Source organism: Stegodyphus dumicola, chromosome X2 (assembly GCF_044657685.1).
Source record: "Stegodyphus dumicola isolate Sdum_Otavi_A_Nest chromosome X2, ASM4465768v1".
NCBI lineage: Eukaryota > Metazoa > Arthropoda > Arachnida > Araneae > Eresidae > Stegodyphus > Stegodyphus dumicola.
Window position 1 is genome coordinate 112,898,593 of NC_140781.1, and position 72,089 is coordinate 112,970,681.

A 72,089-nucleotide genomic window follows, 5' to 3' on the forward strand; every position below is an offset into this window, starting at 1 on the left:
AAGATCAGCTCTTAAAATTAAATCAGCTCTTAAAGAAGGAAATGTCAAAAAAGAAATACCCTAGCTGAATTTTTGCAGGTTAATTTTAACAACAGGAAGAAAATTCTTTTATTCGAGAAAAGAATTCGATCACAGGTATCGGCGCTTAGCAGGAAAACAAATGTGGCCAACTCGTGCTATCTTCTGAAAAATTCAAATTTAACGGGAAAATAATCCTTACCGTGAGTTAACAATGTACCTGAAAAATAATTATGCTCTCTTTTTTGCTTGCAGAATCCACAACATTCCATGAAATAAAAGGTTCAAAGCTTAGAAAATTTCAGTACATCGTCAGCCAGAGGAAGTGAAAATAGTCACGCCAAGGCGTCACCCTCGCCTATTCATCTCTCAGTTCAACTGAAGAAATTAATCTGAATTTGAATTTTGTGATATTGCTGCGAATATCGCCAAGAGGGTGACATCTCCGAGTTATTAACATGATAATCCCGTTGTGGCAAATCACATGAATAAGTCAGCAGCTGAGGGTACCACTTTGGATGGCGGAGATGAAAGGAAAAAAGAGGACTCCACTTGTTCCTGAGACTTTGAGATGCCATGGCAAATATAAAGCTTGTATACATGAGCTGAAACATTCGGGATGATACTTAGTACAAATAAAATTTTTAAAAAAGTTCGCATTGTATTCAGATTCTAACAACCACAGACAAGTCATATATACAAATACAATATGCACATAGTATATAGAATAATAATAAAAAATTAAGCAATAAACTAGAAATGCAATTATATACACTGTATGTAAATACACCTGCAGAATTGCAAGTTTACATAGGAAAATTGCGGTAGGAGCCATAAAGGGCCGGAGGTGTCTATCCCCATTCAAAATCGCATACTTAAAGAGATTGAAATATTCAGATAAACATAGCTCTGTGCTTTTTATAGAAGTTTTTGTTGAATCTATCGAGAAAGAAAATTGGTCAGACAAAAACCTTTTGTACTTGCGGCATGTTACTGATAAGAATTAAATAATCGAAGTTCAAATGTGAAGTTTGTTCTCATGGTTAGTTAAAGCATTGTTTTTTCGGGCAAAAATCTGGAAAAATCAATTATGTGGTATTCAAACCACCAGTCCTCCATTAATAGTTGGACATGCTACCAGTTATACTGTAGAGACATTAGGCATTTTTAGAAGCAGGAAAGATGCAAAAATAGCAGCGCCTTCGCCAGGAATTGAACAGCGGACGTCTGAAATACGCTCCCAGCGTGCACACCACCACACCATGAAGGCATGTCCAGAAGGCGGGAGAAATGCCTTATAACACCCCAAGACCAAGCACAGAGTAATGCAATAATTCCATATCTTAGTGAGCTTTCTATTAGCGACATAAAAAGAAATCTGCATACGCTATATAAAACAGAGGATTAAGAAGGAATGAATGAAATTATCGAGGGAAGAAAACTGAACAGAAAAGAAAGTTTAAGGACAAAGTCTAATTTTTAAATTTTTATGTAAACTTTAAGAGCGTACGTTTTAATCCTTTGGGAAAAACGGAAGAGATTCCTCTTGGATACTAAGTAGGCCACTGGTTACTTATGAAAAAAGAAAACTTTGGGTGCTTAGTATGCTCCACAATTTACAACACTGTAAGAAAAAAGTAAAAACGTTTTGTCAAATAACAATCCTTTTTTTCAGGGTGGAATTTATTACTAAGAAACATAAACTCGAGCTTATCTGGGTCTTAGTTGATCTTGATGATCCTTCCTCTCTTTTATTTTTGACTCCTCCTAAATCGATGAAGTTTAAAAGGATTTAAAAGGAGTGAAAATTTTGGCCTTAGTCCTGACCTGAAATAAAGCATCAGCTGGTCTAATCAAAGTTTCCTTTTTTGGGGGGGATTGATTGATTGAAATTGGGGATGAATATCTATAAATTTTAATTTTTTGTTTAGTTGCTTTCTGGTAGTCAGGTGAACATACAAAAAAGAAATTACGCTAATAATATGGCATGTTTACTGAAATAAAAAATAAGAATTATTCAAAAATTTCCAAAATTTTATTACGACAACTTTTCCTTATAATATACATTTATAATCTTAAAACATGTGTTTATTTGTAAAACTCAAGCTGTAACCTTAAAAACATATATTTTTATATATATATAAAAAAAATTCAGACAAAACATTTTAAATATACAATTTTTATAGAAGATTATTTCATACTTAAGTTTTTTCTCTTTGATTTACACTTCATTTTTCCTGCATCGTTTAATGGTTTGATAAATAAGGTAATAATATTCCTGAGTAATATGACTGTTAAAGATGATGGCTTACAATTCACCATGAATAAAAAAATCCTCGCTTATTAAAACTGGCAGTTTGTTTTCATTTTTTACTTTCATTTCTGCAGATTTATTTTTAATTCCCGGCACCAAAACAAGAACTAATGCATTGACATTTGTTCTCTATGTATGTAGCCAGTTTTGTTTTTAAACTTTTCTTGAGATCTTCTTTTTGGAAGCTTATAGTCTTGAAAGCAGACTAAATATCAGTTTTCAGTTCAATGGAGATCTTCATCACCAAACTTGAAAAAGAGAGCAATTTATTTTATTTTTCTACTGAAGTGTTCTCGAAAAATGACTCTACTGACCTAATTTCTTACGTATTAACTCTACACGCAATATGCATCCAATAAAAACGTTTCTCAAAAAAGGCATATAATTTCATGAAATCATCTTCCGCATAGTGATCGGGGTGGATTGAGTAAGAAATAAAATGTACTTTTCATACATCCATCAATAAACTAAATTTCAAACTAAGTAAATATTCATTATGCATTAATTAATTAAATATATATCATAGCTAATCCTTATTTTTTAATCTATCTAAGCTGTTCCTTATCTTTTAAGTACAAATTTTGGAAGCTATAATATTATGACTTTCTCACTTAGTCGATCATGGTACCGACTTAGAACACAGAGTCTTCATGTTTCCAAGAGAATGTTTTGAACTACTTCTCTCAAATAAATAAATAAATAAATAAATAAAATAAAATGTAGGAAATTAATTCCCAAGACTGGAACACAAAACTAATCGACACCCAGATATTTCTTAGAACAATGAAAACATTTTCCCTCTTTTCATAACAGATTCTTCTTCAGGAATGAGATAGAACTGTGGGCCTCCTAAGGCTTCAGATCTCCAATGCATGGGCATAAATTTTACACACCTGTCTATGCAACTGGCAGTAACACAAACGCTGTCTTACTCTGATAAAAAAAAAAAAAAAATAATTAAGCATTACCGTATTCCAGACCAAAAGAAAGGAGTAATTGTTACTAGACGTCTATCCAACAAAAATGAGCTGATAGCCGAGTAGTCATGGCCTTGGTGATTAATAGTTTTGATTTCGAGCATTTAAAGTAGAGAAGAACTGTTTTAGCGAAAAATTGCGTACATTTTTATTAAATTTTAATTATGCTTATTATGTACTTGCTGTAGTCCATTGTCATTCACCTTTCATTTATTTCTCCCATAAAGTCGCAATATAATTTGTAATAGATACTGTGTAGATTTTCAGTTAAATGTGCGAAAAATTATCTAATGTCAGAACATCTTACAGGGGCATACCTTTAGATTTTCTCACTTTCTTGGCAATTCCAGCGCACTAGTTCTTGCGAGCAAACATCGCATTTGGTGATGTCTTCCCTATAGATTCACAACTCATATTCGGCTTCTTGCGCAATACAGATACAAAGCGAGAATGCACGTTTGAGAAGCCCGCAACCAAAGAGACACTAAACTAATCAAAGAGAAAGGAGTGAATTATTGCGAGATGCTGTTGGCCAGTGCTACCCAGACATATGAGGATCATGCATACGAAAGCACAAAACAGCTAGATGTTGATTATATTGTGAATGCCAGCAAAGAGATATCCACGAAAGTGGCCAGAAAGCTAAAGACTCAAAATCAGGGAATGGTGAATCAAAATAAGAACTTAAAGGATCACGTTCAGGGTGTAATTTCGCAATAGTGCACTACGTATGCAGAAGTGGTCAGATAACGCCCACATACCAGGAGCAGATAAGTTCTAGGACATACTTGTCTAAAAGTATAGTTGAGAGCATGTCCTACTATTATGGGGACAAGGGACGTTCAGATTCGTAAATTTCCTTCAAAAATTCGAAATTTCATCTTTTGTTTCTAAAAATGAAGAATAACGTAAGTAATGTTTACAAAAAAAAATTTAAGTTGCAATGAAAATTAAGCATTTTATAAGGAAATTTCGTTTTCGACATGGGCATTTTAAAGGGCATTTAAAGGACTGCCATATTTGTTTTTCAGACTTTGCACTCGCAGACAAGCCACTAACTCATTTTATTTCGAACTGTAGGAACTGCAACCTGCATATTATTCTTTCCGTGAATGGCAACAGGAGCTACTTCGAGTTTTGTTTACATTTAGCGGCACGGCGAAGTTCGTTTGCTTATATTTGTGATTTGTTTTTATAAATCGAAAGTATGCGTGCTGTGAGTGGCGAAAATCTGTCTTCCGTTCTTCAAAAAAAGGAAACTTGCAAGTGATAAAGCAAATAAAAGATGGAATAAACGCAAAAGTGAAACTGTTGAATGTTTTGATACTTTTTTGCACAAAGTATGCAATCCAAATGCTGATGTTTCACACCATTCTGATGTAGATGTGTTACTACATTCTGATTGTGCTGACACACAGAGTATAATTTTAAACAATAGTAAAATGTCCAGGACTGAACAGAAGTTGTGTTTCTTCAGTAACGCTGGAAATAATGATGATTTAGTGGAAAATAATGCTTCTACTTACACTGTCATGTGTGATAATATGTGTATTCATTTACTGAAAGAACGTAGGTGTCAGTATTGCAATAAAAATGAACTAAAAGTAAACAAATAATGATAATTTTGGTTATTCTTCAAAGCTACAGATAGTGTGTAATTCATGTAATGCACTTTATGGCTCAACATTTTCAAGTCCACGACTGGCTGAACAGCGGCGTTTTGAGATAAACAAAAACATGGTTGAAGCTTTTCTAAATATTGGCAGAGGACATTCTGCTATGGAACAGTTTTCAATGTCTGTTGGTATGAAAACAATGGACAGGAAAACTTTCGATAAATGTGTTGTGCAGCTTGTAAAAGAAAGCAAGAGTATAAAAGAGAAAGTTTTTGAGCTGTCGAGGAAAGCAGTATGGGAACAACATGAAATTCTATATGAATGATGAAATTACATATGAAAATGAAATTATATTATCAGGGTCAATGTTCCTTCTTACCTTCTTCGGGAACATTCAAGGACCTGACTCGGAACAGAGAGCTTACTAAAGCTATGTTCACTGATTGTGGGAAGTAGACAGGATACACAAGAAGGGTATACAAAACCCTTTATTTTTCTCTATTTACAATGACTTCCGTACTTCGGAATACACAGACCCGCTACTTGGGGTCTAACGTAAAATATAAAAATAGAACTAAACTCTAATTTAACTTTAAAATAATAAACGTGGAAGATTGGCCTTATATTAACAGGAAGCGTATGTAGTACAGAGAACTGTGAACACTACAATACGTTTACAATTTATCAAGAGGATTAAAACCTCTGGCCTGGAAGGCAACCAGCAACTGCGTAACTTCTAAGGTAAGCGGCCTGCTTCGACTCACTGCTTCCTCTCTTTCGCTTGGCAAAAAGCCACAACTTAAATACTTGGCGTTCGCCAGACAAACTTTGCATAAATACCTTCACGCTTATAATTCTGGCCGGAAGTAGAAAATAAAAAGTGATAGTAAAGATTTAAAATAAAATAAACGTTAGTAAAACTTAAGATCCTTACAATATATGTTTTGAATTATATATGTTTGAATGAAATTATATATGTTTTTAATTAGTCATGTTTAGCCTGAAATATTAAAGTATTTTCAAAGCAATGTCATTCTGAATATCAAAATGTGCATAAAATTGAATATCAATTATTTAACTCTCAGTTATTTAACTCTGTTATTTAACTCTTTTTTGACCTATGTTTATATTTTTATGCTACTTATCTATAATCTCTTCGACTGTAAAATTTTTCTACCATCGAACAATCACATTTTGATATACTTTCCAAAATAATTAAAATATTATGTTTTATACATTTAGTTTTTTTCCATAAATATTAAAATATATTCAAATTGATGTCATTATCAAGTATAAAAAGTGTCATAAAATCGCGTAAATATATAGTTTATTACCACAAAATCAATTTCTAGGTTCAAAATATGATTAGCACAGCCAAAATAATTCAAGGAATTGTGTCTACATTTATGCCATATACCATGAAACGACACTCCAGTGTTGATAATATACTCATCTTTTCATAGATGGATACCAGGTTTCATGTTATTCCTTACTATTTTCTAGTCAACTCAAATACCTTCTCTTTTATACCTTTGATCACATTTACAAGCTGAACAACACATTTATTGCAAGCTTTCCTATCCATTGCTTTGATACCAAGAGACACTGAAAGCTGTTCTGTAACCGAATGTCCTCTACCTATATTTAGAAAGAATTTGACGCGATTTTGTTTCAAATTGCCATTGTGCAATCAATCAAAGACTTGAATAGATTAAATCCATTTCATTTATATAATATTGTATTTTCAATGCTATGCAGAATAACTAAAGAAAATTTTTAGACAATAGTATGTGAAATATAGGTAAAATTAGGTTAGCAAGTAAATACAAGTCTACGTGATGTACCGTGTGTTATGCTTGTCTACAGATTGTCTACATAGCATAGCACATACAATTGATTCTGTTTAAACCAAATGAATAAAATTGAGCTGAGAAAGAACTAATAAATGAAGTAGTAATATAATAGAATGCAGAAGCATTTATAAGTCATTTTCAGGTATGTAAGTAAAAGTAAATCTTTATATTGTGTTTTCATGGATTTCAGATTTTTGAAAATTTTGAGTACTGAATTTATCTCTTGCGTTTTAATTGTTCTCGAATTATTTTCATACTTGATTTATATCATTCCAATACTATTAATAAGAGAACTGTGCATCCATTTTACTATTGATGAACTTTTCTAGGAATTGTTAGTCTTTTCGTAAAATAACTCATAAAAATTCAAAAAATTGTGAAACGTTTAATAAATAATTTATTTTTCAATGATGTTTCATCCTATTTTAAAATGCATGCCCAATTTTATTTATCATTTGATATAGATTTATTAGAAAAATTATTGTAGGTTTCTGATTAATTTTTATGCGCAAGGGGCTATATGAATATAAGTATAAAAACGTAAAAATACATAAAATTATTTTACTTTTTTTTTTGAAAAATTTTACCTCTATCGATATAAAATTGTATATTTAGGTAAATAAATGCACAATACACATAACTTAAAAATATTTTAAAGTTTGAACAAAAAGTAAGAATTTTTCATTTAAATGTCCCGTGTCCCCTTATACCCCGAAAAAGAAATGGGTACCTCATAAAAGGTTAAAGAGAAACTAGCAAAATGTATAACTGATAAAACTCAATAACAGCACCGAATCAGAAGAACCTTTACTTAAAGGTACGTAATCAATTGAGGGTACCAAAAAGGAAGAATAATGCATACTTGAGAAAAAAATAGTAAAAATGGTAAGGGAGAACAGAGAACTAAAGAAAATAGCAGATACTAAGCATCTCTAAAAACGAAATCCTAAAGTAGTAATTTACAATTCGAATAAAGAAATAACCAAAGACGAGTTAGAAACTAAAAATCATGTTTAAGATAATTTAGAAGTCCTTTTTACACTTAAAGCAAGATTCGGACAACACTGGGTCATTTTTTCTGACCCTAGTACCTTTAAATTACTAGTGAGGAATAAAAAATATTAACACGTAATGGACACTGAGCGATGCTAGGGATTTCATTAAAATTATTGTTGTGTGAAGTGCCTTGACTTCAATCACCCAGCGAGACACGCTAGAAAGGAATAAGTGCAGGATGCGTCTCGAATGAGCAAGAACTAACAGACTGTGATAAAGAACAATAAAATGTGTTACTTTTCTAAAGAGAATCAGCTATTTAACACATGGTATAAAAGTTCGACATGAAGCCATGAACTCAATGGCTCAACATGAACGGCATGAACTCAAGATGAAGTTCAAGCCGAAGGAAAACTTGCTCATGCTACCTAACTGAGATGGACCTTGTAAAACAAGATGTAATCTATTCATAAGATGCACGCTACTCAGATAAATATTCAGCACTCACGTAGTGCAATAGAAAATCTAAAGATTAATCTAGGAGAAAGCTAGCAGGAGTGCGAAGCCATATTTGGTGCAACATAGTCTCTTTGGATTCTCAGTTAAGTTAAAAAAATATTACCACCCATCGGACGCAAAAACAGCAGTTATAGTTATTGATACGTCACTTCTTGTTTTAACAGTTTAAAGCACACCCGATGTGATATCGCTGAAAATAGGATAAGACATCCAGTTCCTACCCATTTCAATTTACTACTCGTCCTTGCAGGATATCATCTCAATGTTGACAAGCATGGAAAGACTCACAAAAGAAGATCATGAGATTCACATAGTTATAAAAGGTGAGTTTAAGTTCACTATGGAGCCCACAAACATTCCCGAGAAGACTGAAGGTCGAGTTCACCGCAGGAACAAATCTTTCAGTTTTAAATCAACTGGGAGACATCTCTACATTTGCAGAGCACGAAGGTATAGTTGGGATAACCTAACCCTCATCAAAAGAGAAGGCACACTGAAAATTCAAAATTAGCATGTTACGAATGAGGAAAACCTCAGTGACCATAATAGTAATATTTATTAAGAAATTAAAAGCATCACCTTTACGAGACAGAAAAGAAAGAACATCAATGTACTTGCACGCAAATTGACTAAGATTCAGAATAAGAGTGTGTAAAACCCTCTCAGATCTCAGTAATATGATGACAAAGAACATATCACTGGGATGAGATAGATGGCGACATTGAAAGGGAGATAAGAACATTACATAGCATTTATGATATAACCAATATAAGAAATGATTATTCACCGAGGCCAATATATTGGCCATGGTAGATACTAAGGAAAATAGACGAAGTCGCAAGGAAAAGATTTGAGCATACAACAGGAGACGAACAAGATAGAATAATCTATTAAAGAAGTATGAGCGGAATATAGACAACTGATTTAGAAAGGGAAGAGAAAACCATGAGATGATTTCTAGGCAAAAATCGCAGTAAGTTTCCCATTCGGGATATATTTTGATCTAACAGAAGGAATATGCCTAGGTACCCTTCAACTCAGCGCCATTTTTAAAAGCGACATTACTCGGATAAATGCAGCGAAAGAAACATTAAAAGGAATTATAAATTCTCACTTCCCTAAAGATTCCCTGACACTTGACTCGGAGCATCAAAAAGGAATAAGAGATAATTCAAGAACCCCTCCGAATACAAAAAATGACATTCCATTCACAAAGACTGACTTAAGACATATAATTAGGACAGCCAAAAGAGAAAAAGCACCAGGATTAGACAGCCAATAGAGTCGATAGACGAATGAAGACTAGCCAATGGAAACTTAAAATTAAAACCGATGAACAAATGCCTGGGACCTGAATTTTTTTAAGGTCGTGGAAGAATGCAGAACTTGTATAATTCAAAGAAGAAGGAAAGGACAGGACCAAGCCAGGGTCTGTCTGCCAGCTCTCAGCATGGCAGAAGGTAGTTGATAAAATGATGACTTAAGGATTGACATAGCACCTTGTTAAAAGCTATCACGTGAATGCAGCTCACAAAGGGTAGGGCTTTACAAAGGGTAGGAGTACAGTGAACGCCCTGAATAATGCTTTAAATCTCATTAAACAAAATAGGATAAAACACCTACATGCTTACATAATCTCTCTGGATGTAGCGTCTTCAACTAACTCTGGTGGCCGACAAGAGAATCACGTACAAAAGGGACGCACTCGATAATGTTATAGAATACCACAAAGAAAGCTTCTAGAATTAAATATTAGGCCAATCCCGTGCAACATCATAGTCGATACAGCCTTAAAACTCGACGTTAGAGGCCATGCCTGCAGTTAGGTGTATTCGGACGATGTAATACTGATTATAGAAGAAGATAGGACTACAATTAAAGGAAAAGCGAAAAAGTGCTTTAAATACTCTGAGGAGATAGAGCGAAAAATATAAGCTCATATTTAGTGCTGGAAAACAGAGATGATCATGTTTCTGAAAGATAGAAGAAAATCCTCTTGTATAAAATATCAAGGCTTGCTCCTGCGACTACTATGAAGGATGCTATGAAATATCTGGGGTTCATCTATAAAGGTTCATCTATAAAGGACAAAACACATAAATGGTGAATGGAACATAGGGCCAAAAAGTACTTTTATTAGAAGAATTACATCTAGGATCTATAGAGCGAATGATTCAATATGGATGCTCAGGCTGTAAGCTAGTATTCATCAAAGGCTGCAGCAGATTCAGCATAAAACTCTTCTCAAAATTATCAGCGCATATGCGACAGCATCTACTGCAATGCTGCAACTACTTGCAGGCATATTGTCACTGATATTGAAGGCCGAAATGGAGAAATCTCTTTACAAACTCCTCCACTATCAAGGAAACATCATCTATAAAAGAAAGCTAAATATTTTCTTGTATTTATTATTAATTATGTTAAGACCGTATTATTTTTTAAAATTATTTGCATTAGGATACTATTTCGAACTATAATTAGGATTGCATTTAAGATCAAATTGTGTTAGAAATAAATTTGTGTTACTGTACAAGTAAGAACGAGTTAACTTGATAGGTATACCAAGCAATATAAGCAAAGTAGCAAGGCAAATAAATTAAGTCAAGGCGAGTGGTCGAGTGTTTACTGCGGATGCTCAAGATGGTTAATGGATAAAGGCTTTACCTTGTGTTTAATTGGAGACAGACTGGTGTCTCTACCACTTACACTTTTCATCTTTCTCTCCCTCTATATCTTTCCCACCGCATGTGAAAATCAGATTCTCAGAAGTTCGAATTTGCACCCTACGGAAGTTTCAGAAGTGCACTGGATCAAGTCCTTCTAGGAGAAGACACAGAGAGTTCCAAGATCGACAATAAAGTAAGAGCCGCCTTCGTGATCCTAAAAGGTAACCAGGAAATTTTCTACAACTCCTACCAAGTTAGCAATCATTTTCTTTATTTTAAGCAGAATCACTGGCCCTGGTAAAGGCAGCCCTTAGGGTAGTAGATAACGGTACAGAAAAACGACCTTTTTTACAGACAGCATAAGTGTACCTCAAAGCCTGATCAAGCGTATGTTTACACAACCGCACGTCAAGGCGCACAGATATTATAGCAACTCTAGGTTCCATTTACCCAATCAAGATCAACTCGATCAGAAGCCGTACGGGGCAAAAAGGTAATTAATGACAGTGCCAATAATTTAGCGAAACTAAATACAAATAAATAGAACATAAACACGGAAGTTGCGATTTACGATTTGTTTGCAGAAAGATACATAAGATCAGTCTTTTTTAAAGAGTGACATGAAAGTTCTCAGGTCGAAGACATAGGACGGTACACATTTCAGATCTTCCAGCCTGCGCCTCTCAAGGCGGAACACTTCCTTCACGTTTATACTAATCAGGGAAATTTTCCGCGTACAACACACGATTTCTGCGGAGGAGACTTAGGTGTTGTACACGTTTAATCAGGCACCTGGGCGTAAGTTCCCATTCTGCATGTAACTTATAGGCAATTAACATGACATTCTGGTATAGCGTGATAAAGTTCATGATTGAGTAGGAATCTGGTGTCAAAGTAATTAAGCAAGGTCTTTCCGAAGCTTTACTGAGTCACGGAGTGTGGTACCAAAGGTGTAAATGGCATATAAAGCTGCTGCAGTTGATGGAAAATATGGCATAACTTCGTGAGTGCCCCAACTATCTTGGAAGTCGAGGCTAGTGGAAGTAAGCTAAACAATGAGGCTGGCGGAGCATCGGAAGCAAGAACTACTGATGAGGCTTGAAAGAAAGTGCAACTTCAAGCAACTCAGGCATTTGGTGGGGGTGGGGCTTAGTCTAAACGTATAATTTTTACTACAGAGAGGTATAAGAAATTTTTAAGTACATAAAATAAATGTGAGACAAATTTACAATAATGTGAGCTAAGAATTGTAAATAAATATTATTTTGAAGGATAGTAGATATTAGTTTTAAAATTCAGCAAAGAAATTCAGAGAAAAATGATATTATCTCAGCTCCAGATCGTTTTCGATTAGTGCTATCGTTAATATTATAGGTCATATTAGGGATAGAATCATTGTTCATTTTTTCTGCGAAGGAATGTTTCATGCTCCTGAGACGATTAATTAGAAGATGCTGAAGCACCCCATTATATTAGAGACTTCCTATTACAGCTGCGCATTAAGCTCTTTACTTCGGACTTATGGAGATTCTCTGAATAAATACCTCACAGATTTCTACCGTGTAAGAGGTATAAAATCAATCATTGAATAGGGGGATCAAGAATAATACTTTAAAGAAAATGACAAATATAATAGATGAAAACCTGGTAAAGACGGTGTAGAAACAATTCCACCGGAGACTTTGTGCATAATGTGAACAGAATGACTAACTTTAATACTAATAATATAGATGCACTAACTGTTTCTGCAATGGTAATTGTAATTGCTTGTTTTAATAACGGACTAAAGTCCGAATAAAAGAGCAAAAATATCGAAAGCAAAAAATTGCCTAACCATCTGATTACTAGTCCAACGATCGAAATGATATCTCAGCCCCGTAATGTCATTAACTCTGGAATGGCGGAACGAGTAAATTGTAAGACCACTTAATTTCGCAGTGTTCAGCACTCTGTGTCGTATAGAGTCTACCTACTCTCTTGCGTTGTCTGCTTCATTCCATGTTGTTTTCTGACTGCATAGCCAATCAGTGGCCGTCACATCGTTCTTAGCAATTCTCTTCCACCAGAAAGGTATCATGTCTGTTAGCTTACTTGGTTTGTAGGAAAGTGGCCATTACAATCGTGTTCAAAGGTTTCCGGTAATACCGTCCCATCTTAGGCTACGTTATAAAGAGTAGACTGCAAACAGCCTTCGTCTGTTAATAACTGAGGCTTATTTTATTATAGAATTATATTCAGCTTAGTTCTCAATATTTTTTTCTGCTTTATGGGAGATTTTCTAATTTACGATATGTGTCTTTGCAGAAACAATTTTCTGTGTTATACAGGGGTTGGAAAAAATATGGAAACACCTTTAAAAAGCATGTTTCTTTGCTTAATATGGTGTAGGAAACCCGTTGGCATCCAAAACAGCTTGCAGTCTTCTCGGAATGAATAAATACAGTTCCTGTGTGTTTGCCAAGGGAATATTATACCATTCTTCCTGCAAAACGGTGGCAAGTTCAGATAACGATGTTGGCGGTGGATAACGAGAACGCATTTTCCGTTCCAATTTAGACCACAAAGGTTCGATAATATTCAGGTCTGGTGACTGTGGTTGCCAGGGGAGATGGGACAACTCATCTTCGTGCTCAGAAAACCAGTCCTGGACAATGTGAGCTATGTGAACAGGGGCTTTGTCGTCTTGGAAGACACCATCACCATCGGGGAACAAAGTTTGTACCATGGGATGAACTTGATCGGCCAAAATGTTCACATAAGTCTTGGCAGTCATGTGCCCTGACACAGTTATCATGGGGCTAGCAGAGAACCACGATATGGGTGCCCAAACCATAACAGAACCCCCGCCATGTTTCACTCTTGGCAACAAGCAGTCTGTATTATAGGCTTGAGATGGCGTTCTCCAGACGTAAACTCGGCCAGAAGTGGGAAACAATGTGAAAGAAGACTCTTCAGACCATATTACTCGCTTCCACTGCTCTATAGTCCAGGCTTTATGACTTAAACACCACCTTTTCCTGTTACGGGCATTAGCATCACTGATGAGTGGCTTCTCAATTGCAGCACGGCCAGCAATACCCTGTTTATGAAGCTCTCTTCTAATTGTTTTGGTACTCACAGGGTTCGGTGACACAACATTCATTTCAGCAGTAACTTTTGCAGCTGTGGTCTTCTTATTTTTCGCCACAATTGCCCTTAATGATCGTCTGTCACGATCACTCAGGACACACTTTCGTCCGCGCTGTGATTTAGCAGATGATGTTTTTCCGCTTTTCAAATATGCGGAATAAATCTTCGATACAGTACCTCTTGAAACACTAAACACCTCGGCTAACTTGCTTACGGAAGCACCTACCATACGTGCTCCAACAATTTGCCCACGTTCGAAGTCTGTTAACTCTGACATAATGCAATGACAACCTCACATAACAGTACTCCGACAACAACTGAACTGTTTAGCACATTTAAGAAGTTGTATAGGTGGCGTCAGTAGTCAAAAACGCCAGCGCCACCTACATATTTCATTAAAGTTAATCTTTCTTTTCAAACATGCATTTCACAAGGTGTTTCCATATTTTTGTCCATCCACTGTACCTCTCTTCTACTTAAGATACTTTTAATTATTTTTTCTTCATTTGTAAAATTTATTGCCGCTTCAAGGTTAGTTAACGTATTTCTAATCATCTGACCGGATTTTTAAAAGAAATCTTGACAAAAGTTTCTTATGAAATGCATTTCAGCATAACGGATAGTTGATTAACAATGCCATAAATATTATATGTTGTGCCGAAAAACTATAACCTATGGAATAGAAGTTGTAAGATCGTTCATTTCCCACTCTCTCCATCTACCAAAGCAGTTATTTATAGTCTACTTCAATAGAGCAATATATGTGCCAGTAGACGTTAAAATAAAGAATCGAGGTAGTTGCTTTGAATGCAGAATCAAATTTATCTGCAATTTATTACTGCGTCTCATTTTGAGTTTAAGGAGTTAGATTTGAAAAGTAATATCATACAATAATAAAGCAAATGACAAAGTATTGCTCACATAATTTTAAATCACTCTACCACACCCAACCCTAGTACCCTATCACCCAAACACTTTTTAAACATAAAATAATAAGATCTTACTTAACATTTTAAAATATAAAATTACTGAATTTCTCCTGAAATACTTAAATATGAGTTCTGTAAGTTTCGTACCTAAAAAATATATATTAAAAATATTCGTTTGTTATTTGAAAGATCGTACCTCTACTTTCACAAAACAAACACTGATATAATTAAAATTTAATACCTCATTTCCACAGCATAGGGCTCACTAGTGGCTAAGCGGTAAAATCGCTAAATACTAGTAGTTTTGTCCTGGGTTCGAATCCAGGTGAACGGGCTGGCAGCATGGGAATTTTCGAGGCTCTTCCCATGCGTAATATGTATACAAATTAGTTTCCCTTAGAAAGTTCTCCACGAAGGCATCACTCTCCTTGGGTAGAAAGCCCTAGTGTGCTTTGCCTTAATCAACTAAATCAAACCAATTTAAGAGCATAATGTAATAAAAAAACGAAAGATTTTGATGAGTCAATTTTATTCCTAAATTTTTTATGAGAGATATCAATTACCAGTGACTACATAAGAACGAAATGCGGAAGAATAACATTTACAGATTGCACATGACATTTCGCAAAATTTTACGACAACCTTCGGTTATATCAAGCTGTTGTTTATCAACAAAAACTCTTCGATAGAAAGATAAATATATGCCAAGAAAAATGGAAGTCCCTAGAACATTCCGCTATAATACTGGTAAAACTAGCGATGAATATGAGGATCTTCCCCAAAGTGTAACAGCTAATGAAAGCAGAAATTCTCAGAGCCTGTTATGCTCAGAGCAATGCAGTGCATATTTTGCTGAATATATTGTAAAATCATTCCCGATTTTTATGCTTTCTTGCTACCGTTTTTCGTTGCAGATTTGTTAAAACGTTTTAGATATTTATATTCGGGGTTTACCCATTGTGCTCTTTTCCGTTGACATTTCCACTTTTTCGGGCCTTAAACACTGGCTAGCATGTTAATTCATTTATTAATAATAATTGTCATCTGATGTTTCGAAGTACATTTTAAAAAATTAAATGCGATCTAGAATAAAGAAATGTGAGCTTATACCAAAGATTAACATAATCAAGTGAATAATAGAATTAATAATATAATAATAATAGGTATATTTTTATAAGGAGTCTTATAGCTGTAGTTATGTTGTTATGAGTCACGTTTTACTTCTGTTCCAAAATAAAAATCCGTATTATAAAACCCATATCAAAAGTAATGTGCAAGTTCAGCGAAGAGTTAAATACAAAATTTCCTGTTTCAAGCAAGGACGAGACAGCTGCAAAGTTAAAAATTCTGCATACAAATCTGGAATCTTTCCTTTCATGTATATGGAGAAGGGTGGCAGGGCATAGTTGAATTAAAAGTACATTTGCCTTAGACAATGGTACGGTTAGAGGAGGCTGACAGCAGTAATGCGGTACAAGACCAAAATACTGCATTCCAGCTGGCTCTTTACCGCAAAAGAATCAAGGCAGCTAAAAAAGAATGGTTTTGATTCTATGGTGATGTTGATCCTCTAATGATTTAACCAAATTATTTCGATCTTGATTAAGAGCTGTTATTAATTATAATTCTTGGCTGCATTGTAAACTTCAGCGTTCCTGCAACGTGTCAGTTGTTTCTACGCCATGCCATTCTTACTCAGTGCCGACGGTATGCAGAGTCGGTTCTATACACTGTCAGTCCTAATACCGTATCGGTCCTAGACCGGTGCAGATTCTATGCGGTATAGGTCTTACTTCATGTCAATCCTAAGCTGGTTTCTGTTCTATGTGGTGCTGGTCTTATACAATGTCGGCTTTTTTAACTCAAGAACATTTATCGGTGCATTCAAAAACAAATTTACTGCAGATTTATTCGACAGGAATAATTTTTTTGCTAGTTCGAAAATTTGTCAAATGTTTCAATTTATTTGGTTTACTAATATATAAGACCATTTTAATAATATCTCGTTTGTTCCCTTCAATTTATTAAACTGGAGTAGAACCATTTCTCTGGCTGTACAAAAAGTACGTTAAGTTGCGAAATTATATTCCTACGAAGCATTTGAAGAAACGTGTATCATCATTATTGTCTTTTATGCAGTATAGTTTAAAATGTTTTGAAGATTCTTCATCATTTTATTGAGTACGGAACAAAATAATTTCGTAACGTGTGAATCGTGCATGGAATTATCCGGATTTAACTCGTAAAACTCCTAGTTAAATGACAAATAGTTTTGACTAATGGCGCCATCTATTTCTCGAAAGTAGCGTAATTATTGTATTTATACTTCAGTTTCGAATGTAAAGGGTGACGGACTAGATTTCAGTTTATAATGCCATTTCGCCTGAGAATGTAATGTAAAGGGAAGATTTTAACGCCTGTTTTTTGTGAAAGTTACCGCTACAAGTATGACAGCAGGCCTCATTTTGCATACATGAAATCTTATGAAACTTGTTTTGGGTTTTTTTTTTTCTCACATAAATTTGTTTAATATGACCAGAATAATTCAGAGGCGGTTCAATTTTCTATTAATTTATAAAAAAAACCATTTATTCGTATTCATAACGTAAAAGTTCATTTCCTCTCTGATTTTTACCAAATTTCTTTTCTTTTATTGCAGATTTTAATGCAGAAAATGTCGAAACTCCATGCCACTCATTCTGAAACGTCTGAAATAGTTGCTCGAAAGTGAATAATGGTGATGTATAAAATGTTTATACATGAGTTTTGAGAGCATTTGAATTTTGATTCTTGTATGCAGTGTGTAATCTTACATTATAATAAACCTAAAATTAGAAAACAAATGAATAAACTTAGTTTCGAAATACTGGTTAAAGGAAAGTTTAAAAGGTTTTGAAAACAAACCGTGGTTTCTTTCTAAAATTTATTCTTCAGACTGGCAGTGAAAGATTGTTTACGTCCTTCTAAACAACTCAAATTAGCGGTTTTGACCAAAAAAAAAGTTTATTTATTTATTTATTTTTTTTTTAAGGATTTATATTTTTAATCTATAGTAGCTTTCAATAAGGCGAAACATCAATGTAAATTTATTATCACTTACATAGAATCGGACAAACTGCGCTTTTTAAAAATAGAATAATAACTTATTTAATATTTTAAAACCAAAACTCTGTTTTAAAGGAGTTAAGTAATCAGTGAATTATCATAATTTTTCAAAAGCAGCAAAGTAAAAATTGAATTCGCAAACACTAGTAATAAGAATGATTATGAAAAAAATCACTGAGAAAAGAAATACATTTGAGTTTCAGTCAGCAAAATTCTTTTCAAGCAAGTTTAGACTCAGGTACTGTAGACTTTCTTCATACTCGTTTTGCATAACTGCTGAACTATTTTGAATGCCTTTCCTTTTTCAGTGATTAAATGTTCGTTCATAATACAACAATGCCTCTCATAGCGCGGGTAATCGGTTCTATCAGTATCGTGGTTTGTTTAAAACCAAACTAATCCAGGAATTAAATGCATAAGTGATAAGTGTTTCCAAGAATTTTTTTCATGCTTGCTAGTTTTCAATAAATAAAATGTGATTATTAAGTTCAAATATTTTTATTAGAAATAATTCTAAAAGTCCCTGTTTTACTTCACCTTTTTTTTCTTCATGCATTTCTTTGTAGAAATGAATTGCTGCCCTTATTGTTCGGCGAATTGTAACCATTATAACATTTTTTTTTACATTTGTTCACCTGTTAATTCTTATGCAGGCACTTGAAAACAGTCTCCGTTTGCTAAGATATTCTCCTATTTTTCATAAGATCCTTGTAGTACATCTATTTTAAGTACGTGCTTCATTATTTAATTTCGTAAGTTTTTTTCGTTTCGCAAGACAGTTGAAATGCTTTTGAAGCCAGGAAACACTAGAAATGAGTAATACTGTCTCTGCGATTCAAACTGCTGACCCCTTGATTGCCATCCTCAAGTGCCCCAATTACACTTCGAAATTATGCGGTAAGTAGGAAGAAAAATCCTTACATTCTCGATCGCTTAAAAAGCAACTAGGGAGTAGGGGATCTAATCACCAAAACCTACTCATGACGGATTGTTTGGAAATAAAAATTTACTCTTTAACGATACATATCAATGGCATTTCTGTACTGCAGTGAAAGCAAAATTTCTTTGAAATTTATATATTAAACCTTTTAAATGCATCTTGTTAAACTTATACAACGAAGAATGTGATAAATGTTAAATGCTATCATACTGGTTTCTATTCCACATCTATTAAATAGTTATTAATGCATATTTGTGACTAAAGAAACATAGTGTAATATTAATCAAAAGCTGTTGTTGAAGATTTATAAACATGTATGTTATGAAAGCTGCAATTGAAAAACTGTCGATGAGCATTTTTAAGAACAAAACATAAAAAAATAAATATTACACAAAGTTGTTGTTGCATACTAGTTGTTGAACAGAACTGTTGATAAAAATCATTGCACTTGTTGAAATGTCGCATAGTAAGAAGTAATATATTTTGGTTTCCGAAATCCAACTGAGAGGAAATTAGGGTATTTTGCTATGACCCATAAAAAAGAGAATAATAACTAATTCAACTTGATAGATTAAATTTGTGTAAATCTCAAGGTTCCTTTATACTATTCCCTTACGTATAAAATTCTTAGTAACTTAGAACGTAATGTCAGAAAACCTAAGGTAATTATTTATTTTATAATCTTGTTGTAATACAACGTAACTGCGTTTTTGCTTTTAGAATAGAAACAAAGGGGGGAGGCTGCCTTCTTTTAATAGATATAAGATTACACAGTTGATACGATAGGAGCTTTAGTGAGTAATTGTTTACTCTTTTGCATAACTTTCCACGTGGAACGTCAAACTTTAGATAAACCTTTTACAGGAATATACTTCACTGCACTTTTTTATTACCTGTCTTCTTAAAGAGATTTCGTACTGCTCTTCTTATTTTATTGTAGATTTTTCAATCTTATTTGGTGAGATATATTTTTCTTATAACCTGCATTTCTCTGTAAGAACTGTTACATATCTTATAATTCAACAAATGTGAGCTAACGTTCTTAAATAAGTACGCTTACTTAATAATTTGACTTTTACAACGACGTTTGCTAAAATTATGTCTTCTCTAGTTAGATAGTCAAAATGAAAAAATTCGTATTGTTCTGTGTGATAACGGAATATCTCAGGTAATTATCTCGTTTAAAAGACCCATTTTGGCTACAAATCTCAATGGATTTTATTTAACATTATTAAAGGTTACATTCTCAGCTATAAAAAACAACTTTTCATTTCTTGATATATTGATTATAAGTTGAGATATACCAGGTTTTCTGAGAGACAACAAACCGGAAGTTACTGTCTGCAGCACCAGAAATCAAGTTTTAAAGGGCAAATTAAAGATGCAATTTAAACTCATTTTAAACTAAAAAATTTCAAACATTTCGATATGTCAGGAGAATCTGGCAAGGTATTTTTTATTACGTATTTTCATATTTTCTTTTTTGGACAACGTGAATAGTTGTGTATATATGTCAGGCAACGTTAATCTGAAAATTTAAAGTGCGGATTTTTCATTAAATTTTTTATGATTTATGCTTATAGCAACCATGATAACTCCAAAAATTCCTTATAGAATCACTTGCAATTTTTCACACATAGTTTTTATTTTATTATTATGGAGTTATAAAGGATGATGAAGGAGTTAAAAAATTAACCTTATAGAATTTAAGTTATATTATTTTCCTTCAATAGTGTACGCATTTTTTTACATGTTTGAGTATCGACTAATATATTTGGCCATATATTACTAGTGAATCAATATCTTCCATTTACTCTATTTCTTTGTATGCTTATGGTTAGTATAACAACATGAAGTCAAAAATATGTTTTTATCATCATTAGTCTGGTTGATGTTTTTGTTAATTTCAATATAAAATTTTCAGTACTTTTTTCATAAATTTCACAATATAACGAATTTTTGTCACTTTTGTAGTGATTATATTTAAGAGGGAGTGTAATTCAATATAAAATCTCATAAATTCAAAAATATAAGAAACGTTTTGAAGAAAGCCCTTCGAACGAGGTCGGCTACCTTAACAGTTTTAGAGCTAGATGAAATACTTTTGAAGTCAGGAAACCCAAAAAATGAGTAATGGTAACCAGGATTCAAACTGGGGATTTTCTGATTGCCAGCCGCACGTGTTTCCCAATTACACCACTAAGGTACGTGGTAAGAAGGGAGAAAATACCTTACATACTCCCTTACTTAAAAATCCGTTTAAAACGCAAGTGCAGTCGAGGGGATCCAGTCGCTAGTTCCTGGTGACGACGAATTATTTCCCACAATATTTTAGTTCGAGCGCCAATTGTAAAGAGTACTAGGCATTTAAGCATTTTATTTTGCAGAAGAAGAGGTGGAAAATGTCTAGTAACCTTGCCAGGATTCGAACTCCGGACCTCTGATTGCTAGCCGGAAGCACTTTCTAATTACACTATGAAGGTAGGTGGTATTAAGGGAAAAGTGCCTTACATAGTTATTAAAAGACTAGATTAAAAGAAGATAGTTTTGGTCTGGGTATTAATAGCAAAAACAGAATGAGTTAATTTTTTTTCCAAATTTTGTTCCCAGTAGGTACATTGATTCAATAAAATGTTATTCTTCTCACAAAATAGTCTCACACTAATGAAATCATCAGCTGCTTATAACAGAAAATAATTGTGAATGTTTCCGTTTGCTCTGTTCTTTTGTTACTCGTATTCTCACCAACACAGTTAATTCAATTTTCCTGTTGCATATTATTTCCTAAACATATCGTGCATAAATATAGCTCTGTATAATTTAATTAAAATGTAATTAAATTTTTCTAAACTACATTAATTTCGAAAAATTTTACTTTTAAATTTTTCCTTTTATTTTAGATGCAAAAGTAAACGTTTATTTATTAAAATCATATTTTAAACTGAATATTAAGTTTTGCTCATTAAAATATATTGAGTAAAATGCTTTATTAAATTATAGAAAACATCTTTAGTATTTTTAAATTCAGTGTATTCCCAAATTAATTCTCCTTTCAGAACATCTGATTTGAAGTCTTTCGAGCTCTGCTACTTGCAGTTTTTCACCTTCAGGCACCATGTTTTAATCTTTACCTTTAATGTTTGAACGCATCTTCATCATAATTGGAATTGAATAATATTTATTAAATTATGTGTTACAGCATAGCATCGAAATAAAGTTACTACCTTCTATCTGTGCACAACATGACATTTATGCAGCAAAGATTCGCTTAAGCACGCCTCAAGAACAATGTTTCGTGATTGAAATTTAAATTTAATTTTAAACAATATAATAAAACTACATTGTTTTAAGAATTTAAATCGAAAAATTAAATAATTTTATACAAAATAAATAATTTTTCCATCTAACCGATTAACAGATAATTTATTGTAGGAAAGGTTTAAATAATACGTGTGATTATTATGTAAATCATTTTAATACGCAATAAAAATTAATTAAATAAATAAAAGGAATACAAAAGCTACAAGTGAAAGTTTCTGATGCAAAATTAGTAACGGGCGAAAGACATCTGCAGTTTCTTTTTGAAAGGCCAAATCCTTCAAGGAAATAAGTCCAAATTTCAATAAAGACTTGATATATTCAGCTCTAAACTCTGAAGTATTTAGAGATCTTTCAAAGAAGTACAAAAGAATGAAAATAAGAGCTATTTTGCAGAAATGGAACACAGAAATTCCCATTCCTCAGAACAAATCCTAGAAGGAGAGGTTATATTATCAAGAAGTAAAGACTCTTTTAAACAAGCAATTTAAAAAAAAATGAAAATTAACATGAATTAACTAACGTAGCGCATTAATTTTTCTAATAAATATATTTATGTAAATTACAAAAATAAAGTAGGGTAGATTTTGTTAGTTTTTTTTTAGTCTAACCCTTACATTTTATTAGTTATTTACTTTGCATAATGCTGCATTTTTTTAAAAATCCTAAAGACATTGTTATACGAGGGTTAGCTTTCTAAATTTGACATTCGTTGTTGCACTTCTATATTGCAGATTTTTATCGCAAACATAATTTTAATCAAAGACTAAAATGGAAGCGTCTCTATTTAAACTACATTTAGAGTTGAATTTTTTATAGAAACTAAAGATTTTTATATTTTCTACTTAAAGAAGTTGAGAAGAAAAGTTGAAAGATAATGATTCCCTTTATAAAAGAATAAAATATAAAAACCATTAAGGTTGAAACCTCATTTTGCACTTCATGTAAATCATTTGTCAAGAAGTCACTTGAATACGTGAATAAATCAACACACTAACTATTTACAGGTTTATTTACAACAATTTAGCTATTCCAAGTTACTCTCAAAAGGAGAGCTTTGCATTATTATTGCCGATTCAGTCGATTCTAGGAACAGTTCTAAACAAATGCAATAGGCTTGCCACAGAAGTATACAAAATACACTGGTGTGCAAAAATTAAGGACGAAGTCGAAAAATTAGCATATCAGCTGAACGAAGAGGCAGAGCGGACAGAAAGACCAATCAGGAGATTAAGTAAGGTGATGTACGGTAGCACATGCGCAGATATGCAGGTAGACGTAATGGAGGAGTGTCTGAGTAGTATAAAGCATGTTGTCGGTGTAAGATCAGTATTTCTGGCAAAGAGATTGCACGCCGTATAGCAGTTAAAATCACACCGAGTTGCTGCCTCAGCGAGAAATGGCGAATAATCAATCTGTTAGACGACATCTGGATGCTTTTACCCGAGGTCGAATCATTGGGAAGTTGGAGGAAGGCCGCAGTGTGACAAGTGTGGCTGCAGAGTTCGGAATTGCTCACAGCATCGTTTCACGACTTTGGAGACAATTTCAAACTACAGGAGCAGCTATCCGAGGGTTTAGTAGTGGTCGTCCACGAGGAGCCACACCCGCAGATGACCGGTATATTGCCTTAGAGGCCAGAAGAAACAGGCGGCAGAGAGCGGGAGAAATCGCTAGACACACGACACAGGCGACTGGACGACCGATATCGCGTTTTACCGTGGCCAGAAGACTGCACGGTGGTGGTCTGTTTGCACGACGCCCTGTACGGTGCTTACCTCTAACGCCTGCCCATCGGAGAAGGCTTTCTCTGTGGTGCCGGGAACACCGGAATTGGAGAGACAATGAATGGGGACGAGTACTCTTTACAGATGAGAGCAGATTCAGTCTGAGTAGCGATTCTCATCGCATACTCATCTGGAGAGAGCGGGGAAGCCGCAATCATCCCTCGAACATCATTGAAAGGGAGAGGTATGGAGGTGGCGGTGTTCTCGTTTGGGGAGGCATCATGCTTGGTAGTCGTACAGACCTTCACATCTTCGATGCAGGTTCAGTCAACGGGACCCGTTATTGTAACGAGATTCTCCTTCCATATGTGCGTCTTTTTAGAGGCGCTATGAGTCCGCAGTTCATTTTCATGGACGACAATGCACCATGTCATGCCAGTAGCTGCCGAACAGCTCTTAGAGAGTGAGGATATTGAACGTATGGATTGGCCGGCACGATCTCCGGATCTCAATCCCATCGAGCATGTGTGGGATTTTCTAGGCAGACGCTTGGCAGCTCGTACTTAACCACGAGTAACGATTCCGGAGTTTCGATTGGCGCTGCAAGACGAATGGGCAGCAATGCCTCAACAACTCATTGACACCCTCATTCTCAGCATGAGCAGACGCTGTGAAATCTGCCTAGCAGTCAGGGGAGATCATATCCCCTATTAAAGACCGGATGTTTCTTGCTGGACACCCATCACAGGGATGTTTCGGCCTTCAGTCGCATTGCGCTCCATGCTACTTTTTCAATAAAGCTTCTTTTTATCCCTCTGATTTCTCTTTTAGTAAGTGTTGCTTACATTACTCATGTCTTTACGTATTGAGGATCTTACGGTATTAAATGTGTTGATTTGGAAAGCTTTTGTACAAAGTTATATTGAAAAAACCGTCTCGTCCTTAAATTTTGCACACCAGTGTACTTTAGCGCTGTCTAAGGGTCAGATCAGCACTAACTACAAGGGGTATATGAAATTAAATCGAAACATGAAAAGATATTGAAAGCATCCGAGTCCTCTAAAAATTTTGTTTATATGATAATATTACTCATTTTTTTTAATGAAGCTAATACAAATTTCTGGCAGGCACACATTGAGTATAACTGAATATTTTTAACAGAAAATTTGACTTTGCATAATTTTTAAAATAATGTGCTATATTTGTTGTTAATTATACGTCTTCATTTTGAGAACAGTTAAAAAAAGGGCACATGATCTTGCAGGGGGGAAAGATAAAGGAAAGAAAGGAATTTGCTGCAATTTTCTGTTCCAAACGATTTATTTTCGCTGAAAAACTTTTTAGTGTCTATGATTTTTGAATGATTGCATTTATGAATTACGTAAAACAATTCAGAGTAGTACTTTCAATTTTAAAGAATCTCTGAATACGTATTCTAACTTAAATACATAATAAACCTTAATTGTTGTGAAGAAGATACACTGAATATATAGCTTCTATTTTTAAATTAAATTATTCGAAAACCACTTCAGATTAATATACTGAACACAGTTTTAATGTTGATAGAGATTGCGTTGTTAAATTCTTGCGTCAATAACAGTATTTATGAATGTATTACTTATCTTATATTTCAGCTGCTGTTACTAGTTTAAAAGCTTTTTAGTCTAAAAGTTTTGTCGACTTAAAAGTTATAATTGTAATCTTTCGGAGTACGTTTAGATTAGGTTATTTGAATATGACAAAGTTAACGAACGCTGTCTGGGTAAGTGAAGGGTTGTCTTCATGGAAGACTTTCTAAGGGAAACTGGCTCGCATCCACATTATATATACAGAAAAAAAAAGTACCCGAAAATCTTAAAAACACTCACGCAGCCTGTCCGTTCGCCTGTAATCGAAACCAAGTCGTACTCCCAGTATTCCATGGTCTTAACCACTCGGCCAGCGTGGGCTTTCACAACAGGATTTTAAAATAGAGAAGCATATAATAACAGTGCAATGGGTTACAAATTTTACGTTTCTTTATTATGCAGCCGTATCTTAAGTTGTGATAAGTTACAGATGTTATAAAAAAACATACGATAAGCTGACAAAATAATATCCAGTTTTTTGTAACCTGTGTGCAGTAGAACAACATGCTACTATTCTGAATCAAGAAACTATAAGGATGTTTTTTAATGGTTTTCAAGATTTATTTCTGAAATAATTTTAGCGCAAATAAAATCAAATTTGTTGTAAGCTGAACAATAAAGTGATATTTTACTCTTTTGAATAAAAAAGAATCTGCAACGTATTACTTTTAGCAGAGAAAAATCAGTTTTCCAGAATGTTAGAAAATGGGCAAGTAAGATTTTAAAATTTCTATCATTTATAAATGTCTTATTTCGGGAAAGCACGCAATTTGGAGAAAGATATGACATTTATTACTTTTCAATGGTCTACGAATTTCCAATCAAAGCACAAATAGGATCTGTCAAAATATTTGAAAGAAACGTTTTACTTCACAAAAGAAAAAATAAAACTGTAGGAGTAACTTGAGTAACTTGTCAGAGCTGGAGCATGTTTTGAACCATAAAAAATAACATTTAAAAAAAATAATTCTGTATTTCTTATTGTGGCCGTTTGACCTAGTAAAAAGAACGTTTAATTTGATCCCATGAAAAGAAGTAAAAGAAATAAATTTAATACTTATACATTTGTTAGAGTTTCGGTAAAACAGAAATTTCGTAATTAAGTTTTGTCTTGCATTTTTTTGCAGGAAGAACTGTATAAGAGCAACTGTTAGGAAATACTCAGATAGTTTGATGTAAAATATAATTTAGAATGTAGTGTAATTTAACTTGTTAAATAAAACGTTTAATAACTCTTTGTTCAATGGTCCGGAAATGTTTATTTTTACCAAGGTAAGCAATATGTTTTGTTAATTGCAATAAAGGTGAAAAGGTCAAAAAAATTACTAGCTAGGAACATAATAAATGGTACAAATTAGATGCAAGATTAATTAGAGATTTCAAGAAGAAAACAAAGATATAAATTATTTGGAAGTCCCGTTTACTTTTTAAACCTTTCAGTTAATTAACTTGTATATAGTTGTAGTTTGAAAGTTAAAGACATCATAGTTAATCGATTGAACATATCTCAGAAATGGCAATTTGCCAGTCCGCTTGAATGATAAATGCGGCAGCTGAGCGTAACATGAGGATCATATTATGAAGAAAAAACTGAGAAACTGCTATAAACGAATGATGTGCCAAAAGGGTAAGAATGAACGTTTTCAAAAGTAAATAAAACAAAACGAAATAAAATACTTGAATATTTATGAATTATAACTCAATAGGAGAAAAAGTTTTTGATATCTCTCTTTTCGTGATTTGGGAAGGTTTTGTTGCTATTTGATAGTTGAATTGGGTTACATTTTAAAGAGAAATTCATGCGCTTTTATTTTCACATTTTTTATAAAAATAGCTTTTATTAAGCTACTTTTTTACACCTTCGATCAGTTTTAAGGACTATTGAAAGTAATTAATACTAAGCACATGTTTTGAAGCAAACGTGACTAAATAAAAAAAGAGAAGAAAATATTCTTTTATTCTGATGTTAGGCAATAAGACAGAATTAAAGCTAATAATCAACTTTAAATAGGCTCAAAAGTAAATGAAAATCCATTAGGGAAGAGAATAAACTGAGCTCGCTAAAAGAAGTGTCTCCATTAAACAAATGAAGCTTCAAGTTTAGAGTAAGATATTACTCTCTTAATTAGTTACTGAAAATTCTAAAAGAATATTCGAAACTTGAAGGAGCAAATTAAGACTTCATAATTTACAATTAACTTTTACTTATCTTACATCGACTTAGATTGTTATTCACTAATTAGGTTACAAAACGCTTTCTACGTTTTCTGAAACTAATGGAAACCAAGATCTATAGACTTAGGTGATGGCTTTTCTTTCGCAAAATTAGTAGAAATAGAGTAATCATCATTTAAAATATTTATATTTTCAAATTCATTTAAAAAAGGAAATAACGTCTAGAAAGACGAACCGTTTTACTTAACCGTGTACCAAACGTAAAATCATTACTTTGAAGTGATGTACACTCTTTATCAGTTTGGCTGCGCTCTGAGATCTAAGTACTTAAGCGAAATAAATCTGTCTTAAAATAATTCCTGTAATTCTAGCAAATACCAAGCTTCAATTGCAAGCAAAAATGAAAATGTTTGGGCAGACGCTTCCCGACAAATAATGTAAAATGACAGAAAACAAAGAGATGAGTAAATGCAGGTTCTCTTTAATCTTTTAAATTAGAAAAAAAGAATTCGTTGTTTAAAGTTCTGTAAGGTGAGGAAAGTATCAAGCCAAATTAAATTTAAGAAATATCACTGTACTAAAAATAATGCTTCCCGATGAAACCATTACGAAGCAAAGGAGAATAACAAATTAAAAGGCGATGCTGTTTAAAAACTTTAAAAAAATAATTTACGTCTGCATAAATAAGAGAAAATAAAACAAAGTCTTATTCTCGTTTTACCACATAAAAACAGCGAAATATTCCATCAGTAATCCTCAGAATAATTGCTTTTCCATTTAAAAGGACTAAAATACAAATTAAACAACTTAGATTTTAAACTTTTATTTAGAATATTCTGATTAATAGAAATCAAAACTGGGAGCTTAAAACAGATTTCAGGCCAATAAATTATCTTAATTTTAATCACTGTCTAACATAAATACTGAACGGTATTAAGGGGATGTAAATGCAAGCAAATTCACGCACAAACAGATGCAATCACTGTTATAGAGCAATCAATCAGCGACGCACTGTTTTTTTCTTCTTAATTTATTTTAACCATTTGGACATTAGTGAAAATTCTGGTATTTTCTTCAAAAAACGAGTATACCTGCCGTAGAGTATGTTTCTATTTCTATGGTGTATTTCAAAACTACTGAATGACTAATATCTCTTAATTTGTTAGTCTTGGGGCCTGCAATTTCATTTAAAAGCGGAGTCTAACACAGCGATCATTAGACTGAAACGGTTTGGGCTATATCAAACATTTTAGCAAATATACAGGAACTTTCGGTTTTTCATAGGGTTCTCTGAGAAAAAGCTATTTTTTATGAGAAAAACATTTCCTGTGCTCAGAGAAGTCAGAATAAAATTAACTATATTCTTACATTTAATATGCAAGGTATCATTCCCGAGATTTTGGGGAACAGGATACAAATGTTGTAACAGAAAGCCATACAAGCTAAACTGTAGAATGTGAATGCGAATTTTTAGAACGTATCATTTGGGATACTAATTAGAAATTTTGGTCTGAAATTACCATCTGTAGTAATCTTAAAATCTGAAATTTTTTGTTTGATAAAATTTAATTTTATACGGTTTTTAATTATTTCTACTTCTTATTTGAATTGGTTTTGTAAGGCATGCAATTTTGACAACGTATTTTAAGGCCAGTCCCGCATTCAGTTGTTAATTTTAAATATTCATTATTTTTTTTTTTTATAAAGAACCCAATTTTTAAGAGAAAATGTTAGCAATAGCTTCCTAACTTACATTTTACTTAAGGAAAACTTATTAACTGAAATGTTCCTTTTAGAGGGACTGTATAAATATCTAATTTTAGTATAATGTTTTACTAAAAGCTCAAAGTATTCAAAGTTGTCTTAGTCTGAGAGTCTGCCTTATTTGAATATTTCGTAAAATAGGGACAATTCATCTAGCACCAACTGACCCAAGAGATGATTATTCAGTCAATCCTTCTTAAACATACGGTATAAAATTAAGTGACAATTTTATATCATTTTTATTTAAACTAATAAGATTTAAATAAGTATACTTTATTTTATTTAAGGATAATTATTTTGTTGAAATTGAAGCGCATTAAAAAATCTTAAGCTCGTATTAGGAATTTAACCTTTTCTTAGCATTGATTCACAGTCTAATATTTATAAATACAACAACACGCGCAACTCTGCAAAAAATGCTTTTTGAACAATTTTGTTTAAAATTGTGAATAAACTCGAAACGTTATTAAGACTTCATAACCCAATACTAAATGTTAATATAGAAATAAATGTAATATTTTATTCCAAAATTTATACGATTAACCGTTTAGTTATTTTGTTTTAGATTGTTGCAATTAGTGTATAAGGTACGAAGTGTCAAAATATTACATCGCATTTTTAGACATCTTTTATTGTTAAAAGCATAAGGCAAATTAATATTAATATCATATAGATAATTTATTAAGCGATTTAACTCATTTAGGATTTGCTCATTTTCTTCAATTTGAATTTAAAAGAATCATGTTTATAGAAATTTGTAGAGTATCAAAATGAATCGTCTTATCACTAAAAATAATTAATTAAATTTATCGTAACTTTTTTAAATAAAAAGACAAAAGAATGGCATTTTAAAGTTAAATGTCACTCACTCATTATGCTAGATAAGTTAATAATGATGCGTGTGTATTTTGAAACGCGAACAAGATTGAAGTAAGCATTATTTATATTTCTTAGCTCTTTAAACTAAATGGTGTCCGGAATAAAAGTTACCTGGTATAAAAGGAGGCAAAATAATGGCACAGAAAAAAAGAATAATAGGATAATAATAGGAAAAGAATAATAGGTAGAATAAAGGAACCCTCGAATTTCGCCAAATAATTTCTCCAAACTCAGATGGGACAAAGAGCCAAATTCTCTTTTAACTAGTAGGATTATAGTAAACTTTCTTAAGCAATGTGTTAATGGTAAGACGGTTGAATTAGCTGTAGCTCATGAAGGCTATTTGGATAAAAGGTTTTTCCGAAATGGCTCTGGACGAATCGTATCTTTTTCAACTCCCGTTCTCCTTATTTTTAGCACCATTCCAGAAATAGACTAGATTAAGAGCTAATCGCTCGGAATGTCGGGATTAATGTAGAAAAAAAATATCATGCATGCCAAAAATTTTAATTAAACTAAAATGTTATATTTTTACTATATATTCGTTAATATTATTTCCCTCAGTTTTTTATTTCTTACTTAAAATTTGTTAATTAAGGTAGATTTTTCTTCCTTGGCCCTAACATTAATAAGTAACGACTGTGTACTTCAGATAACTTCATCCGGCCCTGAGTGAAAAATAAGCATTTCGACTTAAATGTTGTATTCCGTCCTTATCTGTACATCGTATTCTATTATAATATATGTTTATAATATGTTATCATTTATCACAAATATATAGTAGATGCATATATATCTGTAATGATGTAGAAATATTGATAACGTATATAATAATCCATAATAAACAGCAGACTTAGCAGCCGAGGGAGATTAAATTACCACTTTTTTCCCAATTGAAACTTGTGGCCACAGCTGACTTCACACTCTAATCGTGCCTGATTCAAAACATTTACATTTTTGATAACTTTGTGGTAAGAACAGAATGGAAGCTTATTAAGAAAAAGGGTTTCGATTCGAATTAGCTACTGCATTATCGTTATGCAAAAGTTATAACATATTTATTAATCTAGAAATGACGCAGTCCAGAAATGTTTATGTAAACAATACATATTTTCAGAATATAGAAGCGAAATAAGAGAATTAAAAATTAAGGTGCTATTGGTAATTTAAGTTATAATTTTGATTTACATATTTTTATCTGAATATTTAGTTTGCCACGGTTGCCAAGCTTGCTTTTTATTATAGATCACTATCTGCTTAATTAGTATTTCGACATCTTTACGTCTAATTCTACGCCATGAATAATTTCTACATCATTATATACGTTATTAATATTTCTCATAGTCAACAGCATCTCAGCTGCGGGTATATAAAAGGAAATTCCTCTGTGGAATTTTAAATTGTGTTAACGACTAGGAATGAAGCCTTGTTATGACTGCTACTTAGCAGTCATAGCTTTGGATTTGTTCTAACCATAATCCCAAGTTTATTGGCCATGTAATTACTACGTTGTTTTTATTCAATTGTTTATTATTTTTAGGAAACGACCACCAAATTCTAAAGGCTATGCAAAATGAAATGGCAGATGCGAGAAGCTTGAATTTGTTCATTTGCAATGTTCTATATTAAGTATAGAACAATATACATTTAATATTTAACATTAGTGCAACATGTCAGCATCACTGTGTAAATAATATTCATAACTCTGAGTGTATTGATGTCAGTAGTGAATTAGGTAAATGTGTAAAATATGCTCAATATTAGTATAACATTTCTCAGAGAGTATTTCATGATAGTATAACATGCAAGAAATGAGGTGTGCACAAATAATATAAGCAATTCAAAATACAAATACTAAAACTTATTGCGCTGTGTAATAAGCAAGGTTAAACACAGTAAATTCAATTCTATGGTCCAGTGACAACATTAATTAAAATTAAAACAATGCAAATAAGTAAGAAAACAATGTAACTTTATTTTGTGACGTGTTTGAGAATACAAGTTACATTTTAAATTGGTGGTGGCTGGTCATCTAAATATCTGAAGAAAAAAAAAAAAAAAAAAAAAAAAAAAAAAAATAGTAACACATACTTTTAACATATATAAAATTTCACAATATGCGGATGGGGCCCATCATACAAAATTTGAATAACTGGAGAGTGTTGAAATCAATGGCAGAAAAATTATCACGTAGTAGGGAATAATTACTATACGTCAGGACATTAATTTGTAACAAGAGAGAGTTAAATTTGAGGAAGGCAACGGGTTTGGAGGCTAGGCTTTATTTCGTTCTGCCGCTTCCATCCGGCTGATTCCAGGTTTTTCTCAATCCCGCAAGCCATTTTTATTTCAGGATATACGCAGCAGTTTGCCAGAAACTAGTCTTTCTCAGCTGGCTGTATCCATGTCGCAGGTTACCGGCTGGAACTCCTCTGCTCTTGTCTAGCTCGGGACGTCCATACCATCTCTCATCTCAGGAATTTACTCGGTGAGCTAAGTAGGTTGTCACTCTGTATCGCCTCGCAGCTCTGCCCTCGATGTCGCCTCAAAGTTCTAATCTCCCTTCCAACTACGCAGCAACTGCTCTTTTCTAATTAGTGGAAAACTTGAAATCTTGGCAATTAAAGATGATGAATGGTCTCCCAACTAACGGCAGCCCAAAAGGAACGCAGCAGAAATTCTTCCGGGGGAAAGTCTTCTCAGGCTACCAGAAGTGAGCGCACAATGTTGTGCAGAAAATGCAGCCTCCAACGCCACTGCGCGAGGTCAAATACCCCTTCCCAAAAAGGATGACGAAACACCTAGCCTCTACTAGGGTCCAAATCTAATACAGCGAGAAACCTAACGGACAAACTTTCACCCCCGTAAGTAATCCCCTAGCAGAACATTTCTCTGCTGGAGATACCTGAGCAAAGGGGTGCAGAATATAGTAATTTTACAGATGGTGGAGTACTTGGCAAAGGAATTCGGGGCGCAGCAATCCCCAGATAAGGAATTCTGAGAAGCGAATTCCAAGCCGACAATTTTTGGACGGAAAAAAATTACTGAACTAGTGAATAGAGTTTTCCTCACAATTAACAAATTTAGTACTGTAAATTTAACTATTATTTGACAATTAAGTTCAATTTAATGAAATACACACATAATAAAATTGTTTCTTCAGAAGAAAGTAAGGATGAGTAAAAATTTTCAAGATTGAGTTTTTCTACAATTAACCACCAGTCAGAAAATATGAATTCGAGAAACTTCAATAGAAAGAGAGGATAAAAGTTAAGCTACTTAAAATTAAAAATTAACACACCAAAATGTGCAGCAGCAAAACTTTTAAAATAATAAAGTTAAAAGTTAAATAACCTTAAAGGTCAAAACAAACAAGTACAAAAACCAAGTAAAACTTTAAGACCCAAACTCAATTAAAGTTAACCAACTTCACTTAAAAAAACTTTTAAGGCAACCAAACTTAAATTTAAAGTTTACTAAAAGTTTACAGCTTACAAAACTTACAACCATTACTTTTACCAGAACTAAAAACAAATTAATATCTTCAATTACAGATCAAACTGAAAGTAAGCAATCAACTTAAAGTTTCAAATTAAGACAATTAATACATAACAGTAATTATTTATTTTATGTAACTTTATGAAACGCATTAACATCTGATTACTTTAGCTGGATTAAGAAATTGACTAAAAATATCATAAATAAAAATTTTAATTCTTCTGTGTGTAAGTTGTAAATTGCAACATCATTCTGACAGAGAAAAAATAAAACATATGCAGTTAAACTTCTGACCGCGACTACATTTGAAAATGATTAGTATTTCCTCCACATAAATAAATAATAGTATTGCAGATCATCAATTCTTTTATGATCTTCATAATCACCATCTATGCAGAAGACTAAAATCTTCTGAAACTGTGAATATTCATCTTAATATAAAATTACCAGAAGATAGTGCACTTTTAATTGTGCTCCAGATTAATGAAAGATTATGTTATTCGAAACTTTCCTTTCAGAACTGATGGCAAATTTTTAAACTGAAATGATGCAGTTTTCCAAAATTAAGGATTTTTATTAAATTTAAAGTTATTGATTAAATTGACCTTTTTCTTTCAAACTAACGAAATAAATTACTCTACTGCGAAAGCTTCAAATTATGCAGTCATTCAGGAGCTTGGTAGGATAATAAGATACCAGATGAAATAAATAAACATGAAAATAAATAACTAAATAAGGCCCTGTTTTCTAAAAATGAGTTTTTAATAAATCTAGTTTTCACCTATACAATATACGAGTATACAACGGATATGAGAGCTCTGTTATGTATTGGATGCCGGTTGCAACAAGATAACTTACGACAAGAAAAATATAATCATCTCAACACAAATGAGAGCCGCCTTCAAGTGTGGGGACTATAGTAATACAAAGTGGCAAGTAACAGTGATAACTTGGTAATGATATTATTAAATAATTAAAAATTTGCGTTGGTATTTGTTACATAAACAAGCCTAAAATTGCTGGGGAAAGTCACAGAAAGTGAAAAAGCAAACAAAAAACATAAGACATCCATTTAAATTTTAAAATAACTTTATAATTTATTTTTCCCGTAAACTAATTATAATTAATAACCAAATTAATAATACCTCAAATCTTCCGGGAGAATGGGAATACGATATTCTTAAAAAACCTTAATACTAAGGCTAAGTTGCAATTCAAATTTTGCTATTCAGATATAGAATTATTCCTAATATATTCCATATAAAAATTTATCTTTAATGAAACCAGATATGTATGTATATATATATATATATTCATATATAATATTGCACTCCTTTAAACTTATCAGTTATTCACCGAAAATAAATTACATTTTTTTTTTTTTTTTTTTTACTTTATCAACCATAGTGCTAATTTCCATAGCTAAGATTGCACCAGTTCACCAACTGACAGAATACGGTAAATTTAACATGAAAAGCTTCAGGTAATACAGTTATCTATTAAGTTAAAAAACATAAATTTACCTAACATTCCTTAAAATGCTATTATTGTACCGGGTTTCGATGCGAGCACGCATCGAGCATCGAAAACCGGGATCCAGAAGACAAAATAATATGATATATTACCTCAATGTTGCAAAATTAATACAGACAATAAAAATTTATTTCTATGCGTAAGCATCCTGCTAGTTATTCCAATTTTAACTACAAGAAAAGAATTTAAATGATTATTTATTCCGAGCAGTGACAGCAAAAAATTTATCTTATTCCTCCTTCATGTGTACTGCGAGGCTCCAATCCAAAATATTCGAGGAAAGATGTAGGGATCTTTAAATCACCTGCCCACACATCGGCAGACTCCCAAGACCGGTAATTCATAATAGGCGTCGCATGTTACAGGTCCTTTGATAACGGAAGTTTAACAAGGCTTCCGTTAACACGTGACAAGGACATGAGCAGGATCAGACGATCGACGATAGAAAAAGAGATGCCACATCAGCAGGCTCGACCTCTCTGGGTGGTGAAGAATTGTTCCAGTAATAGAAATATATTCTCTCCATGGGAAATCGTCCGAGGTGAAGAATCATCAAAAGCCGCTCCCTCCAGCAATATATTATGGAGGAATAACACGTTACGCGTGAAGAGGTAAATCAGTTATAACCATATTGCCGGAATGAAGTGCCTTTTGGAGGTTGAGCTGGTATTTGAAGAACCATAAGTTGCATAATCTAGCCCGCAACAGCTATGGTGAAATGGGAATACGTTTATAATGGGGAATTTATGTTCATCTTTCTACACACGCGGGCAAAAACAACTCCAGCTCAATCCCGAGGATCAGATCAGATCAGTTAAGTGGTTTAAGCAGCATATATGAGCCACTACTGATTTAACTGCTTGTCCTGGAAGTAGCCCTGAGGCGTTGGGGGGTAATTAAATTTAAGATGATTAACACTGCGCCATATAATTCGAAGCTACGACAAGTACATGATGTACGTGCATTGGAAAATCTAGAAAAAGCATCTGGACGTGAAGTTATCTCATTGGCCGCCATTCGAGCTGTGAATTTCTCTTCTTTGGAAGTGAGTGGTGATTCGTCGGATACAGTTACGTAGATGGTCACCCACCCAAGTACTGACCCCGAAAGTTGCTGCTGGAAAACAGGAGGCCCTGTAGGTTGAAAAATAAATGAAAGTCATTAAAATTTGAAAATTCCTCTGTTGCATCAATGATTGGGATTATTCTTCATTTTCTGCAAATCTCATAAGGGTCATAACTGCTTTGAACCCGGCTGTAAAATTCTCTGCCGTAGTTTTTGCAGCACGTGACTTCTCAACGTGGTCGACTATAATTTTCAGGGATTTGTTAATTTTTGGATCTTGAATCCAGTCGAGGGCTTCTTTATATTCCTTCTGTGGGGGTTCCAACTTCTTTATTTCTTTTTTCATCTTTTCGCTGTAGAGGGTTTTCGGCTAGGTTTTACTGCTGTTTTCCTTTGCTTCGATGGATTTCGGGAAATCCGCTGCTGTAGGAATCATAACTGCAGGCTTTGGTTGAGGATTCTTAGCTTCAAATCTTTTTTTTTTTTTTTGTACACAAGACAACCTCTATATAAACTAACGTGTTGCTGCAAGCAGAAAATACACGTTGGTATTTCCTCTGGCTTTAGTGCGCAGTTCTTACTCCTATGTTGTTGTCCACACTTGCAGCATCCCTCAGGATTTGAGCAGAGATGCTGCGAATGGCCGTACTCTTGGCATCTGTAGCACTGGATTATTCGTCTTTTTGGGGCAAACTTCTCAATTGTCACATTAACAATAAGAATGTTATTGAGTCCGTGAATCGCATGTTCTTTCGTTTTCTTTAATTCCAATAAAAATATTGGGAGTTTCTATATAATGTCCCCTCTGCATCTGTCAAACTGCTTGACTTTTGTTATCGGGAAATTCCTTCTCTCCAGGTCGGCATGTATAACTTCTTCCTTCATCGTCGATGGTAGGTTTTTAAGAACTACCTTAACCCTCTCGCTGCGTACTTTTTTTTATCAAAATAGTTTCAAAAATTGCGTATTTTTTTATTACATATTTCAAATCTTCATATATTTTACAGTTAAAATATACAAAAATACAAAATTTGTTTGAGAAAGAGTTTTTTTTTTCAATATAGAATTAGATCATAGGAAAAGCTCGTCAGAATATTGAATATGAAGAATAATGATATATAAGGAAACTTTTGAAAATTAATATTGGTTAAATTATGATTTATTTTATAAAATACAAAGGTAAAACATATATACTAATGAAAATGTTTGCATAATGTAATATTTTGCATATCAATTTTGCACTACTGTCGAACCTTTTCAATAGAAACTCAATTTTCAGATTTATCACTATCTTCAGAGGAATCCGAGAAATTCTCATCAGTTTCGCTATAACTATCTTCAATATACTTGAAATCAGAGTCAGAACTACTATCAGTGCCGGAAATATCGTCAGGAATATAGTTTATATCACTTGCAAAACGCTTCCTGCCAGACATCACTGAGCTCTGTAAAGCGCGCGCAAAATGCTATATTATGTATTCTTGTATATTTGGCAGAAATGTGGACAACTAACGGCACATCTGTTAGTCCACATCTAAATAAACAATTAAACATCACAGAAAAGCCGAAAGGAAACCTTGAACGAGGAAAGAACGGGTTGCACAGTTAAATAAACGGCCCAAATTCAACCCGTGGAAATCGCGGGTTGCGCAAATTTTGCTACATTTGCGTTGCCCGTGAAATTCGCGGGATGCGCAGCGAGAGGGATAATAAGTATCTTGCTGAGCGTCTGAAAAATATGAAATAGTATGCTTCTTTTCTGTAGAACATCGTCGGCGTTTCTGTAATCCCCAACGATTTTCAGATTAACGTAAAGCAATTTCATCTTCATGTCTGCTTCGAACATATCGAAATTAGGATTTCATGAATTTCCGGCCAATCGACTACAATTGGTGGGGCCGTTTCTTCATTACTAGCTCCTCCTTCTTCCATATTTTCTACCTCATTTAGGTGTTCAAAAGCGATTTTCCTTTGCAACTTCCATTGGGGTTTCTTTTTCAGTTAATTTTGCGGGTTCTTTGGGGCAATCCAGGGTTTTTCATCTATCTTCTGTTATTAAGCCTTGTTAAAATTATCTATCGATCTCTGCAATGCTTCTATGCTGACACTGGCTATCCATTCGTCCTCTTGTTTCTGTTTCTGCGTCTTAGGGCTGAATTTCCTCTCAAAATCTGCAGTGTCCATGTCCGGTTTACTATCTTTGAAATATTGTAGGACAGCTTCATATTCATTCGTGCTCATTAGTCGCAGAATCTCCGACTCTTTCATATTTTCAACTAATCTTCTGTTATGTTCTTCAACTATTTTCCTATTCCTTTCTTTCTCCGTCCCGCTAGTAACCTCAAAGGAAGGGATGACTTTCTTCTTCTTTTTGCTTCTCTTAATTTGCGGTGATGTTAAAACGTCTTCTTTCCTAAGCGGAAATTTCTCCGTGCTCCGAGTCGATATTCCAGATCTATCAGTTTCCGTGAGTTCGCCGTGTTCATCATCAGAATTGTCGCCGGGTGTCCTGTAAAAGGACATTTAGTGTACCCGAAGGTAACTAAACTGCTGTCGAAAATAAAATCACTGATCGCCTATGGGACTATGGATAGGTAGGTTTCAAGTCGAAAAATTAACGTAACCAAGGTGCGTGCTGCACGCTCACTGTCTCAGCTCCGAAAAGTTTTGATCGACCGAAAGTCCAAAAAGCACTCACGAGGATTAGCCGCAATAAGATATCAGGAGCAAGAGATCGAAATGGGGCCTGTACTCCGTTTTTAATCTGAACGGCCTCTACATTCCAGAGATTTCCTCAGTTTGGGAGAAACCGCACTCAAAAATGCCATGAAGAAAATAGTAGAAAAATTTCCTCTTTTCCCCCCTCAGAAGGTCAAAAAGTTCACGCAACTGCTATTTTACACGACAATCGACTAAAGAATGCAGCAACCCCTTTTCACGAGCAAATCACCCCACCTCAACACAGAAAAGGTGAAAGTGACATTGCCCTTCTACCACACGTACGCCATCAAACCTGACTAAATTTAACACTCGAAAGATTTTAACCAGATTTACAAAATTTAGCTAACTAATAGGCATAACTCTAATTCTAATGGACATACCTTAGTGAAAGTAGTCTTGATAGAAAGATAAAATTCTTATGCTTAACTTATTTAGGTTTCATATACAAATAATAATATTAAGCAATTTTAAACCTCAATATTACGTAGAAATTCGACCAGTTGCCAAATGTCTCATTCGCGCTACTAAGAGAATAAGTGAGAAATAGAGGTTGATTTAATTTACAAGACCCCCCACATTAAATAAAATAGAACAATTAATTCTTTGGCTAAACAAAATAATCTTTGTGTTGCATAAATTTAGAATTATTGGTAGATTAATTTTGAATGACAGCTAAGTGATACATAATAACGTTAATTAATTAAGCCACTTAAATTCACTACACAGCAGTTCGTTTTCCTTAGGAAACTCGTTTTCGTTTTTCCCTCCTCTATCTTTCCCTTTACACAAATAGGCATTCTATGTTTTAGTACTGTAAATTAATTAAAGAAACAAATGAACATTCATGTATATATTATACATCGGAAAAGGATTACATTGGTTGAACATGAGACATTTGAAATTTTGCTTTAGTAATTGATGCATTACGAGAAAACAATCGAGTGGTATCTACTAGAGAATGTCTTTCAAGGGAAAATTGGTTTAACCATTTAAACTGCTTTCTGTCACTTATCAGGTCATATAGCAACATATCCGCTTATAAAATTAAAATCTCTCATTTTACGCATAATTTTTAGAATAATTTTTCTGCCTCTAATTAATCAGCAATTTTTTTTTTTTTTTTTTTTTTTTTTTTTTTTTTTTTTACGATTGGACGATTTCCTATGACAAAGCATCGAGTGGTTGTGTTGCTTATGAGGGATACCTTCGTGACGAGAACGTCGTTCCTCTCCATGTTAAAATTTCTCGAAAAACAAGAATTCTCTGATGGTAAGGTATTTAACTGAAGATGAGGCGAGATGCCATTGTTTAGTCACTGATCAATTCGGTCAGTTTTAGGCCATACTGTTCCGTTATGGGATTAAGTGTTGAATGTTGTCGGAAATACTGTTTATTTTAGAAAGTGATCGTCACCTTTGTCCATTAGTGTTTAAAATCTAAGTAATGTGGCGACAGAATTGACTTTAATTCTATTTAAAAAAATATCACAATATTTTAAACAACGTTTTTAATTTTTACCGGTCATTCTCTTGTTTTTGTATGCAGAGTTTAGCACTGATAAATTAAACATTTGTTTCCTGTACTAAAATGCATTGTTTTATTAAAAATCAATTGAAAAAAATATGCGATACTTAATTATATAAAAAATAAGTACTATTCGTATTACAGGCATACCTCTAAATTGCAACCACAGTATGCTTTTTCAATTAATTACTTTTCTTTAACCACACATAGATGAACTTTAATTATATGGCAGTCAATATTTCTATTAGAAACAACATAAGGCTACAACACGGGGTGCAAGAGAACCTATATTGATGGCCTGACAGTGACATATTTGACGCCCTCATGCTTCTAGTATTGGAAAGACTAAAGCTCGGTTTCCTATCAATATCAGGAAGGATCTACTAATCCGAAGTTATGTTTGTCATAAGAATGTTTTTCTTTCTCAGCTTGGCGACATTCCTAAATATACCTTATTTTTCCTGCTGCAAAATTATGGTGCCTTATTTTCCGTTTACTTTTTATTTTCCGCTGACATTATTTCCATTTTCCTTTTTTTTTTTTTTTTTTTTTTTTGACATTTTTTTTCTAAAATCGTTGTCCGCCAGTCATTACATGCAGAATTAGAAGATCAGAAAAACAATTTTGATTCTTAAAGTGCGGCTAAGGTAGCAGGTAAAACATCCAAAATTAATCTTTCACTTTCCTTATATATTCAATATTTATATATTTATATATGCAAGTCCGAACAGATGCTAATAATTGAAAAACACTTTTCTTCGATATCTCAGGTATCGGATCAAAATTTCTGAGTAGAGACAAGCTTAAATCTTTAACATTTTAATAAGCTTCCTTCTTCACATATTATGGAGATAATTAGCAAAATGCTCACGAGAGCAAATACATCTGATACATTGTATGAGCATTTACATCATTATTTGGGACCTGCTAATAAGACTTAAAAGTGATTAACCACAGGCATTGACTAAAGTAAAGCAATTGCATAGATACTATAATAGCTGAAGTTATTAAGTTATACAAATTTAAAACAATGAATTCATTTAAGTATAAACACCTGCAACAATAACGTCTATTATTCCATCCTGCGTCTATCCTCAGATATTTCCTCACCCGCATTACGGTAACTGGGCATTTTATTAAAATTTCAGAGATGCAGAGATAGAGCTCATTTAACTCGAACTTAATCATGAAATACTCATTTCACTTAACAGCTGTCATTTTAAAGTCAGCTGACAAAACATGTTTCCATTATGAAACAACTTACATTCTAAGGATTCTCTAGCAATTTGCAAACTGCAATACTTGAGCATATCTGTCACTATTAACAGTATAGGAACCATTGAACGTATGAAATCTGTATGAACGTATGGCTGTGCTTTACAAAAGTTCCATTGCTGAATATTTTGGATAATTAACTTCATTATTAATCAGACAAATTTCACTGGATTCCCTAGACCAGTGCTGATTATAGCGCAGACTCAGAATTGCTCCCTTTTAATTATGAAATATTGAAAACTATGCAACTATAAACTATGCAAATTAGAAATATTCAACTTTTGCAAATAAACTATTCCCATAATTTTCAGAAACTGCACTTTGTTGGAATTCGGTTCGTTTCTGAAGCCACAAACGAGAACAAGGATCTTCTACAAAAATATGCTTATAATTTAATAAACTTTAAGCTCATAAATTCAGAAGCAGAATACACTTAACAAATAAATTTCATCTTTTAACTTGTAGAGACATTAGGATGTTTTGGAAGCAGGAAAGATGAAAAATATGCAAGCAACGCCTTCGCCGGGAATCGAACCGCGGACCTCTGGAATTCGTGCCCAGCGTACAGACCACCACACGACGAAGACACGCGAAGAAGGCGTGAGAAATACCTTATAAACTAAAGAGAACACTAATTCAGCTCAATCATTTTCAAGTAAATTAAAAATGAACAAACTGAAAAAATAAATTTTAAAAAAATTAGATGATATACGACCGGGGGACCAAAAATAGCTCAGGTTATTATTCTTATTAAAAAAATGCTTTTAAAATTTATACCGATTTTTCGAATATTTGATTTAGAAATAAAACTTTTGATTTAAAAGAAAACAGATTTGATTACGTTATTTTACCCTAAATTATAACTTAATTTTATTGATGCTGCCAACACTTTAAGTATTTAGAAGATAAAATTTTCGAATGTTCAAATTTCATTTTTTAAAACATAATAATCCAAACTTTTGAAGTATATAAACGTTCAAAGCAAACCAAAGTTAGGTTAAATAAAGTTAGATTAATCTAACATGCCGAATAATGATTAGTGGTTCTGTAGTTAAACCATCGAAACTAGTCCTGCAGAATTTAGAAATATTGCGCTGATTCTTGTTGTTTGACTTCTCCAAAGTTTACCAATAAAGAAAAATATAATAAAAAATCGGCATTCAGTTTTTCAAATTTACCACTTAGTGTACAGATCAAATTTTCTGCTTAAGCTGTTCTTATATGTTACTTTGTATTATGCATTTAGTTACGTTTTTCTTTTAAATATGTATAATTTTTCATTTTATATTTATTTTTATTCTTTGATTTAACAATTTAGTAATTTTAATTTTGTTTTCAAATTTAAGCTATTGAAGCATTAGCAGCATCCAAAAGAAAGCTTTCAAATCTACATTCTCTTTCTAATAGTATGATTTTGATACCTGTTTTGAAGTTGAAATGCTAATTTTAAGTAGAAGAAAGCTATAAGTTTCTAGTTCGAAACACATGAGCTTAGTTAGCTTCAATTTCATTAAACCTGAAATGTTACTTTTGACAAACATGTACTCTAAAATTAAACCAAATATTTTATATTTGAAATAGGTGCATTCAAATGAACTAATTTCAAAATAAATATTTCAATGTTTAAAAAAAAAAGGTTTTATAGTACATATACCTCCTATTTAGGTAATTCTAACTTAGAGTTCGAGCTGGGCAACAATTATGTCGTAAGGGAATTTATATTAATTAAGCAGTTATTTATAATTCCGTTTTTTACTATAATTTCTCTATTCCATATTCCTCACCAAAAATGAGTAAATTTATTTAAACTGAGGCTTTTGGATTTTAAGAAAGCGTGTGTTCTGTCATCGCGTGCACGCTGCGGGTTAGTTTCCTGCTCTGATAGTTTCAAAACATTCAGCTCTGCGTTGCTTGTTGCCTACATTTTAATTATGACGTTCCGGTATAGTAGTGAGCCAGCTTCTAGTATAGTAATTAATTGCGTAGCCTTTGACTAATGATACACGTATAACTAATGGTTCATTGTTATTTATTTGCATGATTACGAGTTGTAGCTATATTATAGCACAAGAAAGTTCTTTTGTGTTCTAAATTCTGTTTAAATAAAGCGTTTATTTTTAATCTTCTCGAGACTTTGTTATTGTTTCAGCCAAACACAGAATTCGCTTCAGGTATGGTATAAATTATTGCACTAATTAGCATTAAGTGAAACCCTACAATATATTTTAATTTTTTTCGCTGAGATATTTTTCCCGCAGATTTGGGCTCTAAATTGAATTCTTTTGAATTTTAACTAATATTTCTTCATGCAACTAACTTGTTAGCGAAGTTTGTTTAATGCCACTCCACTTTTATTCGAGTTGAGCAAAAACAAGCTGAAACTTGTCTGAAACTGTAAAGAATTTTAGCTTCTGTTCTAAGTTCTCCTGCTTTGTTTGAAAAATTATACAAATATCTCTGTCGCTAAAATTGGATTTTTTTTCTATCAAGAGTGTAGTCGGTAATAAAATTTCTACCTTATTTGCTGACTACGGTGATCATGCTAATATGCTTTGCATTTTTGCTTTCTCACTTTTTTAATCTCCTTTGCATTTTTCATTATTTTAATTCCTACAGTTTCCCCATATTCAAAACATTACGTATTTGTGTTCACCAATTCATGAATTCGTGTTCAATTTAAAATGATATGTGTATTATTAAAATTTGCATAAGGTTCTGTAATATGGTTAAAGAAATATGTACAAAGGTTTCCGTGATTTTTTATTCAACACTGCTTATTTGCTTATTTATATGCTGCTTATATGCTTATTGTGCTTATTTATATGCTTATAATTCTATGTTCGTACAGAGATTAATTATATCGCTTCGAATGCACATTACTTGGATGTATCAAGTTTACAGCTTAATTTGTTTTAATAGAGAAAAAAAGTTTCCTTCAAGAAGCCTTTAAAGGCTATAAAATAAAGACAGAAAAATCATAATTAAGAATTGTTTTATTGAAAGGTTCAACAGGAATATAAATAAATTCATATTAGTTGCGTAAATGATGAAACCTAGGGAGATTTTGATGAGCGGAATTTTACTTAACTTAGAAATTTATTGATGAAATCATCCTTCTCTTTTGTAGATATTCCTCAAACACTTTATTTTAATTAATATCCAATTAGTTTTTTTCTAATTCCCAAAGTAATATGAAATCTGCTCACGAGCAAAACTATGAATTAATTATTTTAAAATAAAAGCAAACTAGTCTTTGAATGTAAAACTTCTACCGAAGAACTTCTTTCCAAAATCATTCTTTTCCTGAAACATTCTAAACTAAATTTTAAAGGATGGCTTGTAAAATGTAAGAGTTGGAAGCATTATTCTATATTATATGAAGAATAAGATATATAGAATAAATTTGGAAGGTTTCAAGAAATATTTGTCTCCTGTTATGAGTTATCTCAATTTATAGATTGCTGTCTGCATGTTTTGACATCACAGGGAGTCTTCTTGAACAAATACATGGAAGCATTTTTACAATATTTCAACAGCGGAACGATACTGAGTTCTGAAGAAATGTATTATTGAAAATTATTTTAAACAGAGGAAAAGAGACTTTTGAAAGCAATAAAATGTCTAAACTGAACGAAAAACAAACAGAAATCTTACATAAATCAAGGGAAATCATTTGTTTTTTTTTAATGTTTCAAAAATATATTTCAGCAACTCAATTCATTGGTTGAATGTATTGATTTCCATATATTTCCACAACTCAGTATTTGGGAATTAGAAGAAATATTTATGTTTTGAATAAAATGTGCTTTGAAAATTAACGATTTCGCATTAAAAATAGAAGTTTTAGAGTAGGTGACCGTGTGTTTCTGTATTTCAGTCTTATTTTGGTAACGTTAGCCGAATGACAACATTAATGGACGAAAACAAATATTCTTCAAAACAGCAATAGAATTTAACTAATTTAGTATAAATATAACTAGAAAAATATGAGTATGTATTCTCAAAACTTTTTAATTAAGTAAATTCAAAAGTTTCTTTATGAACTGTTAATAATGCTCATTTCTGTTCATTTATAGGCTGTTCATAATCTTTCTGAAAATAATTTGCCCGATGCTGTATTCCTGATTTTAATACTTGGACAGCGTATCTCATTGAAAAAGGAACATGTGAATGTGAAACTTTAAATTAGACCAGCAAAAGCAACATTAATTTGGTGTATATGTTTTTAGGAAAACTAAACTTTTGCTGAAATGTTTCTGCTCTTAAAGAAGAGTGATCTGTGTCTGATTGCCTTTAAAATTTATGTCAAATTAAGGTTGTAATTTCCACCTCATTTTGAATGGATTGAAATCGCCACGAAGCCATCTGACGACTAACGCTCTTCTTAGCGTTATTCCTTTGTTCACGTGTAAATTTTTATAATAAATTTTGACTTTACTTGGCGTCTATATGAATTTTGAAAACTTATTCTGTACATTTTGATCATTTTAACAAAATTGTTGATCACAATAAGCGATGTATTTTCCATATTTTCTTATACAAAAAAGTGGGACTTCGGCAATTTGTAAGAATATTCGAATAATAACATTAACGGCGATCATTTTAAACGGCGTCTGCTGTACTACATAATAAGGCAGACTGTGGTTCTCTTTATATGATAAAATAATTCATTCTTATACTAATCCCTTGTTAAGAAGGTTTTTAATATCAGAGTAAATCTTGTAATTTTTTTTGAACTGTACCATTTTTAACTGTCATTCTTTTCATGGCCATTTTTGCCATTTACGTAAAGAATATTCATTTTATTTCTAAAAAGCTATTGCATCTAAACACATAGCTTTCTGCTCGATTTGTAACGAAAGTTCAAAATACAGATGCGTTAATCAATCATTCTTTTTCTAGCACGTAAATAATACAAAATTGAAATTGCTCTTTGATGATTTGAAAACTACGAAGGTCTTTTGCATGCTAATCAGACTCTTGTAGAATGAAGGATAGAATTTACAAACAACCTTAATTGTAGATTGTGTTTATAAAAACTGTATTTACTGTGCATAAATATGTGCAGATTTTGGTGACAATATGATGTTACAAAAGATATTTGGAACTCTTTGAAACGGTTCTTACGTATTACATTTTGGGTTCTTCATGATTGGAGTTAGAGCTTTATGTATCACTACCAATTAATATAAAAAATTCCATACTCTTAATTGCATTGTAGACTAATTATTCACATAAAGATAATCTTTTATTTGAAGCAGCCTGCAGTAGCTCTAGCTTATGTTATGAAAATACGTAACATATTTCACCTTTGTAACAATTTTATTATTAATGAAAATAATACGCTCTTAGACAAACAAAAAAAAAAAAAAAAAGAAAAAAAAAGAAAAAAGAGACGCACCAAGAAAGAGTTATCCGAATAGGATAAGTGAAATCGGTATAAGTGATGTACATGTACAGAAAAACAAATGATTACAGTTTGGGAAAAATTAGAGAATTTATTGAAGTGATAGAGCTTCACAAAGTGAAAAAGTCAGTGACGCGTTTGTCCACCTCTGGCCCTTATGCAAGCAATTATTCGGCTTGGCATCAATTGATAGAAGTTGCGGATGTCCTTCTTTGGGATATAGTGCCTAATTCTGTCCAACTGGTGAGTTAGATCGTCAAAATCTCGAGCACAGTTCTGGGTAGTTTGCAATTTTTCTCTGTTGGTCCTACACGAGCAGACCCACACTGGACATGCATAACAAAGCATGACACGCAATATGGATTTATAAATGAGAATTTGTAATTAATTTCTAGAACGCTGTTTCGAGCAATTAAGAGGAAGAGTTTAGCTTTACTTACACGAAACTTTAGAATGATAGATGTATTGTGTGAGAGAATTAGTAAGGATCACGTCAAGATAAGAAACTTGCTTAGCACAAGGCAGAATTGCAGGTTTCCATGAATGTTTTTTCTTCTTCCAAAGAGGATAGCAACAGTCAAATCTACATTAACTTGAATTTTCCACCGCAACGCCAGATCTCCAATGGCTGGATGTGATTTTGTAACCGTTGAATGACTGAATTAACAAATGCATTTTGAGCAAGGCTCTCTATCATCAGCATACACTACTAGTGTAGTGCATGCTGTACATGGAATGTCGTTCATATAAGTGCTGAATAACGTAGGCCCTAATAATGACACCTGTGGTACACCGGCTTAAATAGCATGGCTGGTTGAGTTTGTGTTGGAAGTGCGAACGACAAAGTATCTACCTACCAAGTAGGATTGAATTGTGTGTGTGATGTAATCTGGGAAGAGGCTGTGAATTTTGAACTTGAGAGCATCCGTTCAGACGCGATCGAAAGCCTTGGCCATATCGATGAACAGTCCAACAGTGATCATCTTAGTCTGGAGTCCCTTTGAAATCATTTCTACAACTCTGTACAGCTAACGAAAAGTTGAAAGATTCCTCCTGAATACAAACTGATGCGGAATGACTATGTTCTTTTCATCTAAATAGATACAAATTCGTTCAGAAAAACTGCTTCCATCAGCTTCGCCAAAGTGAAAACTACAAAACCGGTCTATTTATAGTCTTTTTAACCAAAGTCTGTTGTTTCTGATGAAATGAAATTTGGAGTGAAAAATATGAGGGCATGTCAATAGTGCGCGAATGCATACAAGCATGTTGCTGACTGTTTACAATGAACAGCTTGATATATCTGTTGAAAATATGTCAATGGCTGACAACTTTACTCAATAACCTAACAACTGAAGAGATTAACTTTATGCATGATGGAAGATTATTTCCTTCACTCTTGTAGCCTTGAATCGCAAATAATCTTCTCAAATTGGACCTCCAAATACATAGACTCTCCAAACACTGCGAATTAATCAAAAAGATTTATTCTTACATCCTGTAATTGTGTTTCATTCCTGTTTTACTTTCGTATTTCATATTCCTTTTTTAGGAAATTCTTTGAAGCATTACAATAAGATATCAGTTCTTCAGTGCTTCTCGTTAATAACTCGATACTACCATAGCAGCATTTGACATGATTTTTATGCGTATTTTTTAATTTATTTGCAGTAAGGAAAAATTATAATTGAGTGTATGTGAGCTATTTGGAAATAGTTTAGGAACTCATGTTAAACATTTATGAATTTATGATTTTTTTTCTGTTTTGAAGCGAATTAAGATCACTAAAATATTTAGCTTCGGCTTGTAGAGTCATTAGGATTTTTTTAGAGGCAGAAAAGACGAAAACTAGCAACCGCCCTCGCCGGGAATCGAACCACGGACCTCTGGAATATCGGCTCAGCATGCAGAACCACTACACCACGAAGGACGCTAGGAAAGTGGGAGAAATACCTTATATACTCCCCTTTTTAAAGGGCGACTAGGGTTTTAGGGAACATAGTCGCCAAGTCGTGGGTACGGAGAATCATCATCTACAACGCTTTTAGTTCGGGCGCCACTTGTAGAGTCATTAGGATTTTTTTAGAGGCAGAAAAGATGAAAACTAGCAACCGCCTTCGCCGGGAATCGAACTACGGACCTCTGGAATACCGGCTCAACGTACAGAACCACTACACCACGAAGGACGCTAGGAAAGTGGGAGAAATACCTTATAGGCTTACAGTTTGTTTAAAAAAAATTTCAAAAGTAATTGCTATAAAACCATCTTAGGTATCACTTAGATAAATAAAAAAGAATAATTGGTACGTTTTCAACCTATAAAAGCACCTACTTTTTAAATTAGTATATACTGTATAAATATATAGTAGTTTAATTAACGAGCTGATAAGTAAGTTATCTTAAAGCTCCTTTTACAAAATAATTTTGCAATAATTTCCATGATAATTACAATCTTCTATAATAATTACAATTCCCAACTTATGGTTCAAGTATTACTACCTTTTGGACATGGGTACCCATGTCATCTTGAGCTCACATGCAGGCAGGCTGACAATAATAAATTTGATACATCTGTAATATAAATGGGCTGTCTACTTGTGTTTCAAGCAGACATAAGCTTCACAGAGATAGTTAAGTATTCCTTTATTCATTGCTTATATCTTTTAACATGTTTTGCTCTAGATTTCTATAGCGTCAAATTTTACTCATATACATCTCTAAAGGAATTACTGCGTTGAAAAATGCATAAGGCTCAGTCGTACTATGCTTATACAAAAAGAAGGCATTGTTACATGAATGGTATCTACAAATTGGTATAAATAGGATTTTGTTGCATTTGTTTATTATGTTGTTTTTAAGAAATATAGCTTTAAACTAACAATGCTTCTGTTCCTAAAAGTAGCACAGGTGACTCATAATAAAAATCTTATTATTTTATATTTTACTAATTATCGGTTTTTTTAAATTGTAATAAATTATGCTCGTGGTCTTCAGGCAATTAAATGTACAATAAGTTATTTGAGTAGTCTTAACACAATAAATGCATAATAAATTATAAACATGGATTTAAAGCAATAAATGAATCAGAACGGAACAATATTTAATTAATAAAATAAAATCAAATAGATTTTCGAATCGTTAAAGGCACATCTGGCTACTTCAAACAGGTAAACATGGTAAAGAATCATTAATGAACAAGAACACTTCATTAGCCATCTTAACATAGTAAAGCTGCAATTCCTTTCTTAGGCATCCATAAAAATTAACACATTCGGCTGAAACACTGTAAGTTATTAAGTTCCTTAATTACATTCCAATAGTGTCCAGTAAATAGTAGACTGAAAATCAGTCTCAAGCCCAATTTACTATCATTCTTCATTGCCTTCGATTACTACTTGTCTTTCAAGCATACACGTAAAACGCATTTAGTGAGAAGTAATTTTCCAAGAAATGGGAAAATTAAGTATTTCTAATCAGAAGACATTGTTCTCCAAACGCAACTGACAACTTTGCATTTCTTTAAAATAATTTCCTCAAATGTATCAGAAAGCTAATGAAGCAGTGAAATGTCACGAAATTTTCGTTATTTCAGATGCACTTAAAATCCCTAATTATCAGTGTGTCACTTAGCGATTTAATGCAGGGTAAAATCTGACATTTGATAAATTGAAATCGAAACTATCTTTATTTAAATTATGTGTTTTATTCCTAAGGTTGTATGGTTATTGCTTACCGCTCTGATCAATATGCACTTTGCTGGCAGTTTCATTTTAATACTCTAGTTTTAAGAAAGCGTTAGTGCAATATTCTCGGTTACCAAACACATTACTAGTACATGCATTACTGAAAAGGAATCACGGTTATGTATCTCTAAAGCGATTGATGATATACTTGCAATTAGAATTTAAGGAAATATCAAATAAGAAATGTTTTATACTAGGGATTCTCAACCTTTTTTTGCATTAAGCCCTTCTAAAGGAGTGGTTTTCTTCTTGGATCCTCTCACATTTTTCTGCATAATATACAATATACAATATAATCATAATACAAGTAACTGTTCATAAATAACTTAAAGGTAACAAATAAATTAAGAACGTGAACAAAAGTTATGAAAAAATGATGTCTTAGCTTTATGTTTAATTATTCTTTGTTTTATTTTTATTTACAAACATAAACAAGATTTTAGGGGAAAATAATAGATTTTAATTGTACAAAAGTTAGTTTTTTATGAACGTAATGACTGCGTGATGGAGTATGATGAAGTTTTAAATATTTTGCATAAACTACTTAATTTAATATATGAATTACCTCATCAAAAATATTCAACCTGTTTCTTGTTTTCCATTCTTAGTTTTGCGTTCATCATACTTTTTTATTGCAATTTAGTATTTTACTTTCTTATGTCACACTTATTGCATAAAACATTTATGTATTTAAAAACCTATTATAGATTTTTAAAAGGTATTGAATAATTTTGACGTATTTTTCCCTTATTTATATGATTTCTTCCTTACTAAATGACACAGCTTTATATCACTAAACTACTACTAAGCTTACTGTCTTAGTGAGAGAAATATTTTTTGTAATCAATGGGATCTTGGTTATACCGATCCATGATCGGTGCATGTTCTCGTACCGACTCCTTGATCATCATTCACCCCCTTTAAAATTCCATCAACCCAAATGGGGACAGTGGCCCCATTTGGTATTCTTGTTTTGAACTAGGCAGTTTTATGACCTTTTGTCAGACATTTAGAATTTTGTACGACACCCGTATAAACATTTAAAGACCTTTACTAAGTCTTTTAAAATAACACAGAGGAATCTGTAGCCACAGTTTCAATGTTGTGGATGAAACGTTTCTCTGTCTATAAAACTTAACATTTTATATGATTTCCGTTCGTAAGAATTCTATTTATATAAACTTTTATTATACTTCAATTAATCAATTGCAAATTGTTCCATACCTTCATGGGGAAATTTCCAGAGATGCACAAAATTAATGTTTCCATGGGCTCTGCTACAAATTTGATAATAATGAATATCGTTTTGTTTAATACAGAATCAATAATCGTCATTCTTGCATCGTAAATATTCGAAAAAAAAAACTACCTTCTCTTTTCCAATGGCGGGCATTTGCCTATGTCGGCATGGGCTACCCCTAAGGTCTGATGTGGTGGTCTCTTTATTATAGAATTTGTGAGGATTATGTTAATTTTATTAATAGTTAAATTTTGAGTTAAACTTCTTTTCCTATCGCATCTTAATTTCTACCTACCCTTTCCGGCCAGAACTTAGTTTTAGAATCACGTCTGAATGCTAATTAGAAAGAGCGGTACATAACCGCGAAGTTCTACTGTCTTAGTGAGAGAGATACCAGATATTCTGGCTGCACACGTTCGCCTTTTTAGACTACTCTCTCGTAAGCTATTATTACGCTCGGCCGTATTTTAGGCCCTTGATAGCTTCGCAGTCAATTAGCGTTAAGGGGCCAAATCCGTTAGAATCTTGATAGCTTCGGCTATATCTTTCCTTAGTTAAGATTAGTTTAGTTCTTAGTCTCTTAAGTTCAAGCCCGAGTATTGGCTTTATTGTACAACTCCAAGACGGAGTTCTGTTACACTTCATTGGAATAATAAAGGGTTATTTTACCCTTCTATCTTGTTGTTTCCTGCCACACGAACTCAAGCGATTATTCGCTTATCAGTTTATAAGGTATTTCTCTCGCCTTCCTAATGTGCCTTTGTGGTGTAGTGGTTCTGCACGCTGGGACGGTATTCCAGAAGTCCGTGGTTTGATTCCTGGCGAAGGCGTTGTTAATTTTTCATCTCTCCGTCTTTTCCAAAAAATTACCTAATGTCTCTACAAGTTCTTAAGATTCTTCACTTTCAACGGTAACTCAAAATTACACAATGAAGAATCCTACAAATTAATTGCGTATAACTTTCTAAATTATAATGAGATTTTGCTAAATGAAATATTTGTTGCAAGGAAGCATATAAAAATTTACATACTAATTTTAGTGAATTCTGCTTTCCACAAGATTCAAGCTATTTCCATGAAATCCTCGTCCTTATTTTGAGAAACTACGTGATGGAAAACACACATTTCAGTTCAATATTTAAGGAAATAAAATATTGAGCTCATTTTTCCTTCTCTCCAAATGCATATGAATTGCGCTACTTACTCTTTCCTTGGTAATATGTTTAAATCCTATCTATTTCAAACAGCTTTTGCTTAAACAACGTGTAGAATCACAGAAAATGTATATAGAATTATGGATACCTACAGTCAAAGATACAGAACGGCTATTTTTTCAGTGAAATTACTCAATACCTAATATTATATTTATCCGCCATACTAAAACTTTTACATATGGCATCATCAGATGTTTTTATAAGTAGATGAAATAAAGAACCCCCTCCCCAAATCAGTTTTGAATTTTTATCAAATTTTCATTTTCCTTCCATTCAGGAGCTTTATTAAACGTTCTGTTTTCAAAAGAGATTAGAATTCTTGAAATTAATATTAAGAAGTGCTGCTACCATATTTTGACTAGAAAAATTAGACATTTTTAAATCGCTTGATGTAAGTCATTAACATTGAATTTATAGTTAATTTTTGTACTGTTGAAGCATCAAAATAGTATTAAGGTGCTGAGACCAAATTGTTAAAACCTTGGTGTATTTCAGCTTTATGACAGACGTCCACAGATTGATTTCTATCAAGAAAAATAGTAAAAGTATACAGCTGTTTAAGAATATTTTTATAATTTATTGCACATATTTTGAAAAAACTTTAGAGTCCAAGAAAATAGAAACTTATTTCTCAGTCTTCATTTAAATTTAGCTAAATAAACAACTGTGTAAATTCTCAACACATTCCTAATAATAAATATTTTTAACAAGACACAAAGTCATCGCATAAGCGAAACCACTCAATCATAGATCAAATTACTATGTTATAATAAATAAGCATTCATTGCTATCTTTTTCATCACTACGTTTTTTCAATTAAAATATGATAGCAGGAGACTTTTTTATTGACTCTTTTCGTTGCTTCAACAGTTAATGATCTGTCAGAATCTGAATGATAAATTCGAGCTGTACACTTTCTATTATTCTTGATGAATCAGTGTCGCAATTCCTAGCATTTTACCCCATAGAAAATAATCGAAGACGGGTAATGCACCATTTGAAGAGTTTGTGAGTGTTTTTTTTTCCAAACCACTACTTAGCAACGTATGTGTAAGAACATTCTTACGATATTCCCTCGTGATTTGTTCTGTTCAAGATCGATAATAATTTTTTCATATAATTTGCGTGTCCATAGTACATGCACTTTTCCTGCTAATGATAAATGACTCAGTATTTGTTAAAAGAACTTTCTAAATGATGGATTTATTTGCCATATAAATGTGTTTTATTTGGCGCATATTTTGCTTGAACGGAAACAAAGCTAATCTTTTCTTTTCATTGAAGTTTTTCGTGTCGTCGTTTGCCAAATAAATATATTAAATGTCAGCTATTTTGTTTCCTCAAGGTATTAAAATTAACCTCTGGTTAGATTTTTCAAAAGTAAAATTTGATTGATTCCGTTTACCTTAAAACTTTGGATTAATTAAAAGTTAATAACATGCGCAATCTCAAATCTGAAATGCTTATTACTTAGATTTTATTTTGGAGGCTATATTTCGGAATGTATAGCATCACTGCTAAAAAAGCTGTGTACCTTGAGATGTTTCTTTTTCGCTAGCTCTTTCCTTATAATTTCCAAGTAACTTTGAATCCTTGAACAATACATTAGGCCGGGTGATTTTTAGATAGGTACAGCATATTTATTTCAAAGCGTAATTTTGTAGATAGGTTCGATTCACTTAATCTGACAATTATCAAACTGCTTATCACGTATTCTATGCTGTTTACTAATGCCGAAAAATAGTAATTCTTAACAAATTCGATGAATGCATAGTTAATATTACTACACCATGCAAAAGAGGTCAAAAATAGTCTGAAAAAAGATATTAAAACTATTAAACTGAAATACCAGATTTTAAATTTTAAATATGTGAAATACGTATAACTCAAACTCTGATTTCAATGTTTGGAATATAAAGCTTCTCTGTCTCTGAAACTTAGCATTAAGGCAAACAAAACTTTGGAAGTCAAATAACATGTATGCACTGTACTGATGTTTTAAAAATTCTAAAGATTTCCTTGTATTTCTCTCAAGAATACTTTACAAGGTTTTGCATCAAAGGATCATCAGATCATATTTTTTTGAGAAATGGAAGAGTTTCTGGGAATGAGCGATAGTCGCAAAGTGGGAATGAGCGATAGTATTCCTGATTAAAACGAGGATGTTGATTTCAAATGTACCTTCGGAATGTTTCTCTCACGTTAGGAGTTTTGGGTACTGGAGTCGGGGGTGATTAATTGAGGTAAAATGCGGGAAAAAAAAAAAAAAAAAAAAAAAAAAAAAGAGGGACAGTTCTATATCTCCCGTTCTCCTGAGCCTATTGACGAAATTCAACTTGCGTTTTTCATGTCTCAAAAGTGCGAATTAGGATATGTATTAGATTTATATATAACGTTGTTATAATATAGGTATTTCGACACAAAATCAGACCTTTTTCTCAAATAATATACCAATGTTTTTCCATATTTCAATTCTACGATTCAATTTACGGCAAACTGCCGAATTTTGTAAAAATCGCATGAGTAGTTTTTAAAAAATTAGCTCTTAAAATTTTAGCTCCTCAATTTTAATTGAGTTTGGTGTATATTTATTAATTTATTTGATTCTTCCTTTCACATTTCGAAATTCAGGTTTATTCCAAATACACTCATTTTTTATGATTTACTTTTAAAATTTGTATTTTTAAATAATTTTTATAAATTTTTAATAAATAATAATCTATAAAAAATGTACCATCATCTTAAAATAGACGTATTTCTAAGCATGCCTGCAAAATATTACAGTTTTTTTATTCAAAATTTCCGAAGGTATACGTGAATTTATATATTGGCGCGTTTTGAAATTTGGCATATTTGTTGAAAGCGATAAAACATCAAATGTGGTTTAGACACTTTGCTGAAATCCTGAAATCCGTTGAATTGGCTTCCATCCCAGAGCATTACATAATCCATACAGAATTGGTTACGAACTCAGCAGTTAAAGGCTCTTGAAGATATTAATTTCACTGTGCTTTTTAGGAAGCCGAATGTCTTACCCATCGTGCATAATACATGCACACTTACTAATACATAATACAAATATAAATATAAAACCAAAAATGTGATGCAATTACATAATACAGATACATAAAACATTCTTGAGTAAATGCTAATACATTCTTGAATAACTACTAAAACATAGCTGAGTTATTAAAACATTACACAAAAGTAATTACATCTTATGAAACTAATGTTTGCTTCCAATACCTGCACTTTATACCTATACACTATACATTTACCAGTACTTCATAGAAAAATAACTTGTACCACATTATTACATATCTATATTATTATAGAAATGCATTATACAGCATGTACAAATACGATATATTATCAATCTACTTCTTCACGAGTATTTGTACGTAGAAATGCATTATACAGCAAGTAACGTACAGTGTTTTATTAATATACTTCTTAAGGAGTATTTTTTGCATTCTTAGGTAAATACTAAAACCTGTTTCAAGTACTGATTCATTACGCACATGCAAATTTACCTTACAGTGTATAGTACTTCATGCAATCTCCTATACTTTATAATTTTATTGCGCATAACACAAAACAAACAAAAACAACAAAAAAAAAACGAAAAAAAAAAAACTTCCATGTACATTATATACAGTACGTTATACAAATATGTTATAGTACCTGCACATTAAATAGTTACCAATATTTAATACAATTGCAAGTATATTAAAACTAGTACATTTACGGATAAATGACAGAAGTACATTAATTAACAAATGCAGTTATGATATTTATTATCCACTTATTGGTTAAATACCCATACATTACTAGATAATTGCATCTTACAATATCTAGTACTTATTATAATCGCTATTACATTATACAATTACCATGCTCAATATTTCATCAGCATATTACTTAAATAGATACGATCCTGATTACATACTAATATTTTGTTCAGTTACCACATTTTTATTGGCATAAACTGAAACACAAATGCATATTCCATCTTACAAAATTCAGTACATTATACAATTATAACAAGTCCAATACATTATACAGTTACACAATTGCTAATAGTTAAACAGTTATTGTACCTGATAACGCAACCTCAGACTAATGCAAAAAACTACTAAATAATTACTTATACAATTGCTAAAATGTAAAAAAACTCTTACGCATGCCAATACTAATGTGTCATTTCCAAAATATAATTACCAATATATAATACAATTACTGACATATTTCAAGACACGTTCAGTTGCAAATACATTATGCAGTTGATTGTACCAAATTATTTCAAAATAAGAACGATGTGACTTGTGTGACGATGTGCTTTCCGATCATGCACAATGTAAAAAGGTAGCGACGAGGAGCCTTTTTTTCCGCTCCGGCATAATGAAAGGGAAAGAAAAATGGTTGCAACGGTATTAAGAGGTTCGCCAAGTGAATTATTCTTGGAGCAAACTGAGAAAATTACACCACGAAAAATTTTTAAATTTTTCCGTAAATTCCTTACCAAAAATTTAGGCATAATTTGAGCCGTAGAATCGAAATATGGTAAAAAATTAGTATTTTATTTCAGAAAAGTTCGATTTTTGTGTCAAAATACCTATGTTAGAACAATGCTATATATAAATCTAATATATGTCTTAAGTCGCGCTTTCGAGACATGAAAAACGCAATTTGAATTTCGTCCATCGGCCCAGTAGAACGAAAGATATAGAACTGCCCCTTTTTAGTCCAAAGGGGCTTTGTCTCTGAAGGACTATTGTTTTCGTTTCGCGATTTTGCGTTGAATCACTATTAACGGCGAATCACTTTTCAAACTGTTCTCACCAAATGTTAGAGTCCTGTATTACACTCATGTCCATAAATTAAGGATAATTCAGAGTCACGCGGAAATCAAACTCTAAAATAAATATATCACCTGTAAAATCACTACACACATCTTCAAGAATCATGCAAATTTAAGGAAGTAACCAGATGACACCGATGGTACGTCACAATGACGAGAGTGTAAGACAGTGATATATAATGAATACAGGCAAAGAAGTAAAATTGTTCGCAGGCGCTTTATAAGCATTTCAGTGCAATAACCGAATAGTTATGACACAAAGGACGCATTTGGACGATTTTTTACGTAGTAGAATTATCGGCCGTATGGAATGTGGGCGTACCCAACTGGAAGTATCAGACGAACTAGGAATTGCCCAGAGTGTCATCTCCAGGCTTTGGCAACGATTCCAAGATGATGGTAATGTGAGTAGACGTTACAGCACAGGTCACCCCAGAGTTATAACGCCGAATGAGGACCGGTATTTGGCAGTTACTGCCAAAAGAAACAGGCGGAGCACAGCCTCAGACCTGTCTCGTCAGCTCTCTTCAGCCACTGGTACGACAATTTCAAGGCACACTGTTTACAGACGCTTAGGGTAGATTGGTCTATATGCTCGTAGACCTATCAGATGCGTTCCACTTACTGCAACTCACTGTCGCCTGCGGTTAGCCTGGAGTAGAGAGCATGCATTGTGGACACCGCAATAGTGGGCTTGTGTGATGTTATCCGACGAGTCCAGGTTTAGCTTGCAGTCTGATTCTCGCTGGACTTTCATATGAAGAGCTCCAGGTACCCGTTACCACCAAGAAAATATCATTGAACGACACCGTTACGGTGATGCAGGAGTGCTCGTTTAGAGTGGAATTATTCTGGGTTCCAGAACTGACCTGCATGTTCAAATTGGAACCATGACAAGCCAAATCGATCGGGACGTCATTCTGGAACAACATGTACGTTTGTTTCGGGGTGCCATGGGCGCACAATTTGTGTTTATGGATGACAACGCCCGTCCTCACCGTGCAAACATCGTAAGCGAATGCCTTCAATCGGAGGATATAACCCGTATGGACTGGCCAGCATTCTCACGGGACTGGAATCCAGTAGAGCACGTGTGGGACATGCTTGGCCGACGAGTTGCAGCCCGTCAACCTCCTCCTACATGTCTACCGGAACTTCGGAGAGCTTTGCTTTTTGAGTGGTGTAATATCCCCCAAGATCAGATCGATAATTTGATACTCAGCATGCCTAGGCGTTGTACGGACTGTATTGCATCATGTGGAAGACATACAATGTATAAACAATCATACCAACCATGTAATATTGTTTTTTTGTAAATAGGTTTTTTTTTGTAATTTGCTCCAGGAAGAAAAAATCGCTATTTTTTTTAATAATATCAAACATGTAGCATCTTTTTTTTTTCGCTCTTTACCTTTTGTTTAATAAATAAGCTTTACAAATAAGTCAAATTTGTTTTGCTTCTAACTCTTCCTTTGCCGGATTTTGCATTATCCTTAATTTATGGACATGAGTATATATTTGAAGAAATTAAATAATGAAAAATCTGCATAAATGTATGTATATTTCTCGCATTGTGATAAAACAACGGTACATAGAGCCATCGAATTTTGAATGAAGTAATCCTCCTACGAATATGGGCATGTAGAAGCCCAAATTTGAAATTTGGAATTTGTTTTATTATCGATTTCACATTTTGTAAAACTTTAACGAATTTTTGAGTAACAAACTCAACGATTTAAAAGCGAGCAATGGCAGCATTCTAAAAACGGGGGAGTTGAAGAACCTTTTTATCTCTAGCACACGGAACTGCGTATCGGAAATTTTAAAGATATGCTCATTTTAAAAATATTTTGCCACATTGCTATTGAACTGAATTTTATGGTTTAAGTGCAAAGAACATATTTAATAAATAAAGGTAACACACAAAACGTTAAAAAAACGCCCCTTTGGACGTAATTTAAAATCTGAAATCTTTCAGATTTTTTTATTATTTATTTATTTATTTTTTGCCCAGTGTACATAAAATTTATTGATGCTTTTAACGAATACGAATGTGTAGAATTTTCTAACGTATGGATTTTTAAGGCAGTTTCCATGATATCGTGGTTCAAACATAGGAAATTCCTAGCAAAGTTTTATTTCGTCAAAATTAGGTAAAAGAGAAGTTCCGCATTACATTATTCTCCACTCACCCGGTACTTAATAAGCCCTGTTAGTTTTTCGACGCTTTTCTGCAAATATCTGGTTTACTTAAAGCAAGTTTGAAGACTAAAAGCAATTACTGATATTATAAGTGAAGCGGGCGAAATTCAATTGAATTAGGGAAAAAACTGGCGAGATGAGAGAAGCAACGCAAGACTAGCCGAAGAAAGCCAGGACGACCCATGGAATTAGAAACCTGAGGAGTAGCCGATCGGATTTCGCAGTCAGAATTCGGATATTTTCTAACATTCAGACTTACCAGACTATTATCGATTTCGACATAGCTGCCAGAAATGAACATGAAATAACGGTATAATACAGCCAGAAAATGAGTATAAAATAACAGTCTGATAACAGTGTAATAAGAAATTTTGCATTAGGAATCACTTGAGTATTAATCGGAAAGTTCGAACGAAAGAAATCCTGCCCTTCGGCAAACAGTCCTCAAGTGCTTTGCCGTAATCTAAATAATCCTAATCCTAGAAGAAAATAGACTGTTACAATACTTAAGTTGTTAAATGGCATTGTAAATAACATATTAATAATCATTATTCTTACTCACGGATTAGTTAATAAATAGTTTTTGCTACGCGTTAGATAATTAATTGTTTTAGCATGGCAGTTAGCAGGGACTATCTAGCGGGCGGTAAATCTATTAATCCGCCCACAGAGTTCTAAAGATAAGTAAATCTGTGAATGTTATTAATTTGAATTTCCATATTTGAAGTATGTTTTCATTAAAAATAAATTAATTGACGTTTTCAGTCAATGTTAAAACTTTATATATTTCCTTGACTTTTCAAAACATTATCGATGACAGAAAATACGATTGCCTTATTTGCATTTATGAGCGTAATATATATAAAAGCGTTAAATAAAGTTGCAAGAAGGTGAAAAAATTTAAAGCCAGAGTAATGTATCCTTTTTAATGAAATTATTCTACATTCAACAAACTATCAAATTATGTATGTTCCTCAAAATGCAAAGTTTAAAAGTAAAAAGAAAGAAAAAAAAGTGTGTTTAAGGAGTTGAGAAGGGTATGCAAAGAAATGGTGAGAATAATCTAATTTTCATTTGGATGAAAAAAGAGCTTATTACAGAGTCTGTTTTTGAATATACATGTTGGTATTCCGTAAATTACAGCAAAAAATGAAGCTAATTTAAAAGTAAAATGACTGGCAATTCAATAAATTAAGCAAAATAAATAAATAAATAAAATGTTAAAATAAAAGAGTATCTGGTAGCAGGAAAAAATACTGGGTAGATGTTGATGGTAATTGCTCGCTGTATGGTAATCAAAATATTCAATGCAACAATTAATTATCCATATTCCCGCGCTAAATATAAACGTTCAATTGGAAGAAAGCTTTTGCTTTTTCAGGAACATAAAAGACTACAATCAGCTATCATGGTTAAGAAGTCCTTAAGAAAAATATTCTTTTCTCAACTGAGGAGAAATTCAGTTTCGAGTATTTTAAAAATAATACATTTAATTATACGCAAAATGTTTACACAAAATTTAATGAGTGGTTGAATAGACAAGACAAGAAGAGATGGAGTTGACGATATCAGCATGCTTTTAGGTACGATGAGTAATCTGATTTTCTCATAATCAAACAGTATATACCATAACGTGATGATCAGCCTATGCTTTTTATGAACATTTTAGACTATTTGTATCGCTGTTAGGCAGGAATGCTTAGCTTGTTCAATAACATAATGACTCTGGAGCTACAAAGCTCTCTCTACTCTGCTCTGGAGCTACAAAGCAGTTGTTTCAAGAAGAAAAGATAGATGTTATAAACGATGGGAGCACATATTTCTGTTGACTATTTCTCACAATAATAGCTTAGTTGTTGCAGCCTCATGATTTCGATGACATCATGTCATGCTTCAGGGAGCAAAAAGGGCAGAGAAGTAATATCCTCTGATAATATTGTAGCAGTTTAGTGCTACATTTAACAACTGAGCTTCTTCTAATTTACATGGTGGCTCATTAATTGCCTATGTTGTGGCCTCTGTCAAGTAGTTTGTGTTTTATCATAATGAAAGCATATTACAATCCTTTACTTTTGTTTTTCTCATTTGGAAATATAGAAGATTTCAACGGCACTTCACTCGTTTTACTAATTTTAATTCGCTTTGAATTGCACATATCTCTTGGTGCTCTAAGCTGTGTTCCTCACACATCTGCTTATTGTCGCTTTATCCTACAGTGACACTTTTAAGAAATAGTGATTACAGTACAATACGTTCTTGCTGCGTATTAGGATTTTCAATAAAATGAAGCCAAAACTTCGATAACTAGTGCCAATTGGCTAACAAGCAAAAATGCTGAAATTAACAGTTTGATGATTATCACTTTATAGCAGAAAGCTATACTTATTTTAAACATACGATGACAGAGGTTAATCTTTTTGAGTTTCCTTTCATCTAAAATTTCCATCTTTCATAATTTACACGTATTTAACTGATAAATATATGTCTACACAAAAATATTTTTCCCGTCATCTATAACTAGAGAGATTAAGTAGCGTGTTCTATAAACGTGTTTATGCAATCCTTTTATACAAATTTGAATTACGAGCTGATGCGTTATAGAAATAAAACTAGAATCAAAGGATGAGACTTTTAATTTCATTCTTTTGCTTTGGAAGGGTTTCGAAAGAGCTCTAAAATTTCGAAATATTTTAAGGCGTATAATAAGTGTTATAAGAAAACCTTTTAGTGATCTTAAAACATACCCTCAAGCTTATAAAAGTAGAAAATAGCACATTTCATTCAGTTTAAAGTGCCTTAATTTTTCTAAAGAGATTCCAAACTCATGACCAGAGGCAACGTTCTGTTATCAGCATGTGATAAACTAGTTTTGGAAGTAACAACAACATTTATGAATTTAAATCTATTTAAAATGCTTTTAGAGGGATATTGAATGAAAACTATGTTAATATACTATTTTCTGTTTTTATGGAGTTTAATTAAAGAAATGTGTTTCTTATCAGTGATAAATTTATAAATATTAATGTGGTATTTTGAACCGCAAACATTTTTTGGATCCGAGGTAACTTCTTTCAGTTCAGCAGGTTTACTTCTGAAAAATGCGTTGAAATTTGGTTATTTTTAACGTTGCTCTTAATTTTTGTGCAACTTAATTTGAATTTATGGCATTAATATGAATGAATCGTTGGAAATGGAATGTCAAAATATAATAAGCACATAGAATAATCTGAGAATGAAAGGCGCTATTAAAATTCTTTGCAAAGACTTCGGCAATAGTTGTATGTGTTGTTCGTCTATAGTGTATGTTTTAGTACATTGATGTGTTTCTCTTCTCTCTTAATTTAATTGTATTTAATAGTTTTTAAAAGCCAACCAAATCCAACATTAGTAAAAGTATATTTACGGGTGCCCCTTGGCGAAAATCGGCGTTTTTGGGGGTACATGGACACCAAGTTTGTGCAATTATTTGACTTGTTATTTTGGCTTTGTGTGGCTCCGATTTTTTAATCGCCGCTACACACAGCCAAAGTAACAAGTCAAAGAATTGCACAAACTTGGTATCAATGTGCGCATCAACATATTTTCACTTCAAAAAAGTCAGAGAATTGCACAAAGTCGGCATTGCACACTCCCTTGTCTTTGTCCATATACACATCGATCTATTTTCACTTAAAAAGTAAAAAGGATCACCCAATTCTACACTAGAGACAAACAAAAAAATATATAATCTCAATAAACTGCATTTTAAATCTAACAATGAAATATCATAAAATAGGGAATTCATCTTATAGCATCTAAGCTCTTCACAAAGGAAATATCCACATACCTTACTTAGAAATGTCTGTGTTTTCAGTCCGTGGCACACAAAATTCCTCAAACCACGTTCCCTTTCTAATAAAACACTTTATATGGTGAGCGTTTGAACCTTTCTTGCGACAAACCTATTCAAAACCATGTGAACGATCTTTACGTTCAATCATACGCATTTATTCGTACAAACAGTACACTTATAATTCGGTTGAATTACATCCAATAAAGGTTCTTTTCTTCTGTACTCAACCACTTAAAAAGAAAATACACCTTCCTCTCTCTCGTTCTATACCACCAAACACCCACTTTACCACCGGCAGCCATTTTACGATGCACAGCACACAATGCGCAACGTACTTCCTCAATGACATTCAACAAATATTTTCCTATCAGTCAAATTCAAAGCAATCATGTCATAATAGTGTTTCCATAACATTCATCTACTCAGGTTACCATAAATGAAACAACAACTTGGTGATAAATGAAACAACAACTTAGCGATAATCCAAAGGACACCTTTGAATATACGTTAACCCCAACATACTATTTAATATGATTTTATTAAATTATAAAAACTAGTTTTTAAAGTTTTTCTTTGTTCCAGAAATTTGCAGTTTTTTAAAAACTGCCTGTTTACTATGTATTTCGAATTCTAAGGCTTTAATGATGTTTAAAAATATCAGTTAAATTGAATAAAAACTATTTAATCTATATTAGCATACGCAATTTGAACAAATATTACATAATTTGCTGCTGCTTTTGGCAACACATTTAGTTACGCCAAAGATTCAGACAGACAATTAGGAATATCATAGAACTCTCATCTCTGGCCTTAGGTTCTTTTAGGTTTTATCATAAATAACACAATAATCAAAGAAAGTTTGAGAGTTGAAAATTTAAATGCATATTCAATGAAACTGAAGAAAAAATATAGAAATATATATTATGAAACATTTCACTTATTTTCAAAATATTTCCAAGTGTATTTCCATAAGAATAAAAACATTTTCTTGCATGAAACGTCTGCTGATCTCCGTATTTTAACACATGCTTAACACATGCTGTATCTTTACGGTGCTAAATGCGTAAATTTGTAAAACTGGACTTTTATATAAAATTTATAAATTTAAGGTTACAGTAATGTATGAATGAAAATCAGACTCATGCACTGAAACTTAGGCTCATGCATATCAGACCCATGCACCAAAAATGAGTAAACACACTTAAAATTCTGTACAGAAACACGTTATACGTTCATTGCCCATTTTGCATGAAATTGGTCTTCTCAAGGCAAAAACGTAAGTCTAATTTTTATTCAAAAATTAGCAAACATTTTATACTTTCTTGCGAGACAAACTAACTGATTAGAAAGTGTGCAAGACATCTTTTCTACGCTCAAATATAAGTTAGTTGGTTTGATTATTTACTATGGAAAAGCTCTCGAAGGTTATTTGCCTTAATTCTTTCTCCGCGGAAGTAGTCTTTCTGTACGCAAGCAGATCCAAATATCGGGTTGTTATCCGACCAACCAAGATTTATTATTTTTCCCCGTTGCATAAATACATGGCTCGTTTGTTTTTCGGACATGTTACGAGAGTTGTCTGTCGTTCCTTTTTCATTGTCTGAATATTTTTTTATCTGAGTGAAGATTCGCTTATCGTCAGCGTTTAGCTTTCGCCTGCTGTCCATTATTGTCTTCCAAAGAAATGGAATTGAAATGTGGTAGTATATAACCAAAGACATAACGGAAAAATAAACTACAGTCAAAAAAGGCAATCGCTTACTTTCTGCCAGTTTACTTCTTAAGAGGGTGGAATTTCTTTCGGACCGAAATTCATAAACGTTTCAAGAGTTTGGTAGGACAGATACTGAGATTGACTGATTTGAAAGATTTAATTAGGGATGCTTTCATATGAAACTTTTTATATGGAGCCTGCTGGAGTTAATATTCCATGTTAAGAAAATGACGAAAAATCCCATTTAGGCAGCCTCTTTAGCTACCGGAATTGAATCAACGATGAACTGCCGATGTTTTTTGGTAATATCGTCAGGTAGCTGGTGGAATCATAACAATTAGTGCCCTAGATTTAAATACAAATTTTATTTTATCAGAGTATTAAAGAAAAGAGTTTTTATGTTCACTTTGTTCATTTCCCCGTGCAGAAACTATAAACTTTTACATTTATTCTAATACTCCCACTATCCTTTTCAATTGCAACAATGTGTATGGTTATCATTAAACTGGTTGTTTTACGAATTATTGTTCTCGATATTACTACATGCATGTCTTCACGTACACAAAAGGTGCTTGATCCTTCTCAACTAGGGAGGAAATTAGTCTCTCGGTTTAGAATGAGATCTAGTTCCTATCATGTCGTATCGCATCTGCGAGGATAATACACTATGTACATTATGTGAAGACACATTTATGCTTGAATAACTCAGTTTAAGGAAGGTAACGAGCGACTCTAGAGAATCGCAACTGCTTCCATTTTAACCATGTATCAATAGGGTTGAGTAATCATAGTTACTCTAAAATAATAAAGAAATGTTTAAATTGTCTTTTCACAAATGGCAAAACTTTATTTAGTTACCACTATTAAAACTAACTATGAGGTACCAAATTAAACTGCGTTTTCTATTATATTTTATGGGCAGTGCTATAAAAATTGTAAAGCAATTGTAATTATTTATTATAAAATCCTTTAGCAAATCAATACATAAAAGTGCAATTATTGCATAGTCATAATAAGTCATCATTTTTATTATTATTAGCTTGCAAAACCCTTCATAAAAGGAAAAATGACGGCAGTTTTGTTTATAATTAATTAACTAAAATCTGTTTCTAGATGATTAAATGGTTATTTAAATTTTAAAAGCTAAAAATATGTAGGTTCAACAAAGTAGTTTTAATTTTAACAAAATCTTATATGAGCAACCCAATCTAAATTTAAAAATTATTTAAAATAAAGCTTAAGTGGCTATTCTCTCTCTCTCTTTTTGTCTAGCTATAAATTCTAAATTTAAGTTTTTACAAAACTATCATTGGTAATTTAGATTTCTTAAATTTTCTTAAGATTTAAATTTCTTCAGAATACATGATACGCTTGGCATGGATTCTTTAAATTGTATATCCAAATTTACTTTCAGCACTTTGTTTACCTTTGATTTCGACTACTGAAATCTAATTCAACAATAAAAGTAGTTCTCTGAGTAAAACATTTTATTTAAATGCAACTAAGAAATATTTTAAAGTGGTAATAGTTCAATTTCTTTACCCTGATACTTCAGAACATTAACAATAACTGATAATTTTTGCATTCAGATTTGTTTTACACTGAGGAATTAAAGTGTAATATGCAAGTTAGTTAACGCAAATCTCAGATGAAGGAATACGGATTAGACAGACTCTAAAGCAGTTAGAATTATCTACCTTTCGATAGTTGCCTTAGTGGGCAACCCCCTGACTCTCATCTGACTTGGTCGAAGGCTGTGTAGTTTACAGATCGAAAAAATCACAATAGCATCCATTTTAGCTTTTTTCAGTCAGATATATTTATTTGAATTTATTGTAATAAATAGTTCTATGCTATAATTATTAGTTCTGAAGTCATTCTTATTTCATACAGGAGTATGCATATTATAAATCAAGTTTAATTTCAAAGTTTCTTCATCGCGCAACAAGAACAGAGAAGAACTGCTGTAGTATGTCAAATTATACAAAAGCATTTCTGTAGGAAGACTGTAAAAAGTACTCTAAAAGGTAACGTAGAAATGAATATAAAAAATATTGAAATTGGCGCATAATAAGTCCATGTGACAAACAATACTGATATCTATCAATATCACAGAAGAAAATCTGATTTACAAGAATTATGCATTTCCGCGACACATTTAGTAGATTCGCTGTTGCAGAGAATTGCATCGTGTTACTTAATGCGGAATTGAAAAGAAAAAAATAATCGTTTGGTATTATTTCCTAAATGAGGCTAAAATCACACTGTTAGAGAAATTAGAAGAAAAATATTAAGTTCATTCATTTGATAATTATTTTGCTATTAGAAGGTTGGCAGTATGTGAAACTCAAAGCTTAAAACACTTGTAGGAAATATAAATACGATGATAGACTGCAGTGACATTACTCTGATAAGTATTAATAAAATTACGTGCAGACAGAATATTAGTAAATGGTGATTAGGTATCAAAGAGACTGTGACTAAATTGCAAAAGGAATACTCTTACGCATTATTATGTCATGAATCCAGACTTTCAGGAATTCCATTTCTCATGCGCTCAAAGTAAACAGTTAGTCTGCCTTATTAAACTCTCTCTAAATTGGATACATTTTGCTTTAAAAATGCTTGCGATTGCAAAGAAGAAAGGTTGGTGGTGTTAAATCTACCTCATAAATATTTTTGATGGCATTTAAAAACACTATTTTGAGGCCAAAAATACTTAAAAATTGTATTTTCTCCTCTTTTAATCATCTTTTTTATTGATACCCAGGTAATGTTTCAGCACACGAAATTTGATGCAAAGATATCTTATTAAATGCGAATTTTATTGCTACCAGCATTCAATTCGTTTTTCAGATTAGGTATATTACTCTCCTTCCTTTCGATACCGTTTTTAATAGCACACGCAATTCCTTTTCAAAATTAATATATTAATTTCCTTCCCGCTCTCGCCATTTTAATAGCATATGGTAATTATTTCAAATTTGCTTTCAAAGTCTCAGATGCAGGCCCACCAGCGGAAGAGCAGCAAAAAGACACTGAAAACTGCGAGTCCGGTCTGGCGTTCGAGTACCGGCGATCGGGATGGCTGCATGGGTATTTTCGTGGTTTTGCCAATGTGTGACGGGAATATGAGGCAGTTTCACTTATTAAGTCCGCCACGTGGCATCACTCCCCATTTCGTGTAGTACCAAATGACGGAGCACGTAATAAATAAATATAATTTCGCAGAAGAAAAGGATAAGCTAAGTTCGTTCTTGACTTCAGCTCTTACTGCGTTGACCGAGCTATAACTTCAGACTAAAACTACAATAATACACGCACTAGTTTGATAAAAAAAAGTTTTTTAAAATTTATTTGATAACTCACATGAAAGCTAAAAGTAATAGTGTGACGTAGCCGTTCCTCAATGGACACTAATGCCGGATAGCAGCCATTACATTACCAAGGATGGTATAGCTGTTGATCCACACAAGACTGCTGCCATTGCACATATGCCATCGCCGAAAACTGTTAAGTAAGTGCAATCGTTCGTACAAACTTGTTCCTGGTATCGTCAATATATTCCAAATTTTTCTCAAATAGCCAAACCGTTAACGGATTTAACAAAGGAGGAACACTTGTTGTTGTTCTCACTTCCACAGTGGGAAGCACAACAAGAAAATGCTTTCCAAGAGCAAAAACCCAAATTAATTAATTATGCTGATTTGATGAGCTAGCAGTTGCCTCCGTCATGCTGCTGGTTTAATTTTAAACGTTCCAATTCTAATTAAAGTTCTTGTTCTGTTCTTTGACGTGTCTCTAGATTATTGCTTTCACGTTGTTTTTGTTGCCTAGTTTCGATTAAAGTTTCCAGAAGATTCCTGATAAAAGCTTCATTATAAGTGTCAGAATTGGCGATAAGATCTTTAAGGTCTATCACTGGCATAGTATCGTTTACAGTGACACCCAGTTCTGTAGTGAGAGTCTTTAAATCCTCTTTTCGCACTTTGGCAAGGTAAGCCATAATTATAAGAGAGATCAGGGGAAAGGGAAAATAATTAAGTTGAATTTGTTCTTATTTCGATGTTATTCACAATACAGTAGTTTCGAATTAACATCTTCGTCGTCCGTAACTCGTCTAGCGCGTTCAAGTGAAACTTCCGCAGGGCGGCCGTAACGCGCCTCATACGTTTTTCAACATTATACCTCCTAGAGGGTAGCACTAATCAGGCATTATATTTCTAATTGAATTTGCCCCGGGTTTTATGAATATTCGCGCCATTTTAAATAAGATACAAGACAGTGAGAGATGGCTTCAACGTCTACTCAGCAAAAAAAAGAGAAAAAATGAGGTCGTGAATTGGAAAGACAAGAAGGATATACGTTTAATGAGTACAGTTCATAATAACTCAATGATTTATGTCGGAACACGGAAAAGAACTGTAGAAAAACCAATAATTGTAAAAGATTACAACAAAATGGGAGGAGTGGACCGCCTGGATCAGATGTTATCAAATTATCCTGCTGTTAGAAATAAGCAGAGATATTATTTTTCCATTATGCTTTATGTCCTTATAATTTTACTTAATATTTCATTGACATTCATCCACTACGAAAGTTATGTATGGGAAGTTATGATGTACAAAGAAAACAGCATTACACGATACGAAAAACAGACGGCCGCTGGGGGGAAATTTTCGCCGACCGGAGAGGATAGCGAAAGGGTTAATACTTATACTTTTAAGTAAAATGTATATACCACTATTAAGCAGCATGAGTAAATGTAAACAATGCTACACATACATTTATATACCACTATTAAACAACATTTATAAATGTAAACAATGTTACTCGCAAAGTTATCATATCTGAGTCATAAAAATATACATAAAAATGAAACATATACCAAATTTAACATCAAACATTAGAATTACAGAAACATTTAGTACAGGGTAACCTATCATTATCACGGCTGTAGGTTGACTGCCGTTTTTCCTCTTCGCCACTAGATTGCGTTTAATAAAATAGTTCAGTTACAGTTAAATAGTTCTGTTACATCCTCCCCCTCTGACTTCGTGGACGTCTCGGCAAGAAGTCAGGAACTGACCTTTGTCTACTTTGTGCAGTGGTCGGCGAACAAGATGGACGGGCTCGTGTTTGACGAGCAGTAGATTTAGCATCACCAGCATCTTGTGCAAGAGGTGCAGATTCGGGGGGTATTACATGTTTTGGGCGTCCTCTTTTCTTTAAGAGGATCACTGGAGTTTCACGAGCTGAGATCTGAAACTTATTCCGATCTTGATATGGTTTCAAGGCTGAAACATACCTTTCGAGAATTTTGTCTGGTTCGTGAGGATCGGCAACATCGTAAGTGGTTGCAGATCTATCATATAAAACAATTATCACATAAGGACCATCAGTCACTATATGGTTAGTCACTGTCAAATTAGGACCATCTCGCTTCGGCATGAATTTAGCAGTTTTCTTTAGTCGACCTTTGCTGCTTGGGTGGAGAGTAACCTAAACTTTATCTCCAGGAACGAATTTGAGTTTCTCTTCGTTTTTGTCAGCATATCGTTTCTGCGTATTTTGATGCAATTAGATTCTTTTTACATTTCTTGCAAAACTTTTCAAATATGAAATAATTTCGGGAACAAAATTATCGTTCTCAGTTTCGGCTTTTATATTATGTTTTACATTATCTAAGGTTTGTAACTAACTA

General features: G+C 32.9%; 1 long non-coding RNA gene across 1 annotated transcript; it reads left to right on the forward strand.

The window, feature by feature from the left end:
* The first annotated feature begins 17,363 nt into the window (after positions 1-17,363).
* LOC118193824 (uncharacterized) lies at positions 17,364-46,626 on the forward strand. Its single transcript, XR_004758998.2, has 3 exons — positions 17,364-17,465; positions 17,680-17,757; positions 46,249-46,626. It is a non-coding gene; the product is annotated as an uncharacterized LOC118193824 (long non-coding RNA).
* Positions 46,627-72,089: the final 25,463 nt, after the last annotated feature.